Source organism: Corylus avellana, chromosome 2, assembly GCF_965113065.1.
Source record: "Corylus avellana chromosome 2, dhCorAvel1.hap1.2, whole genome shotgun sequence".
Classification (NCBI taxonomy): Eukaryota; Viridiplantae; Streptophyta; class Magnoliopsida; order Fagales; family Betulaceae; genus Corylus; species Corylus avellana.
Window position 1 is genome coordinate 36,250,464 of NC_142491.1, and position 57,480 is coordinate 36,307,943.

Below are 57,480 nucleotides of genomic sequence, written 5' to 3' on the forward strand. Positions count from 1 at the left end.
GATGTTAGCAAGATCACGAAGCAAAATGATGTAGTAGTTGGGACCTGTCAATTTTTACATTTTTTGGTAGAGCTGGCAATTTTTACATTTCTTGGTAATCATTTGTTGGTGTATATGGATGAAATTGTTTCAATAGAAAGAAGAAAGCTTTGAGCAATTATTGCGTCTATTGCAGTCAAGAAGCAAGGTTTGATTTTATTATATCACAAGTCATGATTTGATTTTGGCAGATTTCAACCTAGCTCATAGGCTCCTCACAGACACATGCATTCCAATATTTTGATACAAGCAAGATCAAGAAGCAAAAGAGGGACTTCGTATCAATATTTTGATACAAGCAAGATCAGCCCAGCTCATAGGCTCATCACAGCCACAAGCTCCTCAACCCATATTTTTTTGTAGTGCAAGCAATTTGACATTTGTTAATAATGCTTAATGGAGATTTTTTGTAGTGCTTACAATTTGACATTTTTTAGTAATGCTTAACGGAGATTAACAATTGCAATGTATTTTAGGGGGTCATAATGTCTTGCCATATGTTTCATATGTTCTTTATCCTTATAAAGGGAGGAGGCCATAATGTCCTGGCAGTCTTGCCATTGTTAAACATAATCCTGCTATTTTGAAAAATTTAGCACACTAAAATAGGAAAGAGAATTTGGACAGTATAAATTGCATACATTGTTTACATAAATTACAAAAGTACATAAATTATTTCCATAAATTACATAATGTGTTTACAAGGCAATTCTTTCAGCAATTTTCATGTCTTCCATAAGAAGAGAACCAAACACAATGTATGCGTTTTTCCATTCCTAATGGTTTGCAAGCCACTTTGATCCCACTTCAACCTGGAAAACTACCTTTTATCCCACTTCATCCTGGAAAAGACACCCAAGAAAGTATCAAAAATAGTAATTTACCATCCACTCTTGTGCAGCTCCAGTTTCAATAGAACTTACCCAGTCACACATTATGAAGCATTTCAACATTCCATGCAAGAAATATCAAAGAAAAACCTTCACCCCATTCAGCCAAGACAGAATAAAGCAACCCAAAAGAAAAATCTCTCACACATCATTTCAAACACCAAATTTGTATCAACTGGGGTTATGCAGGTAGAACAAAAATTCATGAGTATATCCATGGAATAAAAACAAAATTCAATGCAGAAGCAAAAACCCATGGTTTTTCACAAATTCTAGAACAACAAAAAGAAAAAAAGAAAAAAGAAAAGAAAAAAACCAACCCAAGCTCTTCTTGGCAAACCAACAGCAAAAAAATTAACCCAAGATTTTTGTTATGTTGCAAAAAAATTAACTAACCAAAAAAAAAAAAAAAATGGTATGAGAACAGTAAAACCGTGAAAAAATCCTATTTCAAAATTTCACTCACAAAATTAGTTGCAAAAAAATGATCTTGACAAAACAAGCCTCTGAGCTTGTGCCGTGGGTGGTGTTCACCTGGTTGGTTCTTGGATGGTGGACGTTGTTGGTGGCGGTCTGCTGGTGGCGTTCAGTGGATGACGTCGCCGGATTTCGAGTTGTATCCGTGGGTGGGTGTCATCGATTTCGAGCTGTTTTCTCGTTCTCAACCCAAATCACAACCCAGCAACAACATACCCACAAAATAGTCTCCCCACTTCGGCCATTAATCCAAACAACATCCATCCAACACAACCCATAAAAAAATTACAGAAAATTACCTTTGGATTAGCAGGAACCCTAGTTCGTTTGCGTCGGTGAACTGCAAATACATGCCAGTTATGACCGTCTTTGGACGCCGGTCTGATTGGTGGCCAGCGGGTTCTGTTGCGCCGATGGGTGCGTCGGTGGGTCTCTGTGGGTTTGTCAGGGAAGCATGGGTTTCATCGGGGAAGGTTTGAATCGGGGAAGGCTTCATGATTTGGGGGTTTAAACAATAAAACCCCCAAGTCAGCCAAAACTCACCGTTTTGATCCTACGTGTCAACAATGGACACGTAGGATCAAAAAATTAGACTGATCTAGCCTTCATTAAAATGATGCGTTTCAACAATCTAACGGCAGTTAAAAACTTATGATGGTAGGGATTTTTTTGGCATTTCGATTGACTCGGGAGTAAATTTTCGGGAAAAAAAAAAAAACTTAGGGAGAATTTAATTTTGGCGTGTTGACTCAGAGACTTATAATATATTTACCTATAGTCCCCAAGAGGTAGCTCAATCGGCTGGGACCACGCCTAATGAAGCAGAGGTCACTAGTTCGAATCCCCCTTCTCCCCTCTTGTGCGGACATGTCCAAAAAAAAAAAAAAAATTACCTATATATTAATAGGTTAGTTAAAAACACATATATAGAATTAGGAGTTATATGTATTAATACCTTATTTAAAAAACCATATATAGAAAAAAAAAACAATATATATATATATATATATATATATAAAACAACCATATATGGGATTTTTTTCTTAAAAAATAACAAATTGTTTATGTGATAATCATTGTGGTTCAATTCTTACCAAAGTGGCAGATTTGATGCTCGAAAATGCATACTATTTTTGATTTAATATATTATTATTTTTAAAGTGGGTTTTGGATTTAAATTTTTTCTACTAAATCTCTCTTATTTTTTTTTATTTTTTTATTTTATTGTCTTTCATATCATATATTATCTCTCTCTAAAACTCTCCATGCAAATACTACAAATTCACATAATCTAGTGAACTAACAATTTATGAATTTCATTGGAGCGAAAGAAAGTATACAAAAAGATAGTTATTTTTTATTATATGAGTATTTTTCATTTTTCATTTGTTTGTCTTTATTTCTTATGATTTTGTTCTTCCATTTCCAATTTTTTGTTCTAATATATATATATATATATATATATATATATATATATATATATTATATTTTATTTCTACTCTGACAGTAGTTTCTTTTACATATATATGCGAATAAAAGTGGTTGAAAGCAAAATGTGTTTAAATCTTGAAATTAAATTATAATGATTTACTCAAATATTTTTTTTTTGAATTTTTTTTACTTTTGAAAGCAAGGTATGACACAAGTTTATTTGATTATTGTCTAAAAAAGGAATATAAATGCTTTCAAAACACCAAAGAGACAATTAAGCATTGACCATGACTTGAAATGATTTATTTGATTGCATTAGATATTGAATGAAAGATTTGTTTTATTTTGTATCCATAAAAAAAGATTTGTTATTTTGCTCTGTATTATTTTTTAGGAAAAAATATAAAAAAGCCTAAAAAACTATTAGTTGTTTGCAATATAGGCTCATAATGTTCAAAAGGTACTAAAGTAGTCTCACAAACTATCAAAATGTATCAACAAGGCGACTTATTTTTGTATATTCCTATAATACCCCTATTCTTTTAACAAATAAAATAATAAAATAATTGTAAAAAAAACCAAAAAATTAGTGAAAAATACAAAAAAACCAATGGGCGAATAAATACAAAAAAAAAAAAAAAGTTTTTTGGAATAAATAAATAATTAGTCACTATAGTTGGCCTAAATTACAAATTGCTTCATGTCATATTAAGTAGTAAAATCAATGGGCAAATAAAAACAATTTTTTAATAGAATTTGACTCAAAGGACTAAATTATTATTATTATTATTATTTTTAAATATCTCAAGAACCGTACCTTTGATTTTATTTTAATACGACATGAATAGTCATTGTAGTTGGCCTAAATTATTTATTTATTCCGAAAAAACTTTTTTTTTTTTCTATTTTTTTTTTAATTTTTTTTTTTTACAATTATTTTATTATGTTATTTGTTAAAAGAATAGGGGTATTATAGGAATATAAATAATAAGTGGCCTTTTTGATACATTTTGGTAGTTTGGGGCTACTTTAGTACCTTTTGAACATTAGGAAGCTATATTGCAAACGACTGGTAGTTTATGGGATTTTTTTTTATATTTTTCCCTATTTTTTAAATGTTCATAATTATATGAGTTTTATTTGTATTGAAATATGATAGGTATCACACAAATATCATCACAAATTTCTTCTAATTTTTTTTTTTTTTTTTTTTTTTTTTTTTTTTTTTTTGTAAATGAAGCATTCATACTCATTCATTGATAAATGGTCGCGAGCGAAAAGCTCTTACAAACAGAGCAAAAGTTCTGAAGCAAATTATAGCCGAAGCAAAGGTTATAGTTGTCAACAACATACCAAATCAACAATTACAAAAACATACACTAACCCATGACTATTCGTCTGGTTTAATATCATATCTGCACCAAACAGACACACAATCCAATGCATAGGTAACGCTTATTTCTCAACCTTGAGAGCAAAGAACCCCCACGCCAAAACTCATCCTCTTAGACCCGAAAGCCAGGATATCGATCACATCCACAACCCAAAGGTCTGGACCAAATGCAGATACCTCACATAGCATTAAAATACAAACGAGCATTCTTCTAATTTTTTATTAATGCTTTAATAATAAGAATTCAGATTTTCCTCTTGCTATTTTATTTTTTATTTTATTTTTATATACTTCTTTTTGTTATAAATTACACATATGGGAACAAATATTTGAACATGTTTAAATTTTTATGGATTAAAATAAAATTAAGTGTCTTATGATATATATATATATATATATATATATATATATATATATTTTGTAATTTATACATTCATGCAATGTTTTGTGTAACTTTGTGTTACTCTGTTTAGTAATGTACTAGTGCACAACTAATGTTTTTTTTTTTTTATTTAAAGAGGTTAAATATATTTTTATATGTCTTTTTTAACCTATAATAAAAAGTACGATCGATGAAGATGTATTTAAATTTTAAAACTAAAATATAATGAAGAATTCCGCGCATGGCATGGGTTATAAGCTAGTTATATATAAACTTACAATACCCTTATTTTTGTGACTTGTAATACCAATATATGCTTCTTTAATTATTGATTGGTGGAGCATTAAGCGAAAACATATATATATATATATATATATATATATATATATATATATATATATATATATATATATATATATATATTTCAATAAGATAGCTAGATAGGGGTGTGTTGAGAAGAAGCTTTCAAATGTTAGTATTAAGTCACTATCTTAGAGCCAATTAATAAGATGATGAACGTTTGGGGAGGGGCTGTGGCACATCTGCGTCCACATCACATACTCTTCAAGTTTAAATTGCATTAGAAGCAAGAAGCTTTTTTGCACATGAGCCCCCAAGATTCCTTTGGAAGGATCCAAAACCAAAAGAATATAGGACTCGTACCCCCCCACGTTTGACTAGGAGCACACACCTTGTCCATAAAAGTTACAACAGCCACCAATTCCTTTCCTCCATCATTTATCATTTATGGATTTCTTCTTTATTGGTTTGCTTCCCTTCCTTCAAGAAATGCTATCTCTCTCTCGCTCTCTCTCTCTCTATGTATATTTCTTGTGTTTTTGTAGTTTAGCGCGGCAGGATGGAGAGTAAGAATGCAACATTAACGGGCTGAGTAAGAATGCAACATTAACGGGCTCAATGGCTTGCCATCATGTTTACATTGTTTTTCATCTTTTCTTGTATGTAATGATATCAGGGTGCATGTGAGAGCGTCTTGAATTGATCCTTTTGATGCCCTCCAAAGCATTTTCTGCATTGGACGTAATTGTCAAACCCTACAGACGGTTCAAAGTTTTTAAAGTGTTGTTTGTGCGGTAGGCATGTGTGTACATACATTTCCTTTTCCTTTTGGTTAATTGATCATCTTGTCAAAAATTGAAGAGCCCTTTTACGACTCTAACATAAAAAGTTACAGCTGCTTTAGTAGCAAAGATCGACTTTAACACACACCCTTTTGAAACAGATCGACATATTTTTATTTATATATATATATTTCTCGTAATACTACTGTTTCCCCACTTGGGAAACAGTAGTACTACTCTCGCCTCTCTCTCTCTCTCTTTCTCTTTCTCTTTCTCTCTTTTGTTGCATGTGTTATACAAATTAATGATGTTTGGAACCATCACTACCGTTGGAAATTATCTTCTTGTCACACTTACATGGGGACCTTGCATGTGCATCTAGTTACACCAAATCACTAAAGGTATGGAACATCATAAAATAAAATCATTGCACCCACTTTTGATAATCTTGGTGACAAATTGCATTTCAATCACTTTCTCTATCATCACTCAGATGGGATTTCGTACCTTCTTTACCCAATAACATTTCAATTTATATCATTCCGTTCAACAAATATTTAGCTAAAAATGGACAGTTATTTTTATTTTATAACAATTTCCTCTTTTCTCAAAAGAAATTTTTTTTTAAGTGTTCATGAAATGATAGATTGCCTTGAGTGGTCACGTCTCTCAAGTCTCATATATAGTGGGTATGAAGTCTAGTGTTAAAGTTGCAATCCCAAAGTGTCAGGCATTATGTACGGTTGAGCAGAACAACCAACATCGATCATTTTCGCTTTTCCTCCATCATTTCATCCATCAGTAGTACTACTAACGTCGAATCCCTTCAAAGAAATTTGATCAAGAAAGATACATATATGCCCTAACCAATCTTAAGCAAATCATGATCCGCATCTTGCTACAGAGCTAGCAGCTTACATTTGATCCCCTTCTTCCATGCCCCACATGTCTATGTCTGTTAATTGCTAGCATGTCGTGTTCTTCGTTGCTAGGGTAAATTAGTATTCATGTTTGGTAAACAACTAATTAACACTGGTCAAGTCAAATATATGGAGCTAAATAAAGAGATTTGGTGAATCTAATGGTAATAATACATGGGGATGGGGATATCTACTTGGTTTGACATTTCTTACTTGAGAAAGCACTAATTTCTCTATGTTGGATTTAGTCAACATACTTTGATTTATATAAAATAATAAATAATAGGATAGGATGGCAGTAATATATAGTAGAGCCCATGGGAAATCTGAGTGGAGAGAATCTGGCTCTACTAGATTGTCCACATTACTTGGTCTGTTCACAAGAGATATATACCGAGTGCCGAATACAAGAGGTGGATCTGAGTCAAAAGAAGATTAGGGAGGCATATATAGACCTTTTGACCCCTCCGTTCCCACGGAAATATAAAAATCTGGTAGCGAACATGGTATGTTTTTTTTTTTTTTTTTTTTTTTTGTGAGGATGTGGGATAATGCTTTATCTAAGCTGAAAGCAGCTCTTTGACTCCCATTATTTTGATGGGAAACAAAGTTCGGTAAAAGAATACATCACTTGAGATATCTTGGAAAGTAATTTGTTGCATACATGACAACAATGAAGCCTTTCCACGAGCATATTCCCTACACCTTCTGTCTCTATGCTTTTCTTTTTGTTAGAATATTTTGATATTATACTATTATGTTGCATTATATGTTTTAAGGTTTAGTTTAGGGTTTTTTGTTCACTACTTTTTTTCTCTCTATATATAGAGAGTTATGTAAACATATCATATCATTATCAATACAATGTAGTCCATTGTTTTATTCCGCTCTCTCTCTTCTCTCTTTCATTCTTCTGCTCTCCAATATATTCACAATATATTTAATACTTTCCTTTTCTTTTCTTCTCTTTTCTTTCTTTTTTTTTTTTTGAATTGTAGGTCAATGTTTGTGTTGGAATTATATGGATCCCATTCATTGAGAGAGAGAGAGAGAGAGATCCAATAAAATCCTTTAATAAAACTCATGATATATGGTGGTGAATGATCTAAATTTACACAATTTCAAGAAACCTCTTGATAAAGGATACAACAAACAAATTCTATGATCCATATAAAGCTAACAAGGGTGAAATTGGTGGATTGGGGACACTCGGGAAATGGGTTTTGTTGGTTCTGCAAAAGTTGTTTGGAGGATATTTGACATCACTTGTTTTTTTTTTTTTTTTTGGCAGATTTAGTAGATGAATTTGGAGAGTGATTATGAGTAAAAAGTAAAAACAATATTATTGACTCTCCTTACATAAATTGGGAAGATGTTCTTGAAAGGAGGTGGCTTGAAAAAGATTTCAGATTGATTTTGGGGGCAGTTTCTACAATATCTAGAAGACTGATTTTGGGGGCAGTTTTTATTATTTGGGATGTTCGATCATGGCTAAGAGCAGCTTTCGATAATCTAAAGGACAATGTAGATTTAAGCAGTAATTTGAATCTCCCAATTAACTAAGACACTCTGTTCAACTGTCGACAATTTTTAACATGACTCACGAATTTAACATAAACTCAACACGGAATTAAAGAGTTATGGTTGGGAAGTCTTGTAAGAAATTTCATTTAAAGTATGTCCATTATGTCACATATATTATTGTAATTATAAAAAATATATAATTATGGTGTTCAGTAATTTATTCCAATTAAAGCTTATTGTGTGAAATCAAATATTCTGAATTAAATTGCCGATTTAATTCTTGTGGAACAAGTATTTGATTTCATTACTGATTTTATTTTGTTGAATCAATTAGCTGTATTGATTAATTATTTGATTTTTTATTCCTTGATGTGAGGAATAATTAAGGTAACAGCTCTAATTGAGGGTCCTTGACCTACCTATAAATAAAACATGTGTATTCCATTAATTGGCACTCACTGGTAGGCATAGGTCAGAAGAACCTCTAAATATTTTTAGTTTTCTAGATTTTGTTTCTGTGAAGTTGTTTTTCAATTGGCTTGAGCAAAACATGGCTAGAGGTATTTATATAATTATTTATTCCGTTGCTAATTTTATTATCAATTAGCATTTAATTATATATAAAATTCTTACAAGTATATCTCATTTAATTAAATAAGTCGGGTTATGATAAACTTATAATGTCTTATATCTATACTTTGACCCGATACGCGACATAATAACAAACAGTTTTTGACCCGCAAATCAATATCTAACATGAATTCAATATAAAATTAGAAGGTTAGGGTTGAGGCGTTTGACCCGTTTAATTAAATGGGCCAAGTTACTATTGACTTATATAATCTTATACACATGCTTCATCACAACTTGAACTCAACACCCAAATATGAATTGCCACCCTTCCCCTGTGCTGTAAAAAGCTAAATGAATGTTTTGTTTGTTGGTAATGTATATGTTTTGTTGTCTGTTGGGACAAGAAGTTAAGTGCTCTGTTTTGTTGTTGCTGTAATTGTCTGGTTTTTTCTTCTTCTCTGTGAGTTGCATTGTAATATTCTTGTGTTCATTTATGACAATTGCTTATGCGGTCATAATCTTACAAATTCCCATCAACAATATAGAAAGAAGTGTGAACTTATTACCTTCTTTAACTTGAAATTAAGGAGGATAAATATGGTCATTAGTGATAAGTGACAATCATTTGAAACAGAAAAGGTGGTGATTCATCAATTTCTAAGATCTCATGACCGGCCGCCATGGGAAACTATGAAGGTGGATAATATGTAAACGGGTTTTATTCAGTCAAAAATACGTACAAGTAATTATAGCTTGAGCTGATCAATTGCATGTGTTGCTCAAAGAATAACTTGGTAATGATCGATGATGGTGTCGGAGTGATTTGTGCTCTTTATTAATTCTTTAAGCATCTTTGAAGTAGATGATCATGTGTTTCCACCATGCATTCTTGAAAATGTTGTACATAGAAATAGACTTTAATTATGAGATTTCCTTATAATCGATCATGTGTGGGTTAATTTACTAACATATGTAGGCTCACACTGAATATATTTGCAATAGCAGTGAGCTATTACAATCGACAAAGATCCTTTAAATTTTTTTGTGCAACTCTACAGTGGAGTTCTTAAATGAAATAATTCATATTTTGGCACTTTAAAGGATCCTTAATTTTTTATTGAAGGAGAAATGTTATGATGTGCTTTGGAAAAATGGATAGCTAGAATAAACAATGTCATTTTTAGCTAAAATTTAGATAAATATTTGTTGAGTCGAATGTGAATGCTCTAATATCTTAATATGTACCTAGTAATAGTAGAACTTATATTGCATAGACCAAAAAGAGAAGTATTATTGCCATGAAGACTAAATTTGGTGCCAGAATAATTGCCATATGCATATGTCAATGAGTAGTACTACACTTCACACTTATTTTATATCGGCTGACATTGCTCGTTTTAAGTGACGTTTTATGTCAATTACTAATTAAAAAAAAAAGCTACTTAAAATGCGCTACGTCAACCGATATAAAATTAATATGATAAATAACTATGAAGAGTAGCATAATATATTAGCATTACTCTATGTCAATTACTACTTAGGCTCCATTTATTTCGATGTAAAATGTTTGGCGCGTATGAAAAATTATAAGTATTTTTTATATTTTCATTCAATCACATTAACTTATAAAAATCAATTTTTATTCACAAATATATATATATACATATATATATATATATATATATATATATGCAAAAAAATTAACCTAAAAATTTGAGTTCCAACGGTGGTCCAATAGAGGTCCTGTGGGTAGGGCTGAGAATTTTGACATGATCCGTGAACCCAACACGAACACGACACGAAGTTAACAAGTATTGGGTTCGGGCTTATCGGGTTCGGGTCTTAATCGGGTCTACTCGATTAAGACATGATTAAATTCGTGTCTGGCAGGTTGACCCGGCAGGTCTACGAGTCGACCCGCCAGACACATTTAATAAATGGATCTGGCAGGTCAACCCAGTCTGGCTGGTCAACTGGGTCTGGCGAGTCAACCGGGTTTGGCGGGTTAGCCGGGTCTTGGGTGACCCGCCAGACTCATTTAAATTTTTTTTTTTAAAAAAAAAACTATGTCTAAGTTCTAACTAAGTTAACCCTAACACTTACTGACTCATTCACGGCTTCACTTCACTCTTCACTTCATGGCTTTATTTCACTGGCCTATTTCTTGTTTTTCCATTACTTTTTCTATGTAGGTCTATGTATTAAAACATTATCTATATATTAAAACATTTTCTTTTAAAACTTTTTATTCTTCTTGGACGATTAAGATAAATTTGACTAGTCCCTTGGCCCAAGAGATCCCTTTATTAAATTATTTTTTTTCAATTTTGATTAAGGGGTTTTTTTAACGGGTTGGGTCGGGTCGGGTTACCTGTTTAGCGCACGAGTCGTGTTGGATCGTATCTACCCGATATGGCCCGGTTATGCTAAACGGGTTAAGCGGGTTGTGTCGGGTTACCCGAATATTTTCCATGTTATAATTGTGTTAGACCCGCTAACCCGTTTAGCTAAACGGGTCGTGTTTGTGTCTCAAGTAATCGGGTCGCTGGTCTTAACAGGTCCTAATCGTGTCTACCCGATTACCCGTTTTGCCAGCCCTACCTGAGAGGCTTGATGCTGGCTTGGCAGTGATCCGATGGTGTTCTAGCAGCGGCCTAGTGGCGGTCAAGCGGAGGCCCAATTTGTGGTATGCTAGTGGTCAAGTGGTGGCTTGTCGAAGGCCAGTCGTAGTCCAATAGAGGCCTAGTGGAAGCCTGGTGGTGGTCCAGTAGTGACTCGGTGGTTCAACAAAGGCCAACGGTTGTCTAGTGGTGGTCGAGTAGAGGCCTATAAAATTCAATTTTTATTTACAACATAAAAATATTAATATAAATAATTAAAAAAAAAATTAACCTAAAAATTTGAGTTTTGATAGGGTCCAATATAGGTCCGGCAATGGTCTGACAAGAGCCTAGTGTTGGCCTAGAGGTGGTTTGATGGTGGTCCGACGGTGGCCCATCGGAGGCTCAGTGGTGGTCCAGTAGAGGTCTTACGATGGTTTGGCAGTGACCCAACAGAGGCCTGACGGTGGTCTGGTAATGGTCTATTAGTGGTCTGGTAGTGCTCCAACTGTGCTTTGAGGGAGGTGCAAGGTGGTCTGATGGAGGTTTGGCAGTGGTTCGTTAGAGATCCAACAGTTTGGGAAGGATACACTTAAACTTAGAAAATTGTTTACGAAATTTAAAGACGGAAACAATTTTTCAAAACTAAATAAACTTTTTCAGTCAAACTGAAAATATTTTCGATTTGACTATTATTTTCGGTTGCACCAAATATTAAAAAAAAAAAAAAAAAAAAATTACACCAAAACAAACAAAGCCTTAGTGCCATATATTTTGATTCAATTTTGAAAAACGTACTTATTAAGATGTGCATGTGGTTGGTCCTTAATAGTTCATTAAGCAACATCTAAGCTTAACTAATATATATTGTGTCAACTCATGAGTTTCCTTAATTAGCTTCATGCATATTATGTCGAATCAATTGAAGTAAAATTGATTCGACACATCATTTCAAAAAAAATAAATAAATAAATAAAAAAATTGATTCGACACATCTAGATTTTCAATCTCATAATTGAATGATCATTAACAGCCACATTTGTCTAGTCTTCTCAAATACCTAACATTAAAAGAACACATAAAACAGTTTTTCCATGGAGGATCTTCCATTGATTCAGATCTTTAAAATGTGGATAGAATTTTACAATGAACAAATACTGACCCTAAAGTTATATTTTTCGTCATAATTATTTTTTTAAAAAAGTAAATTTCAATATCATTCAATTTTAGGTTCAAGGTAAAATCTTATGATCTACTGTTCTATATATACATATTGTGGTAATTAAGAAAAAAAGTGGATTTTTCTTGGCTTTGTTCCAAAACTGCTTTCAATGTTAGGTACTGTAAACCCTATCAAGTGGGAGGATCGTGGATGATTTAATCAATTTCCCATATCTAGTTAAACATGTCATGCATAGTTTAGAAAGGCTGTGGATATGTTTAAACTGATGAAAAATGAGTCATATTTATTTATCATGTGATCAAGTTGCTTTCTGGGCACATCAACATGTGACTGAATTGACATTAACCTAAAGGGAACATGTGCTGATTAGAGTGAAAAAGGAAGGTACCCGCCTAATTTTTGCTTGCATTTACCATAAATGGAGAAACGTGGTCCTTTGAGAGGTGATGTGAAGTCAGAAATCAAAAGGATATGATGGAGGATTCACTGATCACCATACACTTGGCACATGTCCCATGTGTTGTGTGATTTGTCGTGTTCTTTCTTTGTAGTGGTCCAGGCTCTATTTCTCGGTGGAGAACTCAATCCTGGAGAGTTATAGGATTTGGTTTTGATCTAAATGAGTTTGCGTAATAATCGGATTAACCCATTCATCATTTGTTTATTTTCGTTTTTTTGTGGGTTAACCCGCCTTACTCACGGATGATCTGTCTAACCCATTAAAATAAAAAATAAAAAAAATTTAAACTAAAGCCTAACATATTTACCATGTAAACTTTATACTTTGAAATTTGCTATTTGCTATGATGAAGTTGAAAATTGTTAATTTTTGTGAATATTTTTATTGAATGCCAATTTGTTAACAATTAAACCTATTATGTTTTTATCATATTGTAATTTGTGAATTTTATTGAATCCCAATGACATTATTATTATATTATTTTTATTTTTTTCTATTTTTCCTTCAAACGGGTCGGGTCAGGTCTTGTTGGGTCGTATCGCTACGCCTTATAAGTAAACGGGTCGTGTTTGTGTTTTAGAGTTCAACCCGTTTATCTAAACGGATTGTGTCCGTGTTTAGGCTAATCGGGTGACAGGTCACACGGGTCGTATTCGGGTTAACCCGCCAATCCAATTTGCTAGCTTGTCATTCAAGAACTAACTTTAAAATGAGTTCATGGGCTACCGGTGACCCAGAAGCCCAACCTCAATCCGATAGATATGCTCTAATTAGTATACAAATGGGCTCAAATCCAATTATAAGCTCTATTCGTGACAGAAACCGGTAAACTATATGCGTATTTACAGCTTTAAATAATTCTGTTCCAATAATTACCAGTCTATTACATTTTTTAGAATCATAATTATTTAATAATTAAAGCTAGAAAAAAAGAATAACAAAGAGAAACTTTATATGCACGGTTAATCACATAATATGATTATGTTAGATAAACTTCAAACACTTAGTAGAAGTGAAATGGAGATGATTTATTTTATGGTTTATTTATTATTATTTTTTAAGTGTCTAGTGATATACATTGAGCCACATTATTTAAGAAATTTAAATGATATGGCAACATACTTATCATGAGACAATATATACACTATTAAATATGTGAAATTTAATCTAAACCATGAAACGAAGATGATCATTATTCTCGTAGAAGTCGTTGGGTTGGAGGAAACCTAGACGGGCTAGACCCTTTCTATGAATTTTACATGTTGGAGCTCAAAAGAATGTTAGAAATTTTTAATTATTAAAAACTTTTAGTATTTTAACACCTTGTTTCAATAATGCTAAAATGATATGATGTTGGTAAGTACTGCGAGAAAAGAAATTTTCAGATTATGCTTTTATAAGCATTTGTTGCTTTTCTTGTCCCTAATATCTGATTTACACTTTTCACAAACCCTAATAAAACAACTTGGATATTGGCAATCCAATTTTGGCTCCTCACTTGATATTACACCTGATCATGGCCCAGCAGCCGTTCCGGCCCAATAGTGCTTCTTTCTCATTTGTGCGGCTCTGGGTTTACATTTCAAGCCCAATGGGTGGTTCCAAGCTTAATGAATGTTCGAGCCCTCCACTATTGACGTCTGTGCTACAAGTCTTTTTTATGATTCCTCAAAAACCCTAGCAAACCGGAGGAATCATGAACTATTGTGCGTTTTGAGAAGATCTCTAAAATTCAAAAACTTTCAATTTACACTTATGAACTTTCAATTTTAATCAATTTACCCCACTCCATCAGATTTTAAACGTTAAAAGTGATAAAATGACGTTTATACCTCTGACTTTTTATAAAATTTCAAATTTGCCCTTTATTTCATGCATGTTTTTTCTTTTTTCAAGTCAAAGGATAATTTAGTATTTTTAGGCATTTCCGTTAGAAGTTAACGACTAAAACTAACGGATTAGGTAAATTGATTGAAATTGAAAGTTCATAGGTGTAAATTAAGAGTTTTTAAATTTTGGGAGGGTCTTCTCAAAACGTGCGGTAGGTCATGAGACTAAAATGAAGTTTTCCCAAAAATAAAACCGTCTTTGTCACCCTCTTTTGCTGCGACCTGATATTCTCTTTACATAAACTCGTTTATATCAATCTGCTTGGTTCTCGGGAAAAAAGTGATGATAAGGAATAGAAAAAAATTCAAAAGCCAAAAGTGTCGTTTTACATTTTCTAATCATGCCCAAGGGCATTATCTCACTCGTCGGATTAAACGTAGTTGTTTTGTGTCGTGGAGGGATTAGCCGGGTCACAAATCCAACTGCTTCCAACTGCCACCAACCGCTTTATAAAATCTATTGGCAACGATTACTCTAAACACAATGGGCTTCAAAAACAGTCTGTTGAAAAACACCCTCAATTTTTCTCAATCATGGCGGTCCAAACGCATGTACTCATTGTTGTTTCAGCCCTGGCTTTCTCATTCTTCACGCCCAATGGTTCTGACCCTGCAATTTCAGGTACCCATCAGAACTTAAAAACTTTCTTTTTTTATTTATATAATTTTTTGTTTTGTGTAGTAAGTGTTTTTGGTTTCATTTGTGGGGCAGATCAATCACCACTACCTAAATTTGCTTTCAGTTGGTTGGGTGACAAAGACACATTCCGAGCCGGTGATATTGTGGCAATAAAGATTACAGTACTGGAACATGCTGACAAGCTTGATAAAAATGCTTTTAAGCCCACTCTTACTGTGAACGAAAACATGGGGAATAACTCATATGGTGATACCGCTAGTTAAATGCAAATTCGATTGAGTTGGATTGAGCGCTTTTGAAATTGAGAATGGCGTGACTCTGTCGTTGACCCTGGTATTTTATCACAGGATTAACTCATACAGTTTTACCATGTATTTGCTTCTCTCTCTGCATTCAGATAAAAGTATGTGATTCTTGTTCGCTAGTTAATGTGGCTTCTTTTTCTTGCTACGTGTACCAGTCTGCAGGTCTTCCATGGACGGTAGCTAAAGGGCAGGACACCTTCACACCAATCAGTTCTGTTGTAAGAAATGAACTGTATAACTTTCTCTATGCTTCTCCCTTTGCTGAAATTGTTGTATATTGGATCAGAAATTCATTTCATAGATCAAACAGGTGCTCTTAGCGGACACATAGATGAGAAGTTACTAATACTAACAAACATGGGTTGGGAGTAGGAGGAAATCTAAGAAATTATTTTCCTAAAACATTAAATTTTCTATTTTAAGTAGTTGAAAAGAATATGAGGGCCGGGCATTTCTGGAGGCAATTAGAGACGAATACCAACAACGCTTCTTCCCTGTACTTGTAGTAGTTCAGGTACTATTATGTATAATCTCACCATTTTTCTAGCTAAAAAATAGGGAAATACTGATAGGACTCTCCAGTGCTTTCCATGTTTTTTTTTTTTGACAGTATCTCTTGTGCTTTTCATATTTTCATCTAATTTTTATCATTGATTTTGGGGAAAAATGGACGAAATATTTGGATTTGGATATTATATTTGCAAAATTAGAAACAAGGGTCTTAATGTCAAAACCACAAAAAACACAAGGGGTCCTATCAATATTTTTCTAAAAAATAATAGAAAAAGAAGTAGCTGCTTTAAGTAATCAGTAATTACTTACCTGTTGATTCCTCACTATGAGGATTTGTCTTCCTTTTTAACTATCTTTAGGCATACTTTCTATTTACCCCAAAATATTATGCAGCTGCCCAAGGCGATGGTGCCAGACCCTGACAATTAACTAAGAACTGTGGTTGAAGGTTCAAAATCTCTGAACTTAATTTCTTTTGGGTTAAATTCACTTTACTCCCTCAAGTTTTAAGAGTTTTTCAATTCAAACTCCAATGTTTAAAAATTGACAATGTACCCCTCTTAATGTTTCAAAAATTTTCAATTCAGTCATTCTGTTACTAATTTCCATATAATTGGACGAAACTTTAACAAAAAAAAAAAAAGCATTGAGGGTAATTACGTAATTTCATAAATTTTCGTCCAATTTGACTGAAATTAGTAACAGAATATCTGAATTGAAAATTTTTGAAACATTAGGAGAGTACATTGCCAGTTTTTAAACATTAGGGTTCCAATTGAAAAACCACTAAAATTTTAGGGGTAAAGTGAATTTAACTCGTATCTTTTATACTTTACAAAAATTTTATCTTATGGTCATTCCAAACTGATTGAGGTTGACTGGATTTGCATCACAACAGGTTGATGGAGAATCCAAGAAATACGACAGAAAGGCTCAACCAAGGATATGATGTTTAAGATCCCGTTTCTCATTAGCCACATAAGTTCTATCGTGACACTTCTGGAAGGAGATGTCATACTGACAGGTATTGCCTGGTCATTATTTTTGCGATAGTTATTGAAGTCTAAACGCTAAAACATAATTTGCAAAAGAGAATCATACTATACACTCTCACTCCCACACTTCTCTCACTCATTACAATGGCTATAAATATCACTATTGGATCATTATTAGATCACTATTTGATTTTGGATTCAATGATAATTTGAAAAGCCACGTCAGAGAATATGAGAGTATGAGAGTGGAAACATGTATAGCATTTCTTTTTGCGAAAACCTATTTTCCTGTATGAAATTGGGATCTTTATTGATATAAAGGACTCCTATAAGGAAGATTAGCCACTGCTTATCCCAATTATTCTTAAACTTTAATCTGTATTTGTTAACCATATTTATGCTGTTATGCTAAAAGTGCATGTGGTTCTAACGTTCTGCAACCATTTTTGGCTTATAGAATACGAATGCTTAGCAATTCATACTGAAGGTTTAGTTTGGATCCTTAAGGTGGCTAAGTAAATGATTGCTGTGGGTGTCAAAATGGCATATCCAAATCCAAGAGATGTGATTTCTGTATAATTTTATTCATGGGAGGGCTTAATTACAAAATTCACAGGAAGCTCTTTGTAGTTTATTGATAAGTAGTGAGGATTGATGTTCAGCTTCAACCTCGAACGTCTTTTTAAAAATGGAATTAGTTTCACATTCTTTGCATAGTAATACTAGTGAGTTGACTCATTTGCATATGACACAATCTTAAAAAGCAGCTGGTTCTGCATGGCATTATTTTTGCTGATCATGTTTAGGTCCATCCATGTATCCATGTTCTTCCAGAGTTATCAACCTTTCTAAGACAAGAATGAAGATAATGAGATTGCATTAATTGTGTTGTTGATGCTGTTTGTGCAGGCACTCCACCAGGCGTCAGCCCTGTGAAAGCAGGTCAAAAGATAACTGCCGGCATAACCAGGGGCGGAACTACAGCCATGGTTGGGGGACGAATGTCCCCCCAAAATTTTTACAAATTTGCTTAAAATATACCTATTTTATAAATTTGTCCTTCCAAAATAATGTTTTTATCCCCCTAAGATAATATTTGTGTTCCATTTTAATTCTTTTTTTTAGTTTTGCCTCCCAAATAATATTTGTGTCCCCTTTTAATTCTTTTTTTTTTTATTTAGTTTACCCCCTCTTTCAACATTAAAAACCTAAAATACTTAATTCATTTTGTTTCCCGTCATATTCTAGTTCGCTTCTAACCAGAAGCTCAATTTGATTTGGAACTCTAATTGAATATATAAAAAGAAAAGTTAAAATGGTTTGGGTTCTTTGAGTGGTTTTTAACCAACAATCAGTTACCATTGTTTGGATAGCATTGTTATTATTTGGAGCTTCATGGAATTGTTAGGAAAAAAAAAAAAAAAAGTATACACTCAAATATACCGTTTTTTTTGAACCCTATAGATCGTGTTTAGTTTATTTTGCTAGTTATTTATACTATTGTGTGTTTGTGATGCAATGAGATTAAAGCAATACTTCTATACTTTTATTTTATATAAACACGCATATAAAGAGATTATGTGTATATATGTGTTTTTGTATTTATATAAGTATGTCCATTTCCCAAAAAAATAAAATAAAAAATAAAAAATCCACCCCCGCACACCATAAATCATAGTTCCGCCCCTGGGCATAACCAACGTACAGGACGTCAACTTCAATGTTGAAAAACGGCAAAAGCCGGAAAGTTTTTTAAATACATTCTTCCCATCAATAATTATCCCTCTGGAGTCCGTAGTTAGTTTGATCTCTGTTCATAAAGGATCTTTTTCTTTGTGAAGTTGTTCCCCGGAGAAGACATACAGTAGAAAACACTATTCTTCTGATCCGGCCAGTTGTTTGAGAATTGGGAGAGACCCAACAAGTTAAAAGGAATTTAAATAAATGGCTCCGTTATATATATGGACATGATTATCATAAAGCAGAATAACTATTTATCGCACTTTTACCAATAATACTATATACCATCTTTTTATTACACTTTTATCTTTCAAAAATTGATGGGACTTTTAAAAGATGCATGTTACACAATCATATTTTTTTACAAATTCAATAAGTTATCTATTAAATTTGTAGACTTATGTGAAATCCACACAAATTCAATAGTTGATTCATCAATTCACTATGAAATTGGTTAAAAGATGGTTGAAAAATAATGAATTCTATCATTTCTTTTCTTAAAATTACCAATGAGTTTGTAATAGATCACTAGTGGATCAATAATTTTAAAAGTCACATCAACTTTAAAAAATAAAATAAAGATAAAATGATGGTATGTAGCATTATAAAAATAACTACTACTTGGAGATTTTTATATCATTATAGAGAAATGATTCACGCCGATATTTTTTTTTTTTCATCTCATCTTACAAATTTAATAGATCAATTATTAGATTTGTGAACTTCAAACAAATTTAATGGTGAATTCATTCATTCACTATAGAGACGATTAAAAAATAATTGAAAAATAAATAAATTCTATCATTTACACAAACTCTCTTTTCACTGCGACCTGTGAGAAGAAGAACAATGGTAATATTCTCTTTACACAAACTCGTTGATCTCTGCTTGGTTCTAAGGAAAAGAATGACAACAAGGAATAGAAAAAAAAATCCAAAATCCAAAAGTGCCGTTTTACATTTTCTTATGATGTCAAGGGCTTTATCTCACTCATCAGATAAAACGTAGTAGCTGTTTTGTGTCGTGGAGGGATAGCCGGGCCACAAATACACCCGCTTCCACGATCACTCTAAACACAATGCACTTCAAAAACAGTCTGTTTGAAGCCTCATACAAGCTTGATAAACACATCACTACCTAAATTTGCTTTCAGTTGGTTGGATGACAAAGACACGTTCGATATTGTGGCAATAAAGATTAAAGTTACTGGAACATGCTGACAAGCTTGATAAAAATGCTTTTATGCCCACTCCAACTAGGAGAATCTAGAAAGATCTCCTTATTGCATAGCAATTGAGTATATTACTTACTCCTTATTGAAATTGTAAATTAAAATGGACTACAACCTTCCTTCTCTATATTCTTGTAACATGCATAGACAATTGAACACTTTATAAACTTTATGGAAATATGAGGGTCAACGTTAGAACCATTAATTTCCATAGAAATCAGGAAACTTTAGGGATTGAATTCATAATGGGGCAAACATTTTACTTGGAATGCGACACTTTTTTTTAATTTCCTCCAATATTTTAATTTGTAAGAGTTTATCTGAACCCTCATACATTTTCCAATATATTTTGGCCTGCTATCATGACAATATTCATGCTATTTTGCATTAACGTACGTGCTGCTCATATAAATTTGGTGGATGCGAAATTCTTGTGCCTGTATTGATAATATTTATGACCCATAAAACTCTGACAAATTAGTTAAGCACAACATTTTCATTCTAATTTTTTCTTTTGTTTTTGGTGATCCTATAACTGTATTAATATTTGATAGTAGATACTGAATTAACTCATAATTGGCCTATAATATTAAAGCATTTCCAACAACGATTTTTAATACATATTCTAATATTTTCTTTATTTTCTTCTATACTTTATTTACAAATTATTTCTTATTTGTTTTTAGTATATTTTGGCCAACACTCATATATTTAAGGGATAAATGCAAAATTTGTCCCTATAATTGACTTAAATTACCAATCGCTCCATGTGATATCAAAATGAACTCAAAAGTCCATGAGGCATGCCAAAAAAATAATTTACTCTCTAGGGTCAAATTCTGTTAAAATATCTAACGGATTCCGTTAAGTGCCACGGGCTAATAAAATAATGACACGTGTCACTCTTAATAAAAAAATATAAATATATTAAAAATATAAATATATATAAAACTAAAAAAAATATATATTATTTTTTGATTAAAAAATATATATTATTTTTTGATTAAAAAAAATAAAAGAAAAGTTGTGGCTACCCACCTTTGAGGGCTTTGGCCACAGATGTGGCAGGGGTGGCTTGTGCGCCACCCTCGGCCACTTCCAAAACACAGCATAGGATCACTTATTTGGATTGCACTGCGTCTTGAGCGCTTCTTTGAACAAGAACCCCATAGCTTCTGAGCTTAGAATCACCCACGTCAACGAACAAGTTTGGAGTCAAACAAGTGAACAGAGTAATGAAGAGTGGCATTTTCAAGGATATGGAATAAAGTTTTTTGTTCGTTTTTTTAGTGTTAGCGATTTGGATATGGAAGAAAGGCAGCATTTGAATCCGTTTAAGAATCCAATAGACAACAAAAGAAGATCCAGTGCAACCGGTAGAATGACATTGGGAATCCAACGACTAGGGTTGAAGTTTAGATCTACAACCAAAAAATGTAAGTAGTCATAATCCCCTTCTCTCATTGGAAAGGGAGGATGCGCCAGGTTGGTGAGGTCGACGTCAAGTTTAGGTTGCAGCCTCTGGGGGTGGCTGCCCCAAAAGGGGTGGTTGCCCAATTGGCTGCCACCCCTTTCCTTTTTTTTTTTTTTTTTTTTAATAAAAAAAAAAACGAATTTTTTAGTTTTTTTTTTTTTTTTTGGTTTTATATATTTATATTTTTTCTTATTAAGAGTAACATATGTCATTATTTTATTGGCGCTGGCGTGACACTTAACGGAATCCATCAAATATTTTAACGGAATTTGACTTCAAAGACTAAATTTTTTTTTGGCATACCCTTAGGAGCTTTGAGTTCATTTTGATACCACATGGAGCAATTTGTAATTTAAGCCAACTACAGAGATTAATTTTGCATTTATCCCTATATTTAAACATTCATCTTTTCTAATGGTCATATTTTCCCGGTGGTCATATTTATGTCATGGGTTTATAAGTTCTCCATATTTGGTCCATATTCTCTTACAATCAATTATTAGATTTGTGGGGTCCACCATTAACTTATGTAGAATCTATATAAGTCTACAAATCCAATGGTTGATTGTAAGGGAATATGGGTTGGGAAACTTATTGATTCCTAGCATTTCTCTTTTTTCAACCCTAATATTTTCCTTTTTCCAACTATCACATATCTCTAACAGTCATATTTGACCAATGGTCATATTTTTTCAACAGTCATATTTTTCCAACTATCATATTCTCTCAATATAAATCAGATTACTTAGCTATAAATAGGCCAAGTTATTGGAGTGTTTCATACATCAAGAATACCATTTTCTTTTAAAATACAAAATCAGTCCATGTGTTTATATTGATTTGCAATGAGCTCCATGTAGTATCAAAATGCTATGAGAGCTCCATTTGGTATCAAAATGTTATGAGAGCTCTTTGTGTTATGCAAAAATAATAAATAAATCTCTACTAAAACTTTCGTCCAAAATTTTGACGGATTCTATTAGTCTAGTAGGTCACTTTCAAGTATATAACGACATAGTCACACAGGTTACCCATAATAATAAAAATATATAAAATTAAAAACTAAAAATGGAACATTAAAAATTAAAAACCAAAAAATAAAATTAAACCTCCGAAACTTCCACGCATTTTAAAATTACCATCCGAAGTTCAAAAACTCTTAATTTAGAGTATCAGACTTTTAATTTTTTGCAATGTCCTCAATTCATTAGAGTTTTCTGGTAAATCTTGTTAAAATTCCCAAAATATCACTATTTTTTATTATAATTTTAAAAAAATTGTAGTCGTGATTGAAGAACAAGGTGGAAAAGGAATTGAAGACCAAAGTGGAGTAGGAGTTGAAGATCAAAGTGGCGGCTGAAGATGAGATGAGAAGGGCCCTTAGTCAGGAGAATAAGGAACTACTTCACGTTCCAACAAGTCTCACATAGGAATCTAAGTATGGTGAATAATAAGGAACTTCATGTTCTATTAGTTATTCTATCTTCTCTCAATATTTCAATGAAATTTAACTATATAAATAATTTTAGAGAGTTCCAAACTAATTAGTCAATTTCGAGTGATAGTGCAAATTCGGCTAGTGATTTTCCTGAATTATTATAATGTACATGCTAGGCAGTACGTTGACTACATACAGGGGGAGGGAGCATTCTTAGGGATGAATCAATTAATGTTGCGAATAAATTATATCCATCAAAATCCACTTAAATGAGGACTACAAATCGAAAGATTTATGGGATTGATATCAACGATCTTTCCAGCTACATTAAACATAAGAATGGATAATAATTGCATTTATCATAATCTTTCATAAGAGATATACATATTCCATTAAAGAATATTGGGATCCAGATATCTCATATACTTAAATTACTCTAGATGTTTCAGTTAGATTATCTCTCACTCACTACATAAACTTGGAGCATCAAGAGGGAAAGTGGCGGTTGTATAAAACCCTATAAAAGGGACCCAACAGATCAGTAAAGGGAACTCAATTCATCTAAAAAAATTCCTCCTAAAATGATTCCTCTTCACTTTTGTACAGACGCTTATTCTTCATAAAATTAAAAGACAATTTTTAGGTCAAATCTTTTTTATAATCTAGAGAGCAAGAACGTGATGAAAATATACTCAATAATTATCAACTGAAATATATAACATTTTTAATACGTGACATTTTCAAGCGTTTCGATGTGTAAAAACGACCAAAATTGCGTAATTTGAAAATCTACAATTAAAAAAACAAAAAAAAATTGTAGAGGATCTTAATACCTTTTACTGCGACATGTGAGAAGAAGAACAAGGGTAATATTCTCTTTACACAAACTCGTTGATCTCTGCTTGTTTCTCGGGAAAGGAGTGATGACAAGGGATAGAAAAAAATTCAAAATCCAAAAGTGCCGTTTTACATATTTTAATTATGCCTCTTATGATGTCAAGGGCATTATCTCACTCGTCGGATTAAACGTACATAGTTGTTTTGTGTTGTTGAGAGATAGCCGGGCCTAGGGGTGAACAAAAACCCACCCCGTCCTGCTCGAATTTTGGTGTTTTTTTGAAGAAACGGGTTGAATTTCTTCCAACCCAGGCGGAGCGAGGTAGGTTTCAAGTATAAAAATTTTGGGCAGTGGGTACCCGACCCGAACCGCTGATCAGCAAAAAAGGGTGGGCAAAACCCGTCCAACCCGCCCCGCCCGGATTTGAGTTTTTTTTTTGCGGAATTCAATCCGTGAGGGGCGGGTTTCGGGTATAGAAAATTTTGGTCTGTGGTACCCGACCCGACCCGCTGATTAGCACCTAGACTCCTGTAACCCCACACTAATCATGCCGCTTCTAGCCTTCTTCTTCTTCTTTCTCTGCAGCTTCTTCTTTTTTCATTTTCTTCTTCTTCTCTTAATCTTTATTCTAAATCTTCTTCTTCTTCCCTCTTCCCACCCCGCAAACCCAAAAAAAAAAAAAAAACCCATAAAGCCCTCTATCTCTCTTTCTTTCTTCACGTTGCAAGCAGTCACGAACGGATCTAGAGAGGATTTGAGAAACAAAGGAGAGGAGAGAAGAAAAGGGAGAGGAGAGGAAGAGAGACGTTGGAGAGAAGAAGAAGAAGAAAAGGGAGAGAAGAGAGGGGGAGCCGAGAGGAAGAGAGACGGAGGAGAGAGAAAAGGAATGAAGAAGAATAATACCCGATCCGATCCGTAAAACCCGCCAAACCCGAATTACCCGCCCCGCAAATCCTGAGACCCGGCGGGTACTGTCCATTAAAGCCGGTACCAATTTTACTACCAGAGGGTGCGGATCTAGTACGAAAAATGGCCCAAAACCGACCCGACCCCGTGCCCACCCCTAGCCGGGCCACAAATCCAACCACTTCCAACTGCCACCAACCGCTTGATAAAATCCAAGGCACTTTCACTCTAAACACAACGCAACAGTCTGTTGAAAAACACCGTCAGTTTTTTCTCAATCATGGCGGTCCAAACGCATATACTCATTGTTGTTTCAGCCTTGGCTTTCTCATTCTTCACACCCAATGGTTCTGATACTGCAAGTTCAGGTACCATCCGAACTTAAAACTATCTTTTTCTGTTTATATAATGCTTTTTTTTTTTTTTTTTGGTAGTAAGTGTTTTTGGTTTCATTTGTGGGGCAGATCAATCACCACTACCTAAATTTGCTTTCAGTTGGTTGGGTGACAAAGAAACATTCCGAGCCGGTGATATTGTGGCAATAAAGATTAAAGTACTGGAACATGCTTACAAGCTTGATAAAAATGCTTTTAAGCCCATTCTTACTGTGAACGAAAAAATGGGGAATAGCTCTTACATATCTGGGGTTATTTTGGATTTTGAGGGTGATCCTAGTGATTGGAGAATTAACTTCACTGTGATCATAGCCGGGTTATTCAATGTGATGATCGAGGAAAATAATTTCAAAGTGTTTGATTCCTCATTGCATTTCCAAGTTGAACCAGGTGTTTAGTAGTTGTAGCCAATTGTGAGAATTGGGTTGCTATGTTACTGTCTATATCTGCATATGTTACTTTTCCTGAAATATCCTGCTTGTTTTTACAATTAGATCCTTATCTCCATAAGGATCACTCAGTGCCTGGTGAATTATTCGTATGAAATTTGAATTTGTCATGAGTCAGCTGTCTATGAATGTTTAACAGAATTGCTGTGTAATGGAACTTTAGATTTAAGATTTAATTAATATTTTGCATGTTATCGGTTGTGCCAAAAAGGATGTGTGCTAACCCAAACTGCGGTTGCCTGATTGAAGGTCAAATGTACCCTTCTGTCTGTGTTGCTTCTTGGATGAATCTCATGAATGAATTTGAAGCGGGGACAAAAGCAGCAGTTCTGATAATTCCTAAAGATGCATTTGGGAATAATATCTCTTCAACTACTGAAGAGACAAATTTACATAATTTTACTATGTCAGCATTTTATGCAAATGGGTCCATTGCAGTTGTCCCAAACATCACCTTCATGGGTTGGAACGAATTTGGTTATATCATCATCGAGTTTATTACAGTGCAAGCGGGGGACCTCTCACTGCATGTAGAAGTTGACAATGAAACTTTGAATGGCTCTCCACTACCATTTAAGGTGAACCCAGGTGATGTACTTTCGTTTTAGCTACAAGCTCTCAAGTTTTGTTGAGAGGCACTAATTGAATATAGATGAGTTGGATTTTTCCTACCTTTTCACTAGTGATTCTAGTTGTTCTTTGCATCTCAATTCATGGTGCTGATGAAGCCATTGGTACTTTATTCTGCATTTCATGCTTGGTTGTAGCATAATTTGATTCATGTGATTATTCTAGATTGGGATACTTCTTCTCTGTTTAACAGAATTGCAATTTCCAAAATTTTTGATATATTCCTATAATGCCATACTTCTTTAGCAGGGAAGTCAGGCTTTATTAAGATACGAACATCCTGTTGGAAGAAAATGTCTTTTGTTTTGACTAATGCCTTATGTTAACATATTCCTAGTGTAGAAATAGCTCTAATACCATCAAGGCAAAATCCTCATTAATTCTCTAAGAAAATGAACTTTTTATTTAGTTTGGTTATGTTTGTGATGTTTTTCATTGTGCTGATGAATCTTTCCCTGGCTTTACCAGGACCTCTAGAGATTTCCAATTGCATGGCTACGTGGAACTTTGAACCAAATGGGTGGCAACTATTCTCAAAGATGGAAATCTTTATACATCAAAAGGATCAATATGGGAATTTTGTTCCAGGATTGTATGAATTTGATGCTGAAGTTGTTGAAAAAGAGATGAATTTGTCTATCCCGGTTGCAGACTTGCACTTTGAAGAAGTCATGGCAGGAATTCAGTTGTTTTCTTTTAGCAATTTGGAACCAGGGAACTTCTTACTAACAATATATGATATCGAACATATTGAAATCATTTCCAATATGCCATATGCCTATACTGTCTTCGTAGGTGTGTATGATCTAGTTTCTTGAAAATCTGTAACTGTTAGTGATTGTCACGTTTTTTTGAGAATTGTTTTAGCCTTCTACACGTTTTGCTTGCATGCTTCCTTTTTCTTTTTAGTGGTGAGGGAAGGGGGTGTAGATATAATTTAATGTATGTTTTGGTAGTTTCTGGATTTTAGTTGTTGCACAAGTTAGACTACCGTTTTTGAACTCTATTTGTGACACAATGCATGCACACACGCATATATAAGCAAAGCACGAGCTCTTAGGTGGTTAATATGTTTTTTCTTTCTTATAAATTTAAAATTTCACTTGAATTATAGAGGTTTTCTGGGAGAAGTTTGTTGTGCTTTCTTACATCTTTGAAGGGTGAAGATGATTTTTTTTATTAACTAAATGCAGTTGCCATTTTATTTTGAGATTGAATAGGTTATTGCGATGGGCTGGAAAGTGTTGTCAATGGATCTGGTTTAAATAATTCAGTTTCCGGGGAAGTGGCAGAGTTCTCAGTTTATTTAAATGATCTTTATCAATACCCCTCTCCTGTTGAAGTAGAAAGGCTTCAAGTACAAATTGTAAGGGAAATTGATTCCTATTATGTATTGCCAAGCATATATCCTCTGCGCATCATCAATGGTATATGCAATTTAGCAACTTTTCAGATGTTTGATTTTTTTTCTATAAGCTATTTTAATTTTACAAAAAAGTAAACATCTTTGAGTTAGGCAGTGAACCCACTGGGAGATTGAGATATGGTTCGACTAGCCAGATGGAAATTGCTCCTGCACCATCTGTTGACCTGAGTAACATTGTAAGAATTGCAATCTTATATTTCCATTAACCTGCTATACTTTAGATTTTGATTTTGTACTGGTTCTGGATTTAGTCTGTTGGGGGCTCAAAAGTTCAGGCCAGTTCCTTTAATGTGGTGTATACACCCGACAAGAGTGGGATTTATGAAATTCGTGTATTTTGTGGAAATATTCTACTGAATGGTGGCCAGTCATTCACAAAGGATGTAATAGCAGGTACTACTATTAATATTTTTTGGGTTGAGCTCTCTCTTTCATTTGACTCTAAAACCACCTATTTCTAAATTGTAGAACACATTAAATCATTTGAATTGCATTCAGTTTTCATGATAAGCACCACTCTTTTTTTTTTTTTTTTTTTTTTTTTAAACCAGAGAAAAATTTACACACTTGTATATTGGTTAAAATTTTGTACAAATTTTGATGGTTTGTTACATATTTAACTCAAAATTTCTTTTATTATTACGGATGATCATTGCATGCACTCGTGTAATCTTGAAGTTTTCCACTTCATACCTGATTAATGGGTTCTTCATCTACAGGTGAAGTTAATATATCACTCTCAGGAGTTCTGAGATTCACTCCCAAGGTGCCAAAAATGATTAAAAATGAAATAGTAGTGCAGCTCAAGGATTCATTTCAAAACCCTGTTTTGTCGCAACAATCAAGGCTGAAGTTAGGGATTGCTTCAATCAACAATTCTGATTTTTCAAGTTGGACGTTTGTGGATAACAATGATGGGTCATACACTGTTCATTATCTGGCCAAGGATGTTGGCACTTACCAGATGTGTGCTTCTTTTGATGGAAAACAACTCTCACCCTGCCCATTTGGTGTCAATGTGTACACTAGTAAGCTAAATAGTTTTGTATAGCTGTTATCAAAAAAGACAATTCAATATATCTCCTCATTGTGAACAATTATGTGTGTGTTTGTGTTGATGATCCAAATTATTGTTTATGTTCTGGTGGCTTCTGGAGTATATAAATGTGAATGGGATTTATGCTTCCTTTACATAATATTGAAATGTTCAAGTTCTTTTGAGAAATAGTTTTTTTTTTTTTTCTTGTTTCCTTAGTTAAATAGTCAATATATATACATTGTGCAACTTTGTTGGTGATACGCATAAACATGCACGCACACACAAATGTTCTGATGTGTTGAGATAATGTTCTTTTTCCCATTTTTTACTCGATGGTGCTCTTCAGTTTCAGTTTTACAGTTAGGATTTAATTTATTTTTCGATGTTTAGATTGATATTCCATTATCTTTCAGGCGAATATTTCCCCATTGCGTACAATGATACAATATCTGTTTGGGAGGATGAGTCCATTGCTTTTGATGCTTTAGCAAATGACTACTTTGCTGGTGACAATGCAACTATTGTTGAATACACAAAAGTAAGAGTTGAAGCAGTGTTTACAACCTTCTTTTTCTCCCCACACTTCTCAATTCTCTGAAGGGTGTTCATAATTATCTTTTTGATGGCCAGCCTATATTAGGGTAACAAACAACTAGTTTCGCTAACCTTCCTGGACTTGATTATTCTGAAAGGGCTTGATGCATATAACTGCGTAGTGAACTATCCTATATATTAATAGTTGACATGTGTCATACACATCAATACTATGACATCAATTTCCCATATAGAAGATGATGATTATACTGATCAAGCATACGAATAGAAGAATTTTCTTGGATAGCTAACCTACATGTATATGTTATATTTTGTCAGCCAGGTCACGGTTCACTTTTACAGTATGGAAGGCTCCTTAGATATACTCCTTACAAAGATTATTATGGGAATGATTCTTTTTCGTACACAATGTCTGATATAAATGGCAATCTTGCTACTTCCATTGTTAACATTTTTGTCCTCAGTATCCCACCCCAGTTTGTTTCCTCTCCAAGTGAACTGCAAGCAACTGAAGATGTCTTAAATCCTAGATTCGGGTAAGGAACTTTTATCCTTTAAAATTTTATTGATAAGTACAACATTGTAAAATTTATATTTTATTTTTTTTCCCTTACGCTTTTTAGGGGCTTCTCTGGGTTTGAGATTAAATATTCAGATCAGATGGAGAACATTTCCATTACTCTGAGTGCACAGTTTGGGACTGTCTTTTTGTCTCCAATGCTGATGCAGCTTTGGCAGCCAATGTGGAGTGGGCTATTTGTAAACAGAGGGGGTCAAGAAGCAAAAGACCTGATCTTAGAAGGCTGTACAGAAGTAATCAATTTTGCACTTCAATCAATTCAGTATCTTGGGTATTATTATTAAACTTCAATATGTTTTTCATTTAGTTGAAAATTTTGATTTCAGCATTTGTAAATGTTTTGTTTGGTATTCACGATGCATTTATTATTATTCTTATTTTTACATGTTTTCCCTTGTAGAAATTTTAGTTATTGGGATTCAAAAATGCATTAATGCATTATCATTGTGATCAAATAGAAAATAGAAATTTATATGTCACATCTAAAAATTGTGCCATCATTTTTTTCAATAGCTCAAGTGGTATTCATACTTTTTACCCTTTTTTCTTAGCTATGAACTTCTTTATTATTTAAATATATCATTATGAAGAGGATAGTTTTTAAATCTAAAGGAATAATTTGGGCAAATTTAATCTGTCTACCTACAGTCGACACTGGTATAATTTTTCTTTTTGGTACTGCGCATAGGGAGGTGGGAGTTACAATAGCAGATAATCTATTGAGCCTTATGAGTCAAAATTTCATGCTAAATTGCTAATAAACAACTTGCTAAATATATATATTTTTCTTTTATATGCTTGACAATCTTGTTAGTAACTCATTCTTTTGTCTCATTTATCTCAAATCAGAAATGAGAACTTCAGTGGTAATGATACAATGCGAGTCTCTACCAGGAATAAGAATGGAAAAAACGATTTGGATGTCCCAGTTTTTGTGGAACCTATCAATGATCCTCCATTTATTCATGTTCCTGAAATTATTATCCTCAAGGGTAATGAAGATGAGTCACTAATCTTTGACAGAGAGAGAGACAAGTTTGAGTTTTATGTTGGGGATCCAGATCTTCTTAACTTCACTGGTATGGTTTAATTTGTTATTGTTAGGTAGAAGGTGAGAATTTCTAACTTGTGCTAAAATTAAAAGCATCATACTGTGATTGTAGAGTTCATTTTCCACCAGAAAAAGAAAAATAAAAAGGATAGTAATGTTCAGTTATGAGGTGTTGGTTTCAGAAGGTTGTCTGCATATATATAAAGGTGCTATGGCAAGACTGTGTTTCACGGATTCCAAATCAAGAGGCATGCCATACTCAACCTATGCAAATATAGAATTGAGTTGAAAGGTGTAAATTCAAGCTTAAAACTCTTAGTTTTAGACGAGTCTAAATTTAATACATAATCCTTACCTTACAGATGGAAGTAACATATTTTAAAATAAATACAAAAATCTAGCATTTGTTCTGATTGCATGTATAAGATCGCATCTTCACCGTAGTAGTTTTTTCTTCTAAAGACTATTTGAAGATTTGGAATTCTGGGAGTCTGAGCTATTTCCAATTTAGTCGATAGATTTGATAGGATGTTAACAAAGAAAGCTTATTTAGGGATTTTTCTTCCATAACCAAACAACTAACAACGCAACCTGTTTGGAGGAAATAGTATCAACAAATTATCATTTATCTTGAGATTTTTGCGTCTAGCATGTTCAAGCTAGATGTGAATTATGTAAAACTTTGGACATATTAAGTTTATGGAATATTTACTTCAAAATTTTTTGCTAGACTTGCAGACTTCTAATTGCTGGACATTCTTCTGGTGGCTTATCTTTCAGGTGGTGAGATAAACTTTGTAGTCGAATTCTCTTTGGAAGTTAATGATGGACTTTTGGTCACTAGTTTACCAGCTGAGCTTATTAATACAACTGAACTGAAGTTTACAAATAGTTATCTGTGGCAACCTCTGCAGACATATGTTACTATCTCAAAACATTTTATGGTCAAAGCTAATGGTATTAGATTTCGGAGCACAGTCAATGATTGCAATAGCATTATGCAACAACTGTTTTATCATGTGAGTGAGCTTCTTTTGCTTGTAAGTGTTATGCTTCTTCAAGTAGTAAAAGTTAGTGGAGGATAAATAATATGTTTATACAGGTTTCCTCTGTCTGATTAATTAACAACATCTTAGCCTCAACATTTCCCTCTTCTGCAAAATCCAATAATAATGGTAAAGTAAATATAAGGGAAATTGCCTCATATCACCTTAAGTTTTGATCCCGGGACAAATAAAGACTTGAGTTTCCAATTTCGACAATTAGGTATTTGAGTTTTGACCCTTTGATAGATAAGGACATGAGATTCTAATTTTGAAAATTAAGGATATGACTTTTGGCCATTTCACAAATAAGGAACTTCCGTTAATTTTTCCGTTCAAATTTTAGCACGAGAAGTAGTAGTTATCATATTTTCTATGTAAGACCAATATAATGGTGCCATGTGTACCAGTAATGTCGATGCTGCTTTGCTTCCTGAGCCTAAGTGCTTAAAAAACATAATTTATGCATGAAAATTTAGCTTAGCTTGGCTAGCAAAAAAAAAAAGGCTTAGTATGGAACCATCACCCTGAAGTAAAACATATTCATTTCACTTCAAGATGGACTCTGAGTTCTTATGTTTCATAGTTTGCTAGCCGAAAAAGAGATGAAAGCTCTTTCATGTCAACAAGTTCCATAAACCCTGAAGTAAAACATATTCATTTCATTTCACATCAAGATGGACTTTGATTTCTTATGTTTCATAGTTTGCTAGCTGAAAAAGAGGTGAAAGCTCTTTCATGTCAACAAGACAGCTGGTTTGCATTATATAATTGGTTGGCATTATGCTTGAAGGAAACCTGTTGATATGTATTAAATCACCACTTATTCCAAAAGTTTAAACTAATAGGAAATGGGAATTTAATTATTTAATTAATATTTTAATATTCCTCACTTGTGTTCAAAATCCCCCTCACCAAGTGAGGCTCTCAGGACTTGCTCTGATACCATGTCTAACCAAGTGACTCTTTCTTCTATAGGGTGGAGAACATGGTGCTGTTTTAACAGTGACATTAAATGATATGGGAAACTATGGGCGTTATCCAGATTGTGCTGAAAGGGTATCATTGCCTTTATACACTGAGGCTGCTGTAAATCTGATAAGAAGAAGGCCAATGAGTTCATTGGTAGCTCATAGTAGGTGACAGTTAACTTATCTTAAGTTCTCATGGTCTTCTCTTAAGATATCATCCTCTTAGGCTTTAGCATTATTATTATTATTATTATTATTATTATTATTATTTGTGGATAGTTGCTTCATGATCAAAAAATGCTAGAAGGGCTAACCTGTTCGAGTTTGAAACCATGGCTATGTTACCAACACTTGTTTTGTGTCTTTTGATTGCTCATCATCTATCTTTCTCTAAATTATGATTGATTCTTCACGGCTTTTTCTTTTTTCCTGTAGAAAAATGTATCTAAATAAATGCTTTTTGATTTTGCATTACAAGTTTTTGCTATTAATTTGGAGAGGAACTTGCAATTATTTGGATGCTGGTTATTGGTTTGACCAAATCAGCGAGAAAAACCTTATTACCCTAGAGATACTGGAGATTCCATTTCCAATTTGATCAACACAAGACGAACTTTGAATATCTTTCAAAATATCTTTCCAAGCAATTATATACATTTGGATATTGAAAGATTTAGTTAGTCCTTGTAATTATGAGGTCAGTACCAAATCATATAAGACAAGGGTGCATCTTCTTTCAGATTATTCATTGTCACCTTAATCATTAGTACAGAAGCAGGGAAGTTATGTCATATCTGTATCTATCTAAATGGCTGATATGCTTATCTTTGTCTCTGTGGGTTACAGCCCTAGGATCAGCTATCATCATCGAATTTCTCACGGTGTTCTCTCTCGGAGTATTGCTTCTATTTTTTACATGCAAATGTGCATTTCTTCTTGCAAATGAAAGAAGAAACCGGCACATGGAGACTTCTGCGATATCTAGTGTGCAAAGTTCCCATGAACCAAATGTAAGTATACCTCACTTTTCCGGTTCTATAACTTCTATTAGATAGAAACATTTTGTTTCATAGAAATTGTCCTTTTGTTGCCAAAGATTCTTGACGCTTACCAATACTATACTTTTATGTGGCATGTTTTGCTTACTCGTGTGCAGCTAAGTACAAATTTATCTGGGGATACAACTTACTTCACTGGATGCTGTTCAAGCTCCTTCTTGCCTAGAAGCCAATTTTCCAACTTTCGCCTGTGGTAACTATCTAATTTGTCAATGTTGCAATAGTGTGTGTTGCCAGATGATTGATACAGAATCAAGAAGACTGGGTTTTCTGGTAATAGGAGGAACATAAAAGTTGGGTGAAATTTGAGACTTTGGAAGTTTTTTATAGATACTATCACATTCTTCTCTTTCTTGGCTCCTCTGTGGTAGGGTGGAATTTGAGACTTTGGAAGGTTATTATAGATATTAGCAACCCATGTGCAAATTATTGATAGGTTAGAAAGGATGTTAGCATTTTTTTTTCTTTCATCCAGCTTCATTAACAACACATTGTGCATAAATTCTCCAGGTCTCGACGTTTATTTGGAAAAGGAGAATCAAGGAAGCCAGAGTTTCACTCTTCTCATTCTTTTGGTGATCAGAGTCAGCAGCGGACTTCTTTGCCCAGTATGAAGCCACTTGCTATTGAAAAAGGGCAAAATGAAGCAGCTTGACATATTGGATAACTTTGAACTCTTTAATCAACTCAGACTTTAACCTTGTTGGAAGACATTGTATCTATGGTTTTTGTTCTTAGTATACTTAATCGTTTGATTTTTTTTTATCGGCTCTTTGTTCAAAAATTGCAACAAGAGGCCCATTTTAGACGTGTCACTCACAGGTAGTAGTGTTAGAAAACGGATCTTTTCCATTTCATTTGACAATTTTTTCCCTCTAAAAGCAAAGAACCGGCACCTTTTCATTTCAAATGAAATGAAGAGGATCATTCTTTGTAGTTTTAAAGGTGAAGACTAGCGGCATCCGCAAGAATTTAAAGTCATTGTGTGAAAACTTGTAGATGTAGCTGTGTGTTTTCTTGTACATTGTTGTATTTTGAGAGAATAGTATAATTACATATATTGTATTTTGGAGGCTTCCAAGGCCGATAAAGTATTTTTTAATTTTTTTAATCCTAACAATAAGGCCTCGTTTGGCTTGTGGATTGTCTAATCTATTAGAAAAAGATTAGCTACCACTAAGAATAGAAAAGTGTAGAATATTTTTGGGAAAAATATAAAAAAGCCCCCCAAACTACCAGCCGTTTTCGATTTAGCCCCCTGATGTTCTAAAAGTCATAAAGTAGCCCCCTAAACTACCAAACTGTCGCATTTTGGCCACTCCGTTAGTCAAAATCGTCAGTCTGGACGGAAACTACAAAACGACGTCGTTTGGTTATGGGTAAGTTACAAAAATGCCCTTCTATGTATTATTATTATTTTTTTTTTTTAAGGAGGAGCAAAACGGCGCCGTTTTGCTCCCAAAAGGGTTCACTTACCCTAAGCAAAACGGCGCCGTTTTGCTTAGGTTAATTAAACCCTTGTTCAGCGTTTTCCCTCCACGCTTGAACAAACCTTCTTCTCGACTCAGACTTCATCTTGTCTCAGATGTTGGGTTCAACTCCTCTGGAGAGAAATATGGTTTCATCTCCTTCTCAATCGCTTAGGTTCAAATCTTAGCCTCTAACTATTGGACAATCCTAAGAGAACCCAAAGAAAAAAATAAAATAAAATAAAAAATACTCCAGGGCAGAAAACAACACCCAAACCCATCTATGGGAATTGAATTTGGTTTTCTCTGCAGTAGCCATGAAATCAAAGAACGTGAATGTTACAGATCAACAACCCGGCCAGTGGGTTTTGACAAAATGATTTCTAGGTTGGACGGAATGATTTTTGGACGGAATGATTTCTGGGTTTTTGGGTTTTGCAGGACGACGGCGTGAAGACGGGACGACGACAATCGGCGTGAGGGGGACCACCGGCGCGATGGGCTGGATCACCGGAGCTGTGCGTGTGGAGAAGAGAATCGGCCATGGCTGTGCGTGAGGGGGAGGGGGGGAGCTGTGCTGCGTGGGATTGATTGAGAATGGGGAAAAGGGTTTAATTAACCTAAGCAAAACGGCGCCGTTTTGCTTAGGGTAAGTCCGTTTTGCTCCTTCTTAAAAAAAAAAAAAAATACATAGAAGGGCATTTTTGTAACTTACCTGTAACCAAACGACGTCGTTTTGTAGTTTCCGTTCAGACTGACGGTTTTGACTAACGGAGTGGCCAAAATGCGACAGTTTGGTAGTTTAGGGGGCTACTTTATGACTTTTGGAACATCAAGGGGCTAAATCGAAAACGGCTGGTAGTTTGGGGGGCTTTTTTATATTTTTCCCAATATTTTTTTTAATCTTTAATTTTCTTTTCTCTTAGTAAAGAAAAAAAATTATGAAAAAAATATAAATAGTGAGTGTCAAACGTAGATCAACAAAAGTGAAAGCTTCCAAGGAGGATTGAAGAGACAAATGGCAACGGCATTTCAGCATCTATTGACAGTGGGGACGAAGATCGTCGCTGTGGGCAGAAACTACGCCGCTCATGCCAAAGAGCTCGGCAACGCCGTCCCCAAGGTCTTCCCTCTTCTCTCTCACTCTCAACATATCTTAATCCTCTGTTTGGTTCCCGAGAAACGACAGGGGAAAAACAACAAAAATAGGAAATCTATAGGAGATTTTGGTTGTTTTGTGCTCACTTGAATTGGACTACACGTTGTTGTGAATAGGAGCCGGTGTTGTTTCTGAAACCGACGTCGTCTTACTTGGAAAATGGAGGCACGATCAGAATCCCACACCCCTTGGAGTCTCTGGACTATGAGGTGGAGCTCGCGGTGGTGATCGGAAAGAAAGGGCGCGAGGTTCCTGAGGCCACTGCCATGGACTATGTTGCCGGTACGGTCCAAAATTTTGACTTTTCGTCATGCAAATTGATATAATATTCACATTTTTATTGATCTTTTTTTAATTTGTTTATACACATCATTGTTGATGATCGGCTCTACTTTATGGATTATTTATAATGGTGTTTTGGATGAAAACCCAATTGCTTAATGTTTTGGTGTCTCAGGTTATGCTCTGGCACTGGATATGACTGCCAGGGAAATTCAAGCTTCTGCAAAAGTACGCACTTTTTACTCTCCTACATGTTAATGAAAATCAAGATCCTCTAAACTTTCTTATGGTAACTCCAAGGTGCAATTGTGATATCCTGGATTGGATTTGATTGTGTGGCCACTAGACTAGACAATCAATTACAGGGAGCCTCAATTGTGAGCAGGCCTTTTGGGGTTATAAAGCAGATCTGGTTACCGCTTCTTGGATTGTGATTGGGGTTCTTAAAATTTGTATTGTTATTTTTGATTAAATGATTAATATCTTTTCACCCGAGTATGCATAGTGTCTTAACTTTCTTAATGTGGATAATTTTCTTCTCAATTGGTTTTTGTAACACGAATTGGTGATTTCCTAATCCATGTGATGCCCTTTTATGTAATCTCCTTTTTTGGATGTGGAGGATTAAGAGAAGTGTATGTCACATGTTAAAATGGATGAAATGATCATGATTGCGGTGTTTTTGCCGACGCATGTTAACAAACTAAGAAGCATTATAATGTTGGAGTAGACTTTGAAGAAATTTAGGAGCTTTTAATGTATTTTTTAACTGATATCGCTAGTTAAATGCAAATTCAATTGAGTTGGATTGAGTGCTTTTGAAATTGAGAATGGCGTGAGTCTGTCGTGGACCCTGGTATTTTATCACAGGATCAACTCATACAGTTTTACCATGTATTTGCTTCTCTCTCGCATTCAGATAAAAGTATGTGATTCTTGTTTGCTAGTTAATGTGGCTTCTTTTTCTTGCTACTGTGTACCAGTCTGCAGGTCTTCCATGGACAGTAGCTAAAGGGCAGGACACCTTCACACCAATCAGTTCTGTTGTAAGAAATGAACTGTATAACTTTCTCTATGCTTCTCCCTTTGCTGAAATTGTTCTATATTGAATCAGAAATTCATTTCATAGATCAAACAGGTGCTCTTAGCGGACGCATAGATGAGAAGTTACTAATACTAACAAACATGGGTTGGGAGTAGGAGGAAATCTAAGAAATTATTTTCCTAAAACATTTAATTTTCTATTTTAAGTAGTTGAAAAGAATATGAGGGCATTTCTGGAGGCAATTAGAGACCAATACCAACAACGCTTCTTCCCTGTATTTGTAGTAGTTTAGGTACTATTATGTATAATCTTACCATTTTTCTAGTTAAAAAATAGGGAAATACTGATAGGACTCTCCAGTGCTTTTCATGTTTTTTTTTTTGACAGTATCTCTTGTGCTTTTCATATTTTCATCTAATTTTTATTATTGATTTTGGGGAAAAATGGACGAAATTTTTGGATTTAAAATATTCTAAACTTGGATATTATATTTGCAAAATTAGAAACAAGGGTCTTAATGTCAAAACCACAAAAAACACAAGGGGTCCTATCAATATTTTTCTAAAAAATAATAGAAAAAGAAGTAGCTTTAAGTAATCAGTAATTACTTACCTGTTGATTCTTCACTATGAGGATTTGTCTTCCTTTTTAACTATCTTTAGGCATACTTTCTATTTACCCCAAAATATTATGCAGCTGCCCAAGGCGATGGTGCCAGACCCTGACAACTTAGAACTGTGGTTGAAGGTTCAAAATCTCCGAACTTAATATCTTTTATACTGTACAAAAATTTTATCTTATGGTCATTCCAAACTGATTGAGGTTGACTGGACTTGCATCACAACAGGTTGATGGAGAAATACGACAGAAAGGCTCAACCAAGGATATGATGTTTAAGATCCCGTTTCTCATTAGCCACATAAGTTCTATCATGACACTTCTGGAAGGAGATGTCATACTGACAGGTATTGCCTGGTCATTAATTTTGCGATAGTTATTGAAAGTCTAAACACTAAAACATAATTTGCAAAAGAGAAATACTATACACTCTCACTCCCACACTTCTCTCACTCTTAATATATGGCTATATATATATCACAATTGGATCATTATTAGATCACTATTGAATTTTGGATTCAATTGTGATTTAAAAAGCCACGTCAGAAAGTGAGAGTATGGGAGTGGAAACTTGTATAGCATTTCTTTTTGCAAAAGCCTATTTTCCTGTATGAAATTGGGACCTTTATTGATATAAAGGACTCCTATAAGGAAGATTAGGCACTGCTTATCCCAATTATACTTAAATTTTAATCTGTTTTTATGCTAAAAGTGCTTGTTGGCCAAGTTTGTTAACCATATGTATGCTGTTATGCTAAAAGTGCATGTGATTCTAACGTTCTGCAACCATTTTTGGCTTATAGAATACAAATGCTTAGCAATTCATACTTAAGGTTTAGTTTGGATCCTTAAGGTGGCTAACTAAATGATTGCTATGGGTGTCAAAATGGCATATCCAAATCCAAGAGATGTGATTTCTGTATAATTTTATTCATGGGAGGGCTTAATTACAAAATTCACAGGAAGCTCTTTGTAGTTTATTGATAAGTAGTGAGGATTGATGTTCAGCTTCAACCTTGAACGTCTTTTTTATCTTTCATTTATATCATCTATGGAAACCATGCAAAATGTAATTAGTTTCACATTCTTTGCATAGTAATACTAGTGAGTTGACTCATTTGTATATGACACAATCTTAAAAAGCAGCTGGTTCTGCATGTCATTATTTTTGCTGATCATGTTTAGGTCCATCCATGTATCCATGTTCTTCCAGGGTTATGACAAGAATGAATATAATGAGATTGCATTAATTGTGTCACTGATGCTGTTTGTGCAGGCACTCCAGCAGGCGTCGGCCCTGTGAAAGCAGGTCAAAAGATAACTGCCGGCATAACCAACCTACAGGACGTCAACTTCAATGTCGAAAAACGGCAAAAGCCGGGAAGTTCTTAAATACATTCTTCCTATCAGTAATTATCCCTCTGGAGTCCGTGGTTAGTGTGATCTCTGTTCATAAAGGCTCTTTTTCTTTGTGAAGTTGTTCGCCAGAGAGCGCATACCGTAGAAAACACTATTCTTCTGATCCGGTTGTTTGAGAATTGAGAGAGACCCAACAAGTTAAAAGGAATTTAAAATAAGTGGCTCCGTTATGGACATGATTTTCAGAAAGCAGAATAACTATTTGTCGCACTTTTACGAGTAATGTTATATACCATCTTTTTATTACACTTTTATTTTTCAAAAATTGATGTGACTTTTAAAATATGCATATTACACAACCATATTTTTTTACAAATTCAATAGATGAGTTATTAAATTTGTGGACTTATGTGGAATCCACACAAATTCAATAGTGGATTTATCTATTCACTATGAAAGTGGTTAAAAGATGGTTGAAAAAGAATGAACTTTATCATTTCTTTTCTTAAAATTACCAGTGGATTTGTGATAGATCACTAGTGGATCAATAATTTTAAAAGTTGCGTCAACTTTGAATAATAAAATAAAAATAAAATGATGGTATGTAGCATTACAGAAATAACTATTACTTGGAGATTTTTATATCATTATAGAGAAATGATTCATGTCAATATTTTTCTTTTTTTCATTTCATCTTACAAATTCAATAGATCAATTATTAGATTTGTGAATTCTAGACAAATTTAATTGTGAATTCAACCGTTCACTATGGAGATAATTAAAAGATAATTGAAAAATAAATAAATTTGATCATTTCTCCCAAAAAAAAAAAAAAAAAAAAAAAACATACATTATGCCCTAATAATACGAAGGCTTATATTTAAAGATGTCAAAAAGTAAAAAATGGGAGGACTACCGACTACCCCTTTTTCTGTTTTACAATAGCATAAAAATCTGCTCATTCACCTAAAGATGTAATCAATAGGAAAGGAATATAGCATTTGATTTTTCTTCTTTTTTATTTTATTATTTTATTATTATTATTTGGCTTAATGGGCCATTTTGGAACGTACATTTCAATCTATTTATTGCTGTCATTTGCAATGTCCATTAATTCCCCTTGCCTTGAGTCGGTCATATTTCAATGACATTTTATGCCGTAGGAGCCAATAATGCGCTGCTGTTTCTGCCATTAAAATGATGTCATTGAATTATTTTTGCTGATGATGTTGAAAATGAAATCCAACGTAAACATATTCGTCCACAGTTATGAACTTTTCTAAGACAAGAATGAAGATAATGAGGTCGCATTACTTGTGGTACTTGATACGGTTTGTGTAGGCCCTCTCAAGAGGACAAAGATGCTTTATAACATTCATTCATTTTATGGTCACAGTGTATTTAACTGTGTACATGATATCACTTTTCTAAGACAAGGATGTTTCTCATATACACCACCAACTTTAAATCTTGTCCATAAAATAAATACAGAGAGGATCTTATTTCTTTCTGAATGTATGGATCCTATCAGAACAGCAACTGAATGGATATCTTTATGGGTTCCCTATATGAACCATTTTCTCCTATTCAGTAATATCGTGCCATTTCAACCCTTCTCAATTCCCTTGGTATTGCGTAGAAAAAAAACAAAGGACTTATCCGGTTACCCTACATCGGCCAAAGAGTGTTCTTAAATATCATGGGGCCTTCTTCCAATTAGCAATTGTCTGAATAAAGTAGATTCCGCCTAAGAACCATTCTTTATAATCAGCTCCATGGTGTCATTTCTCTCCCCTTTTCCAAATCACTTGAAAAAACATATACATATACACATAAGCGTGTATCAATTTCTTAAGATGGTGACTGTCTTTGATATGCATAGTAAAAGTTTCAGGAAAAAATGTAAACACTAACTTATTGGCACACAGAATCACACGCAAAAGCACCGACAGCGCCACAGCCAGGCAGGAGAGGAGAAGAGAACTTCAAGGGGAAGGGGGGGCGGGGGGTGAAAAGATCAGAGTCAGATCAGAAATTCTGAAAGAAGTCATAAATGTGTTTGTTGATCTCATCAGGGCGTTCCTCGTTGATGAAGTGTGCAACTCCTTCCATTACAACAACCTCCTGCAGAAATGGCACATATTTCTTCAACCCTCCTTTGTGTATGTATTCCTTGACGCCGGGAGCATTATAGGTCAGGTCAAGGTCACCCACAATGAACTTGACCGGAACTTTTACTTGGGTCCCAGTCCATGGGGCGGTGAGCTCCCAATTTCTGCAGTAAAAAAGAAAAGAAAAAAAAAAAAAAAAAAAAAAAAAAAAAAGAAGAAGAAGAAGAAGAAGAAGAAGACAAGGAGAAAGTGATCAGCATGCCAAAGTAGAAGTGGGTGTATCATTATTCTTATTAGTTATATCATAATGATTTAGACAGGAAATTAAGCCAAACTTTGAAGGAAAAACATACAGGTCCAAATCTCGGTAGTAGTTCAAACCCCCAGTGAAGCCCCTCTTCTCATATTTGTTGGCATAGTAGTTAATGTCATCCTCTGAGAGCCAAGAAGGCAGGAGGATTGGTGCATCTGGGGGATGCCCAAAGCCTTTACCTTTAGGCAAATACAGGGGACCTGGATTGCGGTATGTTAGAAATTCCTTCAGAACTCTTGCAGTACCAATCTGGGCAAACTCTGCTTCTATCTCTCCAGGCTCCTATAGCATATATAAATAATAATAATTAAAAAAATATACATAAATATTCCCTGTCTGCTGTATAATTGGGCGTCCCACCAATGATCTTAAAGAGAAAATATTTATATACTACTTGTATCAGATGTACCCAATGGGAATTCAATTAATCAGGCACTATTGATTAAGAAATTCATCAAAGATATACCCTCATGGGATCCAGATTCTCAGAGATGGTGATCACACACTAATTGACAATCCATGAGATGAAGACAAGTGTCTACTAATAGTGCAGAAGCTGTCTCGCCGGAGTTTGCCGGCCGCCACCGAGATTTGCCGGTCTTTTGGGCCATTTTTCCATTAAGATCAAGAAAATCAGCCGATCCCACCAATCAAATCAAGCCAAATGAATTTTAGAAATACAGACGCCCAGACAGAGAGAGACTATCAAAGTTGAGAATCATCGAATACTGTTGGATCATCATTTATTCTCAAAATTATTTAATTAATATTTTAACTAAAAAGACAGAGACGAGGAATATATTAGTTATTAAATCGAAAGAGAACCTGAAATCTGCAAATGTAATGATCGTCTCCATAAAGAGCTCTCAAGGAGTCAAGGGGCTTCCTTGTAGGGTTCCTGGGGGTAAACGCCACGCTCAGGTTGACCAAGGACTTGACCTTGTCCGGCCTGTACAGGCAGAGATACCAAGCAATGATCGCACCCCAGTCGTGAGCCACCACGAACACCTTGTCCTGGTCGGCGGCTATAGTGTCCAGAAGCGCAACGAGATCACCCACCACGTGGAGGCTCGTGTAGCTGGTGGGATCAGCCGGCGCGTCCGTGTCGCCGTAGCCGCGGAGGTCGGGAGCCACGGCTCTGTAGCCGAGAGAGGCCAGGGCTACGATCTGGTGCCGCCACGAGTACCAGAGCTCCGGGAAACCGTGCAGGAAGAGAATCACTGGGCCTTGGCCTTTCTCTGCAATGTGCATGTTTATGCCATTCACTTTCACAGTTCTGTGCTCTATCCCCTCCATCTCTCTCTGCAATTTTCTGAGTTATTCGCTTAAACCCAATGGGCAAGCCAATTTGCTACGATGCGGGCCAAGACTTTGAAATTCTATTGCTGCAATAATTTATCTTAAAGAAAAGTGTGATACGCTATCCAAATTTTTTCTTTCCTAAAGGAATATTGCTACTATTTTTTCAGATGTTTTCTTTGTATTCTCTCATAGTCTCATATGGATATTATTTTTTAAGATGGATATTATTTTCATATTATTTTTTCTTTGTATTCTCCTGTCTCATATTTCCCTTTCTCTTTCAGATAATGTGTAACAATTACATGAAATATATTATTTTTTAAAAATATGTCATAGATGGTGATTAGGGCTTTAATCGAGCTGAGTTTCGTTAAACTTTAAGATTTTAAGACTGGCTCGTTTATGAAAATATTTATTCGAGTTGAGTTATGAAATATGTGTTTAAAACTGGCTCATTGAAAACTCAGGCAAGCTCGAGTTCGTTGAGAATGTTATTCAAGCTGAGTCGAGCCGAACTTGGCTCAACTTGAGCTTGAGCTAAGCTATTAAATAATACACACATAAATATTAAGTAACCTATATAACGTATATTAATTAATTACTAATTTGCATATTTAAATTTATATAACTAATTTTTAGTAATATAGCTAATAAATCGGACAAACGAGTTGACCTCGCAAACCCCTATCGAGTATTCTCAAGCTAGTCAGGTATGTATCATTCATTAATTGAGCGGGTTTCTACCGTAATAAGTTAGTTTTTACAATATCGAGCTCGAGTTCAAGTCAAACTAAATCGAGCAGGAATAGGTTGTCGAACGGACTGGCCGGTTTATTTACAACCTTAATCGTGACAGGCCTTTCTTTTTTTTTTTGTTTTTTTTTGTAACAATCCAACATTCAAAATTCAAATAAAAGAAATTACAGAGACCGAAAGAACAAAGAACAAATAAAATTGAGAATGATAACGTTTCATTATCTTAAAATCACCTAACGATAAAATATGATGTTGGATAATTCTCTTAAAATCATCTAACGATTTGACGGGGGATCCTACGGTCGATCTAGGATAGAAGATTGAACGAAAGGATGAGAAAACGAACGGTGGTGTGGGGTCCATTTGGTTGAAATCTCCCGGCAAATAGTGGTCTTGACTCTTGAGCTCATATTGTAATTTCCCGCTTCGAAATTATCTCCAACGTGAGTCACGAAAAGAGGAGGCCTGTCATTCACTCAAGTCTCGCAAAAAGGAATTAAAGAAGCTTGTCACTTTATCATCAATGGTTCCCGAACCGGATCATTCGAGCAAATCGCTTTATCAAACTATATATATATATATATATATATATATATATATATTTTAAAAAAGGTCGAAAGGGGCGACCAATGTAATTTTTTTTCTTGGGCGTTATCATCGGGGTTCCCACCCGCTGTGGAATGTCCGGTTTGAACCATAGCTACTGCCTGAAAATGCGAGCCCGTCACCACAACCCTACAAAGGTGTGAGCCAGTAGAACTCCTTCAAAGTAGCATTTGGTTCACGCATCTACTACCGCAAGCGAATTCGAACACGCGACCACTAAAATGAAATGAATTCTTCTACCAAACTCAACAATCACCCTTGTGGTTCAAACAATATATATATATATATATATATATATATATAACTTTTCCCAGCGCTCATCGCTATCAATGGTTACCGAACCGGATCATTGAGCATCTACTGCGAGCGCGTCATCGCAGTTATTTCTGGATGAAAATCTTGGAAGCTAAAAGTGAATACGGTTTCACTTTTCAGCCGTATCAATTTATTTCGTGGTGAATGAATCAGTTGCAAAAGCGTGAGTGGTGCGGTTAAAAATTTAATAATTTAAAATATAGTTAATAAAAACATAAATTTTAAAAATGTAAATAAACATGTACTAAAATTATTATTAGATCTTTAAAATTATAAATTGACTTTTAAATTCTGGCATTTTTTTTTTTAAGGGAAAATATAAATAAACTTATTAGGTCAACGTGCTTTTTTTTTAAATTCTTTGGGTTTTTTTTTTTTTGAAATTTAGTCCTTCGGTCACTCGAAACTACTAAAAAACTCTCTTCCGTCAATTTTTATTAATTACCGTTAGTCAACTCAAAACTCATCGTTTTATCTGATTAAAATATTAATTTTTTATTAATTTAATTTTGTAAAAAAAAATAAAATTGAAGGGTGCCACCCCTGGCCACCCCCCCATCCCCTAAGGGGTGGCCGTAAGCCACCCCAGGGGTGGTTTGGGGTGACTCGTGGCCACACCATGGGTGGAAAGGGGTGGCTCGCGGCCACCCCATTGGGGGTTTGGGGTGGCTGCGAGCCACCCCAAACCACCCCAGGGGTGGAGCCTTTCCACCCATGGGTGGCTCGAACCACCCCTGGGGCGCAGGCCACCCCTTTCCACCCATGGGGTGGCTCGAACCACCCCATGGGTGGCTTGGGGTGGCCGCAAGTTATGGCCACCCCTTAGGGGTTGGGGGGTGGCCAGGAGTTTTTTTTTTTTAATTTAATTTTTTTAAAATTAAATTAATAAAAAATTAATATTTTAATCAGACAAAACGGAGAGTTTTGAGTGGACTAACGACAGTTAACAAAAATTGACGGTAGGAAGTTTATAGTAGTTTCGAGTTACCTAAAGACTAAATTTTCAAAAAAAAAATATCCAGGGAGTTTTTAAAAAAAGCGCGTTGACCTAAGGAGTTTCTATATATTTTCCATTTTTTTAAAAGTATACTTCTTTTGCCTGCAATTTTACATCTTTAAATTATTATTATTTTCAAATTGGGAAATCATATACAAAATTCTTAGGTCGACGCGCTTTTTTAAAAAACTCCCTGAGTATTTTTTTTTTAGAAATTTAGTCCCTAGGTAACTCGAAACTACAAAAAAACTCCCTACTGTCAATTTTTGTTAACTACCGTTAGTCTACTCAAAACTCACCGTTTTATCTTATTAAAATATTAATTTTTTATTAATTTAATTTTAAAAAATTAAATCTTAAAAAAAAAAAAAAAAAAAAATTGAAGGGTGGCTAGGGGTGGCGGTGCCACCCCTGGCCACCCCCCCAACCCCTAAGGGGTGGCCGTAAGCCACCCCAGGGGTGGTTTGCCCACCCCTGGGGTGGCTTGCGGCCACCCCCAAGTGGTTTGGGGTGGCCGCGAGCCACCCCAGGGGTGGTATGGGGTGGCTCGCGGCCACCCCTGGGGTTCGGGCCACCCCAAACCACCTGGGGGTGGCCGCAAGCCACCCCAGGGGTGGGCAAACCACCCCTGGGGTGGCTTACGGCCACCCCTAAGGGGTTGGGGGGTGGCCAGGGGTGGCGGTGCCACCCCTGGCCACCCTTCAATTTTTTTTTTTTTTTTTTAAGATTTAATTTTTTAAAATTAAATTAATAAAAAATTAATATTTTAATAAGATAAAACGGTGAGTTTTGAGTAGACTAACAGTAGTTAACAAAAATTGACGGTAGAGAGTTTTTTTGTAGTTTCGAGTTATCCAATGACTAAATTTCTAAAAAAAAATACCCAGGGAGTTTTTTAAAAAAGCGCGTCGACCTAAGGATTTTGTATATAATTTCCCTAAAAAACTCATAATTCAAATATTTATTGCGATTTTATTTTAAAATACACTTTTTAACGTTGTGAAAGAGTTCGATGATAGTTTGCAACGTAATCTCTACGATCAAGGTGAGTGAAACTCACTAGGATATTGTTATCTCTTTTCTTTGGTATATTGTCTTGCACAGAAATATTTTGTAACGATGTAAACTCTAATTTGTGAACATGAAATATTGGAAAATGCATGATATATCGTGTAAGCGTTTATGATTGTGTGCATGTAAAAGACAATGATAAATTACATTGTATACCATGACTTCCACGTACGGATGGCATGTAGAAATTTGTAGAATGATCTTCAGGAAGGATTTCTCCCGTTAGGGTGGAAATTTAGGGGTGACCCGGTCTGGTTTCTTGGTTGTTGGCCAAAATCGGGGTACCCCGGTTCTTGGTTTTGGGAAACCGGGACCCCGTTAACCGGGGTCCCGGTTACCGGCCAGTTCGGGTTTTACCCGGTCCGGTAACCGGTTTTTGAAGAAAATTAGTTTTTGAGCTTATTTTAGGTATTTGGCTTAAAATAAGCTCATTTTTTTTTCATAAGTTAGCTCTTTTTTTTTAAAAAAAAAATAAAAATCTATTAGTCTTTTTGTCTAAATTAAAGAGGCTTTGTTGTGATTGTTCCAAATAATTAAAAAAATAAACTTAAAAAAGCCCAAAAATCCTAAAAAATCAATGTTTTTGCCTATATGGGCCTTAGAAATAAAAATTCAATTTTTTAAAATACCCTAAAAATCATTTTAAATTAGGTACATAAAGAAAACATTAAAACAATAAAAAGTAAAAACAAGTATGTAAACAAACCAGCATGCATAAGAAATAAATACCCCCTTACTACAACAATTCAAAACCCAAAAAAATAAAAAATAAAGCAAGTATTTAAATAATCTACCAACCAAAAGAAATACACTCACAATAAAAATAGTTCACAAACATATTACAAAGACAATATTACGCAAGCTTAAAAAATGCAGAGGGGGAAACAAGAAATGGAGAAGTGAAATAAAGAAGAGGACTAGAGGAGAAAATGGAGAAGAGGAGGGGCTTGCGGCGTGATGTGAGAAAAGAAGATGAAGGGGACTTAGGGGAGAAGTGAGAACTGGAGACCTAAACCTAAGCGTAAAAAAATTAAAAAAATATTAATATAATATAATATAATATAACATAATATTTAATAAAATATAAACCCGGTTCCGGTATTCTCAGTAAAAACCGGGTACCGGAACCGGGGTACCCGATTTTTAGATTTTTCAAACAGGAACCGGGTCCCCAGTTTCCGGTTTCCCGGTTTCGGTTTCCCGGTAATTTTTGACACCCCTATAGAAATCCAATGGAGGACAACAGAACTTGAGAAACTAACGTAAATAATAATATGCTACAGTAATGTGTTCTCATGTGACTATAAATAGAGTCCTAATCACAACTCTTGACCAAGAGTTGTGAATCTTGTGACCTCTTGTCTATTAACCTCCATCCCGAAGTGATTATCTTTCCTGTAGATTTAATCAGGTGTGGGGATGACCACACTTACAATAGCGTGATCACCCTATATACCATCATCTCCCACTTTATTATTATAATTGGTAATGAACTCTAGTTGTACATGATTACCTTTGGTATCACAAAACATGTCAACTCCTTATCTGCTAGTGCTTGCAGATAGTAATTAGATCATAACATTCTTGTGTGTACACACTAATGTTATTTCATCTGACCGCACCTTTTTACCATATGTGTCTAATTGACGACATACTAGTGGTGACTTTATTTGCTATGTCGTTTAAGCAAATAACATTAATTATCCATAGTTGGGAATACAGTCCACACCCATTCTACAATTAATGATTTTTACATAATAACCATATGTAAACCTATATTGAATCTTTCATTCAATTTCTTTCCTCCTATGTTATCCCTATTTGAGATTTACATTGGCACTTCTTTCCGATGTTTTATTACACTATCGGTATACATATATTATACCAAACTTAACATAATGCCTTTGAGTGGATTTTACATTTATGTCAATTTATATTGCCCAAAAAATATTTATTTAATTTAATGAGGAGAAAACACAAACCATCATTCATTCAAGCGTCCCTGAATCCTTCTGATCATGCCATGAACCATGTAGCTCTATCTTAAGTGTTTCTTAATCTCATTTTTGCTACATGCTCTCTAAATTTATCTAGAGATAATTCTTAATCTCATGGGATTAGTGATAACTTATAATGTCAATATGTTTGCCTTTAGAACTTTGAGCTCTACTTTTTATTAAAAAGATAGTAGACTTATTATCACAAAATACATTGACAGGCCCATCTGGAATTCCAAAGTTTAGACTTTTAATGAAACGCTTAATCCAAACAGCATTGCTTACCGTTGTACTGCATGATATATACTCAGCTTCCATTGTGGATTTTGCAACACAATTTTGTTTCTTACTTAACCAAGAAAAAGTAGTTCCCCAAAATAAGAATGCATAGCCACTGGTAGATTTTCTATCATCTACATCTCCTAAAAAATCCGTGTCAGTGTATCCTGCAATGTTTAGATCTTCTAATCCAAAACACAAACCTATATTTTTAGTACCTTGCATATATCTAAACATTCTTTTACCGCTTGCCAATGGTCCTTTCGTGGATTGGATTGATATCTACTAACCAATCCCACAGCATGACAAATGTTTGGTCTTGTGCTTGTCATAGCATACATAAGATTGCCCACAGCTTAGGCATAGGGGACAGTTTCCATTTCAAGATCGAATTTCTATTTGATTTTGAGGACACATTGTTTTGCTTAAATGTTGACCCTTTGAAACAGGTGTGCTTAGGGGGTTACATTTTTCCATATTAAACCTTCTAAGTATTTTCTCTATATATTTCTCTTGATCTAAGTATTGATGTGGTCTTTTGTGTACAAAAATATCAATAATAAAATTATCACTCGTAGTAAGACGAATCCTTGTGGGATAGGGCTATATAGAGGGTGTCAAGCCTTAAGGACTGCGTGAGTATTGTTATCAAGCCTTTTAAGATTAAATATAACTCAATTTAAAATATGATTGATTTGATCTTTGACTATAGCTAAATGCATAAAAGTAAAGATAGTAGTGATGAGAGAAAGAGAATAGGGGGTTGATTTCACCACTAACCGCATAACAATGGTCAATTATAAATTAATAAGGGAAATTCATACTATGCATGATATAGGGTTCGTTTCACTTGAGTAGTCAAGAAAATACTATCATTAAGAAATAAGTATAATCCATCTTCGGTTGGCACGGACCGTCCACCTAATTACTAAGATGTGGTACGATCTGTCTTCCCTAAGTATGGATTATCTAATTCCTTAATAGGTTACACATAATCAATTGATAAGCATAACCCATGTTCGGTTGGTACAAACTTTCTACCTGAATTACACTAAACTAAGGTGTAGTACAATCCGTCTTCCCTAGGCATGGCCTATCAAATCCTATTGATCATGTGTCAGGTAAAACCGTTGTATAACAGTCATTCATATAATCACAGAAAATATGAAGAATTGAGTTCAATCAAGATAAAAGATTTTCTAAGACATGATAATAATTTTCATAATGATTGAATATAAACATTAAGATCAATTCTCACCGTTATACAACCATCATGCATATAGAAAAATTCAAATTAAAATACAATTAAACCATTATTACTTGGAAATGGCTATATCAACGCCCTATTACAAAATTAGTTGCTCATGTTGGTGCTGAGATGACCTTCTACAATTGAGTGTTTGCTGAATTGCTGCACCCCAAAGATATAAACCTTTTTAATCATTTATGGTTTTTGATATGATTTATGTGTCTTGGAGACAATTTCCTTTGTAATTTGTTAGAAGGTTATTTTGAAGAAGGTATTTGACCGAGATACTTGATGGTTTAATTCCTTATTTATTAAGTTTTGTTGGAAGTTTAGTATTTTGCTCTGAATATTTGTTGTATTATGGTTCATTAGATTTGGCTATCTTGTGATTGTATAAAGTGTTATCTTCCGCCGATTAGCCCTCTGTTTGGAGGTAAAGTTATGCACTTAAGCCTATTTACTTGATAAATGGGTTTGAGTGGACGCACCGAGGTAATTATTAGTTAATTAATTTTAGGAGTATTACATGTTATTCTTCCTAGCATTGTTTGAAAATTTCTTTTGATGTTGGCATATTGCTTCTAGTCAAAACATATTTTCATCAATAGGCCATGAACATTATTGGTTTGTTCTTCTTATGATATATTTTATAATCATATTGTTAAATTATAGTTTGAATTAAATCACTTTCTACCCATCCGTATTGACTAAAAGTTCTTTTCCTCTTGAATACATGCTCATTTTGATCTTATAAAGATGAATATTTTACCAAGCACTTGCTCTTATACATTTTGTTGAAGATAGAACTCCAGTTACGAAAATGAAATTATCTTTGTAGCCTATAAAATGTGTGATTAATTTAATGTATTGTGGCTTTTTCGGTAGGCTCTTTACATGTTCATACAAACATTAACCTTTTGAGTTTAGATGTTTTTTTTCATACAAGTAACATATTAATTAAATGGATAAATGCAAAATTGGTTCATGTGATTAGCATAAATTACAAATTACTCTTGTGTTCTAACAAATAATTTAGAGGTTCCTGTAGTTGGCTTAAATTATAAATCACTTACTGTGGTATAAAAAATAATTTATAGGTTCTCAAGGTATACCAAAATAACAGTTTACTCCCTGAAATCAATTTTCTTTAAGTAACTTAACAGAATCCGTTACTTTGTCACATCATACTACTATAGTAAATTAAACTAATATCTTATATTCCTAAAATTTTACTCCGTGCATAAGCCTCCCTCATTTTCATCTTCATCCCCACAATTTGGGAGCATTTTACGAGAATTTGACAGTCATATTTTGTAAAGCGACTGACGAAGATGAAGACAAGGGAGGGTTACGCACATGGTAAACTTTTTGTGATATAAGAGATTAGGTTAATTTACTGTAGCTGAATTACGTGGAGTTAGGGCAGATGTGTAATCTTAGTGTGCATCGTAAACTTATGTGAAAAATTCTAATTGTGATTTTTGAAAGTAAAAAATTAATAATAATACATGTTACGTTTTTATTGGGTATGACGTGGTAAAGTGACAAATTTTGTTAAGTTAATGTAAATTGATTTTATGGAGTAAACTGTTATTTTGTCATACATTGAGAACCTATAAATTATAATTATTTTTTATAACACATAGAGTGATTTGTAATTTAGGCCAATTACAGGGATCTATAAATGATTTTTTATACTACATAGAATGATTTGTAATTTATGCCAACCACAATGATCAATTTTGCATTCTCCCTTAATTAAATAATAACCCAAACCATAGGAAAATATTGGTTTTTTATTTATTTTTTTTTTTAAAAAAAAAAAAAAAAAAAAAAGCGCCATTTAACTTATGATTCATCTTACCTTAGCAAAATTTACTTTTTTTTTTTTTTTTTTTGGAACCTCTCAGCATTTTTAAACAACTTTTTTTTTCCATTTAAATAAACTTTCTTTATGCAATACTATGTATGTAACATAATATTGTGTATTTTCTAAAGTAATAAATTAATACATTTATTATCATCCTTGAACAAGTTGATTTATTATATTTGCTTCAAATGTCTCTACATGAATATTCTTTCTTTTTAATGAAATAACATACTTTTCAGTACTAACATGCATGTATGTGTGTGTAATGTCTTTTCATAAAATGAATAATATAATGATTGAATTATAAATGCATATGTATCATGCTTTTCAAATCAATATATTTTTTAAGTTTTTTATGCATGTCTTGATGTAAGATTAGGACTAGGGAACCATTCCATTCACTAGCTCATTTAAAATTAACCATGTTCTTGTCATTGCGCATGTTTTGTAAACACCAGAGGTCAACATAAAAATTATTTTAAACCTTAAAATCCTTGTAAAAAGTTTTCTCTTAATCCAAAAGTCAAATACATGAAAACATTCATAGTTCTAAAAGTTACAATAATTAAACAACGCTTATTTGAATGAAACTACTTTAAAAATAAATCAATTTTGTATAATATATAAGGGTTAAGACATAATCATCGTTTCGATTATATAAAAATAAAAAGTTGCTAAAGTGGAAGAAAATCAATGGCTTGCAAATGTATTAGGAAATTTATGGTAGTGATAATAGAGTTGCTTATTCTTATCCTCCTAAATGTGCGAGCTAATGACTTTGCCTCTACCTCTTTTTTTCCCTCTCCACCACTCATCATCTATCCTCACTTGAAAGGAACATTAGTATCCATATGCTTTAAAGATAAAATTAAAGTTTGTGATGAAACAGGAGCACTTAGCACTCATGAACTTGAAGATTGTATATGGAAAGTGTTGGGTGGCCCCTCTTTATGTGGGGACCAGCCCACGTGGCAGCAACAAAGGGTTTTAAACCCTTTGTGTGATATATATATATATATATATATATATATATATATAAAACTTGAGACAAAAGAAAAAAAAAAAAAAAAAAAAAAAAAAAAGAAAGAAAGAAGAAAGAAAGAAGCGGCGCACAAGGAGAGAGAAATAGAAAAAGAAAAAAAAAAAAGGTTTTGCCTTTTTCACATCCGTCAGAGATTAGAAGGTCGTTTGTGGTTCGATCTTGATACAATTTTAGAGTATTGCTCCTGACGACGAGTGCTACGTATTGACTGGTGTCGATCGTTGGAATTCCTCTCAAATCGCTTGGTTGCTAATACCTACTTGGTGATATCTTTCTTTATTCTTGTTGGAATCCACTTTAGGGTAATGAATTTATGTTTAATCCAAGAATGTATGTATTCTTGATTAGGGCCGGCAATTTTGACACTACCCGCGAATCCGACACGAACACGACACGAAAAAACAGGTATTGGGTTTGGGCTAATCGGGTTCGGGGTAGACCCGAAAATTTCGTGTCTGGCGGGTCGACCCGTCGGGTCTGACGGGTCGACCCGCCAGACACGATTACTGTGCGGGTCTGGCGGGTCGACCCGCCAGGCCCACATAGTATCCGGGTCTGGCGGGTCGACCCGTCAGACCCGGTTTTTTTTGCCTTTTTTCTGGACCCGGCGACCCGGTTTCTCGCCTCACGCACGCACGAATCTCGCGGTCTCGCCTCACTGCCTCAGAATTTTTGGTCGTCGAGAAGAAACTTTTTTTATTATTACCGAACAATCAGCTCCGCTGAACCAAGCCATCTCAAGCAACTACTCACTCAAATCAGTCTCCTATATAAATTATTTATGGTTCTTTTTGTTTCTTTTATATTTTCTCAGTTTTGCTCTGAAACCAAACAGAATTCCCAACTGCATTTTGATTAGCCGATAAATCAGAGCTCAAGACACCAAACAAACCAGACTGAAAATTGTGAATTCAGAACAGCACACAGAAAGTTCAGAGATTGAAGAAGGTTGAGCTCTCACCTTCGATGCTACGCAGATAAGAAAATCAAAGAACAAATCTCGGAGGAAAAAGACATACAGGGATCACCAATGCACACACGAATTTTCTCGGAGAAAACGAGAAGGAAAATTTTAGAGAGAGAAAGTTTGGAGTGCGGGTAAAGCCATGGGAGGGACGATTCCGCATAAAGAAGCGAAGGAGAAGAAACCAAAGAAATCATTCATATTTTTTTAAAAAGGAAAATATTAAGATAAATTTTTCGTTACTTTTTTTTTTTTTTTGTTTATTTTTCAAGAAACATTACTTTATAGTTTTATGTGGTCCTCCTCTATTTGTTAATGATTAATGTTAGAACAAGAAATAAAGTTGGTGGGTTTATATTTTTTCAGGGGAAAGTTTACCTAATCTCTCAAATTACCACCTAATTGATAATAAGGTTAAATACATTTTTCTTGTGGTTTAATTTCTTTATTTTTTGCATTTATGGTTTACTTTTTATCACATGAGGTACCTCTGGTTTGTATAAAAATAGAGATGGTACCTTCATCTAAATTCCGAATGTCACTTCAACACCAATAAAAAAATTGACACGTGTCCCTATAATTAATTTAAATAATAATAATTTTTTAAAATAAAAATATTATGTTTAATTAATTTTTTTATTAAAAAAGAAAAAAAGAAAAAAAATTTGGAGGTGGCCAATGAGCCAAAGGGGGTGGCTACCACCCCCAAACCGGCCATTTGGGGGTGGCTCGTATGAGGGTTTAGGGGTGGTTTCGGCCACCCCTTTGGCTCCAAGCCACCCTCATTCTAGCCTACCAACCCACATGGCCAAGAGAGGTGGCCCAACCACCCCCCAAATGGTCAAGGCCGAATTTTTTTTTAAAAAGAAATTAATAAAATATATATTTTTTAATGTTTTTAGTTTAAAAAAATATATATATTTTTTAAAATTAATTATAGTGACATATGTTAATTCCTTATTGGTGCTGACGTGACATTCCATCAAATTTTGGGCGAAATTTAGACGGAGATACCATCTCCTGTCTCTAGGCAAACCATAGGTACCTCCGGGCTCTTGTGATAAAAAATAAATCTTAGGGAACAAAAAATAAAGAAGTTAAACCACATGAGGAATAAAGTATATAACCCATGATAATATATTTTTTTAAACTTTCAATTGTGACAATATAGTCAGACTCCTCACGTCAGTGGTCAGTTTACTTACTTTACTCCTTTTGTAATTCACATGTTATCTTCTTACAAAGATGTTTTGAGTGGTAAGTAGCCATCGCATCCTGTGGTATATATAATTCTTTGTAATAAGAGATGGAAATTAATAACTGGAATTTCTTTTAGCTAAATAAATCTTATAAATATGAGTGTAATCTATCATCAAGAAGAACGATGTTGTATAGTTAATATTTTTTTAAGTCTTAATTATTATTTTTAGATAAAAATTTATGATTTTATTATATTAGCTATTACCACTTTTATTTATCTACAATTTATCATTATATTGATTATCATGTTTTAAAATAAAAGAAATATTATTGTAATCAAATATTGAAAAAAATATTATAATAGGATCTTCAATTTGATGCCATTGGTTGTTTCGGATAGCAAATTTGTGATCTTTAGAAAAACTTTACTGTACTTTAGTAACTTTACCTTATCGTTGCTAAAATGAAAATCACTTAAATTATAACTATTCTATTATATTACACATTTTGATAAATGTATTTGCACAATTAAATAAGGGTCTTGGTCTTCTATGGCTCTCATGGAATTCAAAAATATTGAGTCTTGGGCCAGGGTTGGATGCTAAAAAAAATGTCTGAGAATTTGTATCTTTGTTCAAATTAATTTTTTAACACTTTTGTTACATGTGGGACTAAATTATAAGTGGACTATTTTAATAAATGAACTTACTTGTTTTAACTTTTAACTTTTAAGTTTAGGTGAAATTATGAGTTTAGTAATTTATTTTGGAGTACAATTTGTCAATTACGGTCACTTTCCAATTTTTTTTTTTTTTTCTTATTCTTTATTAAAGCCTTTAATCTCTTAGAACTCAATTTTTTTCCATTGACTATATTGATGTATAATGTATTAGTATTATTATTACAATTTTGAATTTTAATTTTAATTTTTTTAAAAAAATTATAGTTTAGGGTAATCGGGTCGTGTCGGGTCGTGTCGGGTCGGGTCTACCCGTTTATACCCGGTTATTTTAAACGGGTAAAACGGGTCGTGTCGGGTTACCCGGTTATTTTCGTGTCGTAATCGTGTCAAACCCGATTACCCGTTTAGCTAAACGGGTCGTGTCTGGGTATAGGCTAATCGTGTAACGGGTACCCGCGGGTCATAATCGGGTCGTGTATGGGTACCCATTTTGCCACCCCTATTCTTGATGTGGTGATAACCTCTAGATATTTCTCTAGGGAAGACAAATTGTAAACTCATTATTGTTGATAGTGGAAGATTTAACTGGACTAGGTCCCGTAGTTTTTACCTTCGCATTGGAAGGTTTTCCACGTAAAAATCTTGGCGTCTTACTTGTGGGTTTGCTTGATTAT

General features: G+C 34.2%; 3 protein-coding genes across 3 annotated transcripts; 2 read left to right on the forward strand and 1 right to left on the reverse strand.

Annotated features, from left to right (window-relative positions):
* Positions 1–24,692: 24,692 nt before the first annotated feature.
* GEX2 (gamete expressed 2) lies at positions 24,693–34,851 on the forward strand. The gene is made up of 17 exons (XM_059586198.2): positions 24,693–25,291; positions 25,388–25,708; positions 26,017–26,355; positions 26,866–27,192; positions 27,618–27,824; positions 27,914–27,999; positions 28,075–28,216; positions 28,543–28,851; positions 29,276–29,400; positions 29,736–29,953; positions 30,041–30,268; positions 30,847–31,076; positions 31,829–32,067; positions 33,070–33,226; positions 33,909–34,072; positions 34,219–34,313; positions 34,631–34,851. The coding sequence occupies exons 1-17, from the start codon at positions 25,204–25,206 to the stop codon at positions 34,773–34,775; spliced, it is 3,420 nt and encodes a 1,139-aa protein (XP_059442181.2). The 5' UTR covers positions 24,693–25,203; the 3' UTR covers positions 34,776–34,851.
* A 1,711-nt stretch (positions 34,852–36,562) lies between these two features.
* LOC132190042 (Fumarylacetoacetate (FAA) hydrolase family) lies at positions 36,563–40,360 on the forward strand. Its single transcript, XM_059604926.2, has 7 exons — positions 36,563–36,712; positions 36,865–37,030; positions 37,206–37,258; positions 38,014–38,076; positions 38,772–38,822; positions 38,923–39,040; positions 39,970–40,360. The coding sequence occupies exons 1-7, from the start codon at positions 36,608–36,610 to the stop codon at positions 40,083–40,085; spliced, it is 672 nt and encodes a 223-aa protein (XP_059460909.1). The 5' UTR covers positions 36,563–36,607; the 3' UTR covers positions 40,086–40,360.
* Positions 40,361–41,891: 1,531 nt separating this feature from the next.
* LOC132185510 (epoxide hydrolase 1) lies at positions 41,892–43,940 on the reverse strand. Its single transcript, XM_059599278.2, has 3 exons — positions 43,302–43,940; positions 42,517–42,758; positions 41,892–42,327 (listed from the first exon to the last, which is right to left on the reverse strand). The coding sequence occupies exons 1-3, from the start codon at positions 43,770–43,772 to the stop codon at positions 42,081–42,083; spliced, it is 960 nt and encodes a 319-aa protein (XP_059455261.2). The 5' UTR covers positions 43,773–43,940; the 3' UTR covers positions 41,892–42,080.
* Positions 43,941–57,480: the final 13,540 nt, after the last annotated feature.

Excerpts from the sequence above, each read along its gene's own strand:
- GEX2 (XM_059586198.2), top strand. The coding sequence starts at position 25,204 with ATGGCGGTCCAAACGCATATACTCATTGTTGTTTCAGCCTTGGCTTTC. Across the intron at positions 28,852-29,275 it reads TGGTGTCAATGTGTACACTA|GCGAATATTTCCCCATTGCG; the intron begins GTAAGCTAAATA and ends ATTATCTTTCAG. Across the intron at positions 33,227-33,908 it reads GAGTTCATTGGTAGCTCATA|CCCTAGGATCAGCTATCATC; the intron begins GTAGGTGACAGT and ends TGTGGGTTACAG.
- LOC132190042 (XM_059604926.2), top strand. The coding sequence starts at position 36,608 with ATGGCAACGGCATTTCAGCATCTATTGACAGTGGGGACGAAGATCGTC. Across the intron at positions 36,713-36,864 it reads TCGGCAACGCCGTCCCCAAG|GAGCCGGTGTTGTTTCTGAA; the intron begins GTCTTCCCTCTT and ends TGTTGTGAATAG. Across the intron at positions 37,259-38,013 it reads AAATTCAAGCTTCTGCAAAA|TCTGCAGGTCTTCCATGGAC; the intron begins GTACGCACTTTT and ends ACTGTGTACCAG.
- LOC132185510 (XM_059599278.2), bottom strand. The coding sequence starts at position 43,772 with ATGGAGGGGATAGAGCACAGAACTGTGAAAGTGAATGGCATAAACATG. Across the intron at positions 42,759-43,301 it reads ATTACATTTGCAGATTTCAG|GAGCCTGGAGAGATAGAAGC; the intron begins GTTCTCTTTCGA and ends TATATGCTATAG. Across the intron at positions 42,328-42,516 it reads TACTACCGAGATTTGGACCT|AAATTGGGAGCTCACCGCCC; the intron begins GTATGTTTTTCC and ends TTTTTACTGCAG.